General features: G+C 39.2%; 2 protein-coding genes and 1 long non-coding RNA gene across 6 annotated transcripts; 2 read left to right on the top strand and 1 right to left on the bottom strand.

Moving 5' to 3' along the window:
* Positions 1-12953: 12953 nt before the first annotated feature.
* On the bottom strand, positions 12954-18276 carry LOC122657670. Its single transcript, XR_006332335.1, has 3 exons — positions 18231-18276; positions 15986-15989; positions 12954-13071 (listed from the first exon to the last, which is right to left on the bottom strand). It is a non-coding gene; the product is annotated as an uncharacterized LOC122657670 (long non-coding RNA).
* Positions 18277-26818: 8542 nt separating this feature from the next.
* Positions 26819-28965, top strand: LOC122657952 (MDIS1-interacting receptor like kinase 2-like). The gene is made up of 2 exons (XM_043852759.1): positions 26819-28308; positions 28653-28965. Exons 1-2 carry the CDS (start codon positions 26910-26912, stop codon positions 28958-28960), a joined length of 1707 nt encoding a protein of 568 aa, XP_043708694.1. The 5' UTR covers positions 26819-26909; the 3' UTR covers positions 28961-28965.
* Positions 28966-35624: 6659 nt separating this feature from the next.
* Positions 35625-55113, top strand: LOC122657353 (30S ribosomal protein S21, chloroplastic-like). 4 transcript variants are annotated; one of them, XR_006332297.1, is made up of 3 exons: positions 35625-36134; positions 36770-36947; positions 54930-55113. XR_006332297.1 is itself a non-coding variant. In XM_043852029.1 (3 exons), the coding sequence occupies exons 1-3, from the start codon at positions 35665-35667 to the stop codon at positions 36885-36887; spliced, it is 552 nt and encodes a 183-aa protein (XP_043707964.1). In that variant the 5' UTR covers positions 35625-35664; the 3' UTR covers positions 36888-37015. The 4 variants fall into 4 exon arrangements, 2 of the variants coding, with proteins under 2 accessions (XP_043707964.1, XP_043707963.1); XR_006332298.1 differs by lacking the exon at positions 54930-55113 and adding an exon at positions 39615-39746; XM_043852029.1 differs by lacking the exon at positions 54930-55113 and having other exon boundaries at positions 35625-35752; positions 35789-36134; positions 36770-37015.
* The last annotated feature ends 16976 nt before the right edge of the window (positions 55114-72089 follow it).

Below are 72089 nucleotides of genomic sequence, written 5' to 3' on the forward strand. Positions count from 1 at the left end.
CTTTTGTTAATGGATCAGCCAAGTTTTGACTCGATCTCACAAAATCAATGGTGATTATTCCATCACTTATTAACTGTCTCACATAGCTATGTCTTAGACCAACATGTCTAGACTTTCCATTATAAATATGACTATATGCTCTAGACAACGTAGCTTCACTATCACAGTGTAGTGAAACTGGTGACATAGGCTTGGGCCATACAGGAATCTCTAATAACAAATTCCTTAGCCATTCTGCTTCCTTACTTCAGGAAGCTAACGCCACAAACTCTGCTGCCATTGTAGAATCAGCAATACAAGTTTGTTTCTTAGAGCCCCAAGATACAGCACCTCCACCAAGAGTGAATATCTAACCACTCGTGGATGAGTGATCTTCACTCTCTGTTATCCAACTAGCATCAATGTATCCTTCTAGGACCACTGGATATCCAGTATAACATATGTCATAATCAATAGTTCTTTTAAGATATCTCAATACCCTAAAAACAGCTTTCCAATGTAGATTACTAGGATTACTAGTACACCTACTAAGCTTTCCAATTGCAAAAGCAATATCAGGTCGTGTGCCTGTCATGGCATACATCAAACAACCAATTACACTGGCATAATCTAACTGTGACACAGCCCTGCCATCATTCGGCATTAATTTAATGCTGGAATCAAACGGTGTACTCACAGTGGCACAATCAAAATGATTAAATTTCTTGAGTACTTTCTCTATATAATGTGATTGGGTCAGCATAATACCATCACAAGTTTTAATTATTCTCATACCCAAAATGATATCAGCAGCACCCATATCTTTCATGTCAAAATTTGACGAAAGATATTTTTTAGTATTTTCTATTTGTTCCATATCAGTGCCAAAGATAAGCATATCATCAACATATAAACAGATGATAACTCCTTTTCCATTAGAAAATTTGCTATAAACGCATTTATCATACTCATGTATCCTAAATCCATTTGATAAAATAACTTTATCAAATTTCTCATGCCATTGTTTTGGCGCTTGTTTAAGTCCATATAGTGACTTAATCAATTTGCAAACTTTATGCTCTTGTTCCTTCATGACAAAACCTTCAGGTTGTTTCATATAGATTTCTTCATCTAATTCACCATTTCAAAAGGCTGTCTTAACATCCATTTGGTGAATTTCAAACTTGTATATGGATGCCAATGCAATTAGTACCCTGATTGTAGCGATTCTAGCCACCGGAGCATAAGTGTCGAAGTAATCAATCCCTTCTTTTTGTGTAAAGCCCTTGGCTACTAACCTTGCTTTAAATTTCTCAACAGTTCCATCAACTTTCATTTTCTTTTTGAAAATCCATTTACACCCTACTGTTTTAGAGCCAGGGGTAAGTTAACCAATTTCTAGGTTTTATTACCCATGATGGAATCCATTTAATCATTTATTGCCTCTTTCCAAAAGGCAACATCTTGAGACTTCATTGCATCCTCATAAGTTTTAGGATCTGTCTCAATATTTAAAGCAACTAGTATTTGACCACTTTGACATTCTCTTGTACCTTCAACTAGGTACATAAAGAAATCTGGACCAAAATCCTTTACTGTTCTCTTCCTCTTGCTCCTTTTAGACTCTTCATTTGGTACTCGAGTCAAATCACTGACCCCTCTTGAAGATCTAGATTCTTCAAAATTAAGAATTGAGGTGTACCTCCGTTCATCAAAAATGGCATCCCTTGATTCAATAATAGTGTTTAATTCTATTGAATCATTAGGTTCAACCACCATGAACCTATATGCCTTACTATGTAAAGCATATCCTAGGAAAATGCATTCAACACCTCTTTCTCCTAATTTCTTTCTTTTTGGTTCTGGGACTTTGACAATAGCCCTGCAGCCCCAAACCTTAAGATATGCCAAATTTGGTTTTCTCTTTTTCCAAAGTTCATACGGAGTTGTAGGGTTCTTTTTAGAAGGAACCCTATTTAAGATATGACAGGCTGTTAATAATGCTTCACCCCAAAAACCACTACTTAGTCCAGAATTGGACATCATAGCATTAACCATTTCCATTAAAGTCCTATTCTTCCTCTCAGCAATTCCATTTTGCTGAGGGGTATACGGTGCAGAGACTTCATGTATAATCCCTACAATCTCAAAATATTCTGGATCATAAAACTCACCTCCTCTGTCAGATCTAAGACATTTTATTGTAGTCTTACACAAATTCTGTACTTCACTTTTATAAGTTTTGATGTATTTCAAAACTTCATCTTTTGTATTCAAAAGATAAACATAACAGAATCTTGTATAATCCTCAATAAAGGTAACAAAATATTTCTTTCCTCCTCTTGTAGGAGTTCCATGGAGATCGCACACATCACTATGTACTAGATCCAGAATACTTGATGTTCTATTAATTTTAGGAAAAGGCACTTTGGTTATTTTAGTATGCATACAAGTTCTGCACTTGTCTATATCCTTTTTAACCCTTGGAATTAAATCCAGATTAACCATGTCATGCATTCTTAAAAAATTAACATGTCCTAATCTACTATGCCATAAAGAAAAGGAGTCAATCATATAAGCAGAAACTTCAGTCTTATTGATAATATTAGTAACAACATTCAACTTAAACATATCCTCATACAGATATCCCTTTCCCACAAAAATACCACCCTTAGTCAGAATAAACTTGTCTGACTCAAACACAAGTTTGAAACCAAACTTATTGAGAAGACCACCAGAAACAAGGTTCTTCCTAACTTCTGGAACATGATACACATCCGTCAAGGTAAGTGTTTTCCCAGAGGAGAACTCAAGATGAACTTTTCCTTTTCCTTTCACAGCAGCAGTTGAAGCATTTCCCATATAGAGAATACTTCCATTATCCTCTGGTGCATAATCAGAGAACAGACCTTTGTCTTTGCAGACATGTCTAGTTGCACCAGAGTCTATCCACCATGCAGTATCATCTCCGAGGAGGTTTGCCTCAGAAATCATGGTAACAAACTTCTGCTTATCAGAACTTTCATTTGATTTCTTTTCATCAGACTTCTTTTTATCAGACTTCTCAGACTTCTTTTCAAATGTCTGCATTCCTTCTTGAAATGTCCCATCTTGCCACAGAAATGACAAGGACCCTTCTTCTTCTTATACTGGTGGTACTTGGTGGAGTCAGATTTCGAGTTCCACTTTCTCTTTCCTTTACCCTTTGCAGGATTATCATTTTGCTTAGAGTTTTGGCCTTCCTCTAATACCAGAACCTTAGAACCATCCATGCCTTCACGGCTTCTGTCATCATCTTCAATTTTCAGATGGCTTTCTAAGTCTGCAAGAGTAATTTCCTCTTTTTTGTGTTTAAGGCTCTTTCTGTAGTCTTTCCAGGAAGGAGGCAGTTTATCTATAATGACCAAAACTATGATAGTTTCATCCATTTTCATGTCATGTTGCTTGAATTGATTGAGAATCTGCTTAATCTCATGAAACTGCTCAATGACCTTCCTACTATCAACCATTGCATAACGAAAAAACTTACTTGCCAGGAATTTCTTACTGGTTGCATCCTCTACCATATATGTGGTCTCCAGTGCATCCCAAACTTCTTTTGCAGACTGCTTGTCATGATACATGTCGAATAGAGTGTCAGACATAGAATTGCAAATATGACCCTTGCAGCAATAGTCATCTTGTTCCCATTTCTGCCTGGTACGACTTTCAGCAAGCGTTTCATTTTCACGTTCTTCAGGCTTAGGAGTAGTGAGAACATAGACAACACTTAGTTGAGTCAACAGAAAGTGCAACTTCTTTTGCCAACGTTTGAAATTGTTTCCATCAAACCGTTCGAGTTTGGTAATGTCTGCAGCAAGCGCCTTGAGTGACTGTGCCATTTGAACAGCAATTTCGTCTTAAGATTGTTAGAACAGGAATTGGCTTGAACCTTCAAGGCGCGTTACAGAGTCGCTTTCCTTAAGACGAAATTCATCCCTACTTCCAGATGCAAATAGGTTGCAGACGAATTGTCTCCCAGGATACAATGAAGCCTCAAACTGTGTTGATTATCCTGGCTGCGTATTGCACAAACGAAGCCTGGAAACGGTTTCAGAAAGCCTTTTGAAAACAAGAAAGCCAGTAGCAGAGAAATCTGTTTCCTACAGCAAAACAGACTCTCTGCAAGATCACTCTGAGAATGAGGAGAAGAAGAGAACGTTTTTGGGATCTTTTTAAATTTGAAAATCCTCTGAATATTAATAAGCCACTTGGCACCTGTTCCCAACTGATGGATTCTTCCATCTTTGAATCTGGGCCGTTAGATCGTAACTGTACGATCTAAACCATCCAAACACATAACAGTCATAACTGTTGATCAATTTTGAACCTGGTCCGTTAGATCGTAACTGTACGATCTAAACCGTCCAGAAGTTTTAACCACCATAACTGTTGATCAACTGAATACGTTGATCTCATCCAGATTCAAATCGAACCACTTGATCAAAAGGAACGGTCCTGATCAGATCTTGCTCGAAGCGATGCAAGCGTGCAAAGTGCCAAGTGCGTGTGCCACTAACGCCTCTACAGCCCGCTGCCCACGCCGCGCGTACGCGTGTGTATGTGTGTGCGCGCTCAAACGAAAGACCTCGCCCATACATGGTAGCTCGCACATACACTGTAGCAACCTTTTGTTTAATAACTTAAACTATAGATAGAGCTATATTAAATATACCAAAGTATATACTCCTACGTTTCCAATGTGGGACTATTCCCAACACCATTATGTTGAAAATCTCCAACAAGAAAACTTTCCCAATATTTTAAGTAACCCCGGACATGAAAACAAGTGTATTTTCAATGGCTATCACTGTGCAAGAATCATGGCCCCTTGAAGCGACTATTGTATGTATACAAAAGGATTTCAGTGTGTATAAGCACATCCATGATAAAGTCTTTGGCAACTATGTTAAGAAAACAACGCCCAAAATGGCGATTTGCAGAAGAAGAACGAAAATAGAGAGAGCACACACAACGCACAATATAGAGATTTACGTGGTTCACCTCCAAGATGGAAGTTACATTCATGGCCGAGCAGTAGAACATGTTTCACTATTTTCTCTGGAAAATGTTACAAACCCTCATAACCCTATCTCAAAGAGATAAGAGCATTATATAGGGAAGCCCTAACCCTAGAAAGTACAAAAGTGCCCCTAGCCCAAAAAAATGCCAAAAAAACAGAGCCAGACCAAAACATAACACATGGCTCAAAAGTACTCATTTCGAAGATCTCGACATGCCCCGCCATTTTTTAGCATTATGAGGCCGAAACGACCCTCCGAAGGTCTCAACCGCACTTTCTGGACCAAATCAGGCTTCACCAACAACAAACTACAAAGACATTAGACAAGTTTTAGGTAACATTAGACCCTAATATGTTACTATCGTATTACATCAATATATAAATAAATTAAAATTATCTTTCCATGCATGAGTATTAATTAGTCCTACTTATCTTTATACCTTTTGACTTTAAAGCATTCCTCTGTTATTCCAATTTATCTTTTACTATTTATTTTGTTTCCACAACCAAAACTGTATCATTAGCAAACTACATAAACCATGGAGCTTTATCTAGAAAATCTGTAGTCAATTCATCCATTATTAAAGCAATGGGATTCTAGCCCTAATTAGGGTGTAAGTTTGGCCTGTTAGCCCAAACCCGCCCGAGCCCGAGCAGTGCAGGTTGAGATATTTGGCCCCGAGGGCGGGTTAGGGCTGGAAATTTCTGACCCTAAGTCGGGGTCGGGTTGGGTTAGGGTTGAGGCTTGAGCTAAGCTTAGCCTGGCCCGGCCCGACCACGATTTAAGTTATACTATAAAATATATATTAATATAATACATACATTATAAACTTTAAATGTCACTTACATTTTTTATATAATATATTATATATGATGATATAATATTTTTTTATTATAGTGTTATTTTATGTAAATTTGATAATGTTCTCCCCGGCCCATTCCAGTCCATGCATTTCTTTCCCCTTCCCCATGATCAGGGCAATCGGGTCAGCCCGGCCCGACCACGAGGGTGGGTTAGGGTTGGATTTTTCCGGCCCCGAGTCAGGGTCGGGTAGGGCTTGGGCCCGACTAAGGGGACTTAGGGTTAGGCTAGGGCCCTATAAAGCCCGGCCCAACCCGACCCCTGTTGCAGCCCTAGCCCTAATAGTTTAGCTGAAAACTCATTTGTTTGCCTCCACAGTTCAAATAGTTCAGACTACTCCATCAAAATATCCTTTATTATATCAGTATGCTTTACTTTCAACATTTTTCTCATTAGAATCCACTAAACAATTTATCTAGGTACTCTATCATATGTTTTGGCTAAATCAATGAAGACTATATGAAGAAGATCCTTCCTATTTAGTTGTTTGTCTTCTTGGCATAAGTCTAATTTGATTTTCTAATATGCTTCTACAGCGTGGCACGATGGGAATTGACCATTTGTAGTCAGAACACTTAGAATCGTCACTAAACAACCTCATATTCTTAGGGGAATTAATTAACCCCGGCATAACTTATAAGAGAACTACTAAATAAAGGGAACATAGTAAACCAAAAATGTGATGATGTGAAGTTTCACATAACAAGGTCTGAGGGTAGCTTGTATAGTTGAGTACATGGAATTTAAGTAATAGTTTTCTTAATCCCTGCCCCTCCTTTGCATTCTTGTGATCTAAAGAAAATGTACATCTATAATAAGTTGGCCATAACTCTGTTTGGCCTCTAAATGTTATAGTAGATGACCACATGAACACAAGCAATATATACTAAAATACTAAGATGCAGACCATGATGATGATGTGTTCTATGGTGAAGTTATCATAGATCAGACGTGTGCCCATTTGTATACACATATTAGCAACCATAGTAATTACGATCACACTCATTGCGCCAAGTTTCCATGGCATTCGGATGTGCCCATAGTCCCAGTGAAGGCCTATAAAACCCAAGTAAGATGCACAATAGGGCAATGCCAGTGAGCTTGAAGAGTTGATCTTCAACTCTAGGCATGGTGTGGGGAGGTTAAAAATTGGGTGTTTAGTGTCAAATCGGTGTACCTCTTGCTTTGCAATAGGCATAATCAGGAGGCTCAAAGGACCGCTTCATCATCCCCTTTCGTGATTCCTCTGGTGCCTAAGATGTTATGGAAGTTAATTTGGGATGGCAAGACACTTCCAAAAATTAAAAATTTCTTATGGATGGAAAGCTTGTTCTTTCGGTCTCGCAACTGGAGAAGGTCTCTATTGTAATAGGTGTTTGTATTCATTAATTCAAGTAGAACCGATTATAGTAAGTATACTTATAATATAAAGAGTTTAACTTAGAGTAGGTCTCACATGCGATAATAGAAGAGTCCATTATCACATGGGAATGTACAACATGAAGAAGACGTGATAGAGTTTGAGTAGAAGACCAATATAGTGATTCTAGAACAGGAACGACTATATTGGTCAATACACCCCCTCAAGATGAAGAGCCAAAGCAGCGGATCTTTAGCTTGTCCCGTATAAACTGGAAGCGACCTGTAAGAAGGGCCTTGGTCAATGTATCAGCAATCTGGTCAAGTGTGGAAATGAACTGAACTTGGAGACTTTTTTGTGCAACACACTCATGAACGAAGTGAAAGTCAATCTCAACATGCTTGGTACGAGCATGGAAAACAGGGTTGGCGGAGAGATACGTTGCCAAAATGTTGTCACACCAAAGAATGGGAGGTACGGGTTGGGTAATTCCAAGTTCTTGAAATAAAGCCTGTAACCAAATCAATTCAGCCGCCACGTCAGCAAGAGCCTTATACTCAGATTCCGTCAAGGAACGGGAGACTGTCTTTTGCTTCCTTGAATGCCAAGAAATAAGATTAGGGTCCAAAAAAATAGCATAACCACCTATAGAATGGCGATCCTCAGAACTACCAACCCAGTCGGCATTAGAGTATGCCTACAGGGTATATGAAGAGAAATGGTCAAAGAAAAGGCCATGAGTGCGGGTGCCCTTGAGATACCGAAGAATGCGTTTGACAAGGCTCCAATGATCGTCTGTGGGAGCGTGCATAAATTGACATGCCCTATTAACCGCAAAAGCAACATCAGGGCGGGTAAGAGTGACATATTGAAGAGCACCAACTATGGACCGATACTGAGTCGAGTCAGAAAATGGAGCACCCCCTGTAGCAGATGGCTTGATAGATGTAGCCATATGGGTCGATATTGGTTTACAGTCTGACATACCAGCATGATGTAATAAATTTGAAATATACCGAGATTGAGAGAGAAGTAAGCCAGTGCCGTTGGAAGTGACCTCAATGCCCAAGAAGAAGTGTAGGGGGCCCAAATCCTTGATAGAAAATTCGGTGGACAGCCGGTGAAGTAAAGCCGAGATATGAGAGGGAGAGTTGCCAGTAACCAGGATGTCGTCAACATAAATTAAGACATAAATCACCGTAGGACCCTGTTTGAAAATGAAGAGAGAAGTGTCGGTCTTGGAAGCAAAGAACCCACAGTGCAATAAGAAGCTGCTCAGTCTGTGGAACCAAGCACGAGGAGCCTGCTTGCGGCCATAGAGAGAACGATGAAGGCGACAAACATGACCGGGTTTGGACTTGTCCTCAAAACCAGGCGGATGTACCATAAATACCTCTTCAGAAAGTTCACCATGTAAAAATGCATTTTGGACATCAAGTTGAAGAATGGGCCACCTGTGAGAGACAGCGAAAGAGATCACTGTGCGAATGGTAGGTTGTTTCACCACAGGGCTAAATGTCTCACCATAATCAACCCTATGCTGCTGATGAAAACCTTTGGTGACAAGACGCGCCTTATAGCACTCAAGAGAACCGTCAGCCTTACGCTTAATACGATAAACCCACTTATACCCAACCAAGTTCATACGAGGATGGTGCGGAGCAAGAGTCCGTGTACCATTTCTGATCAATGCATTAAATTCTTCAGCCATGGCGGTGCGCCATTCAGGGAGCTTGATAGCTTGTGAAAAACAAGTGGGTTCAAGAGATAAAGAGAGCGAGTTAATCAAGGCATGGGGGGCTGGTTTACGAGGACGTAGGGTCATTGGATGGGTGGTAGATGGTAAGGCCGAGGGTGGTGGAGGTACAGGGACGGTGGATGGCAAAGAAGATGGTATGGGTGGTTGGGTGGCAGTTCTAAACCCCTTATTTCTGTTTATCAATTTGCCAAGGATAATGATGTCTTTTTTGAATTTCACCCTTCCTGTTTTTTTGTGAAGGATCGGAGAACCAGATTTACCCTCCTGTTCGGACTGAATGACGGTGGCCTCTACACAGTCTCTCCTTCTCTGTACCCGCCTCCTGCCGCCTACATCACCTCCCGCACTACCACTAATGGATGGCATAATCGGCTTGGTCATCCCCATTCTCAACTTCTTCGCCACATTGTTCGTGATCATCAGTTGCGTTGCACTTCCACTCGGCTTCCTTCTTTGTGTACTGCCTGTCAACTTGGCAAGGCGTGTCGTCAATCTTTAGGAGATCGAGACATTCTCTCGTAGTTTATTTTCGTTGGATTTAATTCACTGTGATGTTTGGGGTCCATCCCCCACTCCCTCCCCCGATGGTCACCGTTACTTTGAAATTTTCATTGATGATTTTTCTAAATTTATATGGTTTTCCCAATGACTCGAAAATCTGAAGTCTTCTCTTTATTTCTTTGTTTTCAAAAATTGGTTGAACAGCTATTTACCCGTAAAATTAAATCTGTTCAAACCGACTGGGGGGTGAATTTCGCACTCTCCCCAAATTTTTCTTAGACATTGGCATTTCCCATCGACTCTCTGCTCCTCACACCCATGAGCAACAGGGCGCCGTTGAACATCGCCATCGTCACATTGTAGAAACCGGTCTTTCACGTCTTGCGCATAGCTCTGTTCCCCTCCCTTCTCGAGTCTCCTCTAGCGTCTCTCCTTATCAGCTCCTTTTCCATCGCTCGCCGGATTATAATTTTTTGTGTACGTTTGGTTGCTTGTGTTTTCCTCTTCTTCGACCCTTCAATTCTCATAAGGTCGATTTCCGCTCCTCCCCACATGTTTTCCTGGGTTACAGTCCTTTTCACTTGGCCTACCGTTGTCTTGATCGATTCACCAATAAAATCCATCTTTTTCGTCATGTACACTTCCCGACGAAGTTTTTCCATTTTCCACACCTCCCTCCCCTAATGCCCCACTCTCCACGCCCTCTACCCACCCTTGGACAGCAGCTTCCATTAAGGCTTTACCATTGCCAACCCCACAGCCCACTCACCATTCACTTCCACTCTCGGCTTCACATACTCCCCCATCTCCTATGTCATCCCCACTACACCACACCATCTCACCGTCACCCCCCCCCCCCCACCTTCCTCTTGCACCAGTTCCCTCGAGGTCCCCCACATCCATGCTTCTTACCTGTACCCGCACACTCACGGACATTTATCACCAAGACCGATTACAGTAAGTATACTTATAATACAAAGAGTTTGAGTTAGAGTAGGTCTCACATGCGATAATAGAAGAGTCCATTATCCCATGGGAATGTACAACATGAAGAAGATGTGATAGAGTGTGAGTAGAAGACCAATATAGTGATCCTAGAATAGGAACGACTATATTGGTCAATAGTCTCAAACATCGTCAAGTGCCTACTGATCCGCAATGTCATCAATGTGGGAAATCTATTGAATCGATAGATCATATCTTGATGGAGTGCGCTTTTGCTAAAGCTGTCTGGTTTTGTTCGCCTCTCATTGTTAAATTTCCAGAGGGTAATATAACGATCATCTACTGGATTTCCTCCTGGGCCAACCTCTGTCCTCGTGCTGATAAAGCTAATGGATCTTGGGTCTGGGCTATATCTAATCCTCTGGAATTCACCACGCCCCTTCAAGCCGAAGCTCTGGCAATGTAGTCTGGAATGCTACAGGGGTTGAGAGATTGTGTGGATGACATCATGATCAAATCAAATTGCAAAGAGTTGATCTCTAATGTCTCCAATCCCACCCCCCTCTTAGCATCCTCCCCATTGTTAAGGATATACTTCACCTTGCTTCATACTTTAAAAGGTGTAGTTACAAGCCATGTTTTCCTTGTTTGCCTACACTAGACCTTGTGCATGGAGGCTGTAAAGTTTGGAAATGCTTAATGCACATATAAAAACATTGAAGAGAACATGGGCCCTGTAACATTGTTGTTCAAACAAAGAATTGAACTTAAGATAGCACTCTTCTGATCAAACCTTCATTAGAAATTGCTAGTTTCATCAACTATTAGAGCCTCATATTACATCTACCCTGAATAATTCCAATTTTCTTACAGCCCAATATCTCTGTTCTTGATGTGATTTTAATTTGGAAGATTTCTCTTAATGCATCATTCCTGATATTGAGCTAATCCTCCCAATCATCAGTTGAGAATGTCACTGGGATTAAGCAACATCCACCAGTGAAAAATGAATAATAGTGCCACATTATGAATCCAATTGAGTTCTTAGATCATCATGGTCTGTAAGCAGTTCAGATTGGAGTATCCGGACTCTTTTAAGTTACCAAAATGATGCAGGTTCTTCTATCATGGTTCCAGTGTGGATTCACATTTTTTCAAGCCAATGATTCTAATCCCATGGCATCTCGAATTGTTTTTTGGTAGATCACAGACAAGGACTTATTTTCATCTTTAGACTTAATTATCTATCACACTTCTGATGTCCTCTTTTCCACACCCTGTTCTGGGTATCATTCAAGCTAAATTGTACAAAAACTCCATCTGTGCGGAATTTGAATAAACAAGTGATTGGACTTATTTATCGATCTCTATTTTTTTTTTTTTTTTTTTTTGGGTAAGATTTACAAATCTCTAATTAGGAGGGTGTGACCAATCAGATGCAATTTTCCAAATTTTAATTTGCAGGATGCCTAATTACATGGTTGACTTACAATTGTTTGATGTGGTGAAAGTTAAACAACAATGGCAGCACATGAAAGCACTTGGTTGATGTAGTTAATGAATGATCTACATCAACCAATGATTAATACAACGTAAGTGTATTGCGATAACTTATTTGCCATACGATTCGCAATGGATTTTAATTTTCATGCAAGGAGAAAACAAGTAGAAATACACCATCACTTCATTCAAGAAAAAGGTTTTACAAGGAAAAATTGCGTTGCAATCAAATAAAACAGAAGAACAAGTTGTTGACATGGGCACCAAATGACTCTTCTTTACCAAGCTTGACAAATATAAAAGGTGAACTAGGCATGACGTACAAGCAGGCTTGAAATTAGAAAAATCGATGTTGAAGTGGCGAATTGAAGGCAACATCATGGTGTTGGCTACTGACTGTGGCCACCGACTGTAGCCACCTACTACGACGATTATGCCAAGATAGTAAAATTCACACAACTATAAAAGAGGATCATTTGTTAGTGTAAGAATAAAAAGAACTACTTGTTTTAATTAGTTGTTAAGCTTTTGCAGCAATAGAAAGTTTTTTGCTTTCTCTAACTCCACAGGGATGAATTACCATAAATTTATTAATAAACTCAAAGCTCACCATTACAAATAAGAACAATTATAAAGAAATAAAACCTTTGTAGTGAAAACTGGGATAGAACTTTCTCTTGCTGATGAGACAAAATCTGGAGGATAAAACCCTATCTGAAACTAACTCATCAACCAAATACTGATGCAGAAAGTAAGCATATTTCTTCCTCTTCTTTCTTTTCTTTTTTAATTAATTGGAGATAAAAATTAATAAAATACAGAAATTTTCTATTTTAATGATATATAAGTTCAGGATTAATGACCAGAAGGGACGCACGAGAGAGAATTAAGGGTAACCCATCATGCCAATTGGAGAAATAGTCACTGGAGGACTCCCGTCATCTCTTTTTTCGGCATAATGCTCCACTGAAACGAAACATAGATCCGGTTTGGTGTTGGGAATGGTGAGATGATTTTGAAATCCACTAAAAGGTCTAGCAGATGTTGCCGGAGAAGATGCAAGACAGATTGATAAAACAATCAAAGTGATAACATAAAAGCGACTCAGAGTTGCCATTAATTATTGGCAGCAAAGGATGGATGATAAGCCAACCAACAAATTAAGCTCTTACACAGTGACACAAAAGATAGAGGCAGCTAGCCGGCCCTTATATATACAAAACCAACCCAATATGCTAAGAAATCCTGAAAAGTGATAAATGCAACTACTTGGAAGCTTCCCTTTTTTTGTTTTTTAAAGAGAGAGAGAGAGAGAGAGAGAGAGAATTTTTTTTTTAAACTATATTACAATTGATTCTTATCATTCCATTGATATGGTATAAATGCGATATTGGCATCGGGTGACTAGCAACATCAATACAGACCGCCTAGTACGGGCGATCGGATACTATACCTCAAGCCGAATTGGCTATCGAAATTAATAGCCTAAAATTAGTATGATTCATTCTTTCATGAGTCTAGTTGTCAAAGTATTTCTATCAACAAAAATTTTGTACTTAAAATAAAGCATAATAGTGTTGGTGAAAGAGAGAGAGTAATATTTGATGTTTAGAGGTTGGGTATCGGTGACGGTAAGATTGCCCTATTACGATCTATTAATTGTGTCTTTGAATTGAGAAATAGCTTTTCTGCAAAGTTGCTGCGAAACTGAAATAAGACTACATGCATTATGACCGTCCCCAGATCTCTCCGGAAAACTGAAACAATAATATATGCATACATTATGGACCTCCCTAGATCTCGCAGTCTTTTTTATTAGTACCAATAAATTTTTCCTCATGTCTTGAGAAGGATGACCTTAACAAAGAGTGATTACAATGTTTATCATACATATGGGCAAATCAATGGTGCCCATTAGAATACGTTTGAAGTACCTTTCGCTCTCCATCTCTCATCAGCAGAGGGAGACATTTGGCCAACCGGGAAACAACCAATGTCTCACCAAGTGGGCCCACAACAAAGAGTGATTTGATATTTCTATAGATGGAGTGCCTTCTCTTTTCACTCGATAGAAAAACATTGACTTGAACTACTTTGACCACTGCACTTGCCTAGAAACAAAAGTGAATCCAAACTATTTATTTAAAAAAAAAAAAAAAAAACTGGGTTTTTAATTTGCTCTAATTCCCCGTCTTCAGCTTCTATTGGAGGGGCAGTTGATCCAATCCATTCAAGGTGGGGGGAGTGGAGCAGTTGGCAGACATGGCAGGGAAAGAGATATAGATTGAACCGGAAGCATTACTACTTTGACCATTACACTTGCCTAGAAACAAAAGCGAATCCAGAGTATTTATTTTTATTTTTTTAAAATGGGGTTTTTGCTCTAAATCCACATCTTCAGCTTCTATTGGAGGGGCAATGGATCCAATCCATTCAAAGGGGGGAATGGAGTAGTTGGCAGACATAGCAGGGGAAGAGATATGGATTGAATCGGAAGTAATATTATTTTGACCACTACACTTGCCTAGAAACAAAAGCGAATCCAAACTATTTATTTTATAAAAAAAAAGCGTGCTCTAAGTCTGCGTCTTCAGTTTCTATTGGAGGGGCAGTGGATCCAATCCATTCAAAGGGGGGAGTGGAGCAGCTGACAGACATAGGAGGGGAAGAGATATAGATTGAATCGGACGCAATACTACTTTGACCACTACACTTGCCTAGAAACAAAGTCGAATCCAAACTATTCACTTAAAAAAAAAAAACAAAAAGAAACGGGGTTTTTGCTCTAAGTCCGCGCGTCTTCAGCTTCTCTTGAAGGGGCAGCGGATCCAATCCATTCAAAGGGGGGAGTATACCAGCGGGCAGACATAACAGGGGAAGAGATATGAATTGAATCGGAAGCAATGCCCTTTAGGACGACTATTGGAAGTTGCTGATCTCTTTTTTCTTGTATTCTCGTTCTTGGGAAACACGCTTCCCACATAATCTATTGTCTTTCATAATTTGGATGATTATCACAGAGCAAGAATAATCCATGCAAGAACAATTTGTATATATATATATTTTAGAACCAAGTTATCCTTCAGCCATGGTCCAGGGTTCCGGAGACTTTTGATCAATGTTGAGAGGGATTGTGCAGAAGTCAATGGTAATTTGAACCACCATTGATGGGCATATGGGGTGAAGGAAAATTTTCCCAATATTTTAAATGGCTATCACTGAGCAAGAATCATCGACCCTTCATGGATGGAAATAAGAGTGGTCTAAGCGGAAATCACTAGGAAACAACAATTAATGGAAAATATGACTCAATGTCCGTTGGATCCCTACGCTGGCACAGTGACCATGCGACCAGTCATAGCAATCCCCAGCCCTTAAAATAAATTAATATAAGGATAAAAAAGAAAAAAAATATTTTATTGAAATATAATATAAAAAAAATTGAAAGCACCATCTATTTCAAAATTCAGGATATTACAATAATGATGGTATCTTGATCGATCATTCATACCCCCAAAATTTTTGAAAGCAACAACTATTGTGTTTTGTCTTATTTTGAGATTCGAAATTTCCATCCCATCAAATGGTCTTCTTTCCTTCATTCAACCATATATAGATGTGCTTTTTAAATATATCCAATGTGAAACCTTAAAAAATATTAAACATAAGGTGCATGTTCTCTGTCCGGGAGCGCATCTAGACGCAGGCTACGTCCAGACACATGGGTGAGAAAGGGGCGGGGTTTGGGTCATTGGGGGGGGGGGGTGTGCTGGTTATTTCACCCACCCCCAATGTCATTGTGACCGGTCAGATGCAATTCTCCAAATTTTAATTTGAAGGATCCCTAGAATGTTAAACACATGGCTAACTTACAAATGTTTGACATGGCGAAAGTTAATGTTAAACACATTTGACTGGTTCTAAGCTGCCTGTATGATTCCACTATTTCCTCTGTCCCTTGAGTGAACATTGTTAGAGAAAATTGGCTTGAGTCTTCAAGGCACGTTACAAAGTCACTTTCCTTATGAAGTAATCCTTCTCTACTATCAAGATGCAAATACGTTACAGACGAATCTTCTCCCAAATACAATAAAGCCCAAACACTTGTTGATAATCTTGACTACGGATTGCACATACGGAATCAAGAAACACTAGAAAGCTTTTGAGAAAAGCAAAAAAATCAATAACAGAAACCCTGTTTCCTACAGTAAAACAGATTTTCTGCAAGATCAACTTTAGATAATATAGAGAAGAGAGAGAGAGAGAGAGAAACGTTTTTGTTTTTTTTGGGTATTTTCTAGTTTGAGATAACCTGGATATTTATAAAATAGATGGCCCTTGTTCACAATAGTTAGATCAGTTCACGTTTGAATCTGGACCATTAGATCGTAACCGTATGATCTAATTTGTCTAAAATACACAACGGAAATAAACTGCCAACCAACTATTGTAACCGTTTACATTACTTCCAGATTAAAATTTGACCAACAAATCAAAATTAAAGGTCTTGATCTGATCTTACTCGAAGCAATGCAAGCTTGTAAAGTGCTAAGTGTGTGCGTCACTACAACGCGTCTACAGCCTACTGGCCACACGTACAATTAACACTAAACTAAGTATTGATGAAGGAGATGATTTAGAAGACTCAACCATGTATAGCCAACTTGTAGGTAACTTGATTTATTAAACGATGATTCAACTTGACATCACTTATGCGGTTAGACTAGTGAATCATTTCATGCAGAATCCAAAGAAGCCTCATTTGGAAGTAACTCGTATTTTATGATATGTGAGAGAAACTTGGTATTCGATACAAAAAATGAGAAGTGCATGAGCTATTTGGCTTTTATGCTGCTGATTTTCCAGGCGAGTCCAAGCATGAGAAGATCAACGATTGGATATAGATTCAATCATAGATCTGGAGCCGTCTTTTGGTGTAATAAGTGACAGTCTACAATATCTCTACCAACCACTAAGACCGAATATATATATACATAAAACAATGGTAGAACATTAAAGCCCTTGGTTGATGCAGTTAATGAATGATCTACATCAATCAATGATTTATACAATGTTACTGTATTGCGATAACTTATTTGCCATACGATTGGCAGTAAATTTTAATTTCCATGCAAGGAGAAAAAAAGTAGAAGTACACCATCACTTCATTCAAGAAACAAGTTTTGCAAGGAAAAATTTCACTTTAATCAATTAAAATAGAAGAACAAGTTGTTGACATGTTCACCAAATGACTCTTCTTTACTAAGTTTGACAAGGATCCAGATCCTCTACGGCGCGGGCTACCCATCCTACCATGCTGCGCAGACACAGAGCGGCGCACATTGACCGCCTTACCCCTGCCCGAGCACCTTGCCCAAATGGGGGTAAGACGGTCATTGTGCCTGCCCTGTGTCTGCGCAGCACAAGTAAGACAGAGCAGCACGCCGTAGAAGATCTGTGTTGGCTTGACAAAATCAAAGGTGAACTAGGCATGACAAGCAAGCTTGCAACTAGAAAAGTCGACGTTGAGGGGGATAATTGAAGGCAACATCATGGTGTTGGCTATTGACTGTGGCCACCGACTGCAGCCACCTACTACTGCGATTATGCAAAGATAGAAAAATTCATACAACTATAAAAGGGGATCATTTCCTAGTGTAAGAATAGAACTAAATGTTTTAATTAGTTGTTAAGCTTTTGCAGCAATAGAAAGTTTTTTTGCTTTCCCTAACTCCACAGAGATGAATTACCATAAATTTATTAATAAACTCAAAGCTCACCATTACAAATAAGAACAATTATAAAGAAATAAAACCTTTGTAGTGAAAACTGGGATAGAACTTTCTCTTGCTGATGAGACAAAATCTGGAGGATAAACCCTATCTGAAGCTAACTCATCAACCAAATACTAACTGGGATAGAACTTTCTTCCTCTTCTTTTTTTTCTGTTTTAATTTACTGGAGATAAAAAAAAATTCTAATAAAATACAGAAATTTTCTATTTTGATGATATATAAGTTCAGGATTAATGGCGAAGGGACGCACGAGAGAGGATTAAGGGTAACCCATCATCCAATCGGAGAAGGATTGTCTGGAGAACACCCGTCAGCAAGACGACACCCCATTAAAAGGAAATATAGATCCGGTATGGTGTTGGGAGTGGTGAGATGATTTTGAAATCCACTGAAAGGTCTAGCGGATGTTGCCGGAGAAGATGCAAGACAGATTGATAAAACAATCAAAGTGATAACATAAAAACGACTCAGAGTTGCCATTATTAGCAGCAAAGGATGACAAGCCAACCTACAAATTAAGCTCTTACACGGTGACACAAAAGATAGAGGCAGCTAGCCCTGATATATATATACAAAGGCAACATGCTAAAAAATCCTGAAAAGTGAAAAATGCAACTTCTTGGAAGCCTCACTTGTTTTTGTTTTTTGGCTTCTTTTTTAGGAGAGGGAGAGAGAGATTTAATGAATATGGACAGCGGTAGCCACTAGCCACCATGGTTTGAGGTCATGGTTTAGTTCACGATATCAAATGAGTATCGTGAACTTACAAGGTTTTAAAACTTGGGTTTCGATTAGGTTTCGATCAGCTAAAAATCGAGTGTGTTTCGATTTCGACCATATCTCGGTTGAAACTTGAGACTTTCTCTAAGCTAACTCGAACCTTGGTTTCAAGGTTCAGAAGTTGTTTTTTTTTGCCCTGATTCTTGTTGTGCTGCATATTTTTGATATTTTAAACTCAATCCATGCATTAGTTTCATATAGAGAATACTAAAAATATTACTTGTGGTTTTGATCCAAGTTTGATACTGTATATTGTTCTTGGACATGGTATCGAATAAGGTTTAATCGGAACATAACTCCTTCAATATAAATCAGATTTAAGCAATCTTGGATTTCTCAGAAAGGTTTCTTTTGATAGCTTTGCAACAACTCCAAGGTTGCTTAAATCTAATTTATATTGAAGGAGTTATGTACCGGTCAAACTTAATTTGGTGTGCGCGAATGCTGTCAAAATCGCTCTAGATGAAAATATTTTTTTAGACATCAACACAAATGATTATTTTACCACCCTTTTGATTTTTAGTAATGTTTTACTATATTAAGATTTATGAAACTTTTAGATTTGAGAAAAAGCCCAGCATTAGAAAGTTAAAAATTGCACCTACCGTCGAAAATTCAGTTTTTGTTCTTGAACTAGGGGGTTGATTTTTTTTCCTTTTAGAATTTAAGGGGGTCACTCAGCTTTGGGTGGAATGTGACTCCAAGGCTGTGGTGGAAGTGCTTAGCGTCAGGTCTATCCCCTGGTTCGTCACTCAACAGTGGATGGGTCTGCTGCCATTTCTCTGCTCCATTTCTTGGAAGGTCACCCATTGTTTCAGAGAAGTGAACCCTGTGGCGGATTTTTTGGCGAAGTTGGCTGCGAAAAGGGCTACTTCCTTGCCCTGGTTTTTGGAGTTTCCCCCTTCGATCCAGTCGTTACTGTCAGACGATGCGTTGACTAGGCCTAGGTTCAGATTTGCGTAGTGTCCTAGGCTGGTTCGCCGGCTGTCTCTAGCCTTGGTGTTAGTGAGGTGTTTTTGTACTCGTCTGGGTATGCCTAGACTTTTTCTCCTTGTATTCTTTCTTATTCTTTAATATAATCCTGCTGATCTTTAGCAAAAAAAAACTATTTTTATTGGATTCAAATAGGAGGTATTTGCTTATTTATGAATAATATCTTAAGTAAATGAAATACAAAAATATTTACTTAAATGATATTAGATGTACATAATTGAGTGTCTGTCCTAGTTTTTGGTATAAATACTTGTCTGTCCTAGTTTCGAGCCAAGTTTCAATGGGCATAAGTGTCGAAACTATCGAAATATGGTCAAAACCAGTCGAAACTGGTTGAAACCATCGAAACCCGATCGAATCCAGGGATTTTATAAAATCCACTTTCAACTCGTCTCAGAAACTTGCAACCGAGTTAACTCGATGGTTTCAATAGGTTTCGGTTAAGTTTTTCTTCCATGGATACTGATACGAATTGGTATGGATCGTACAGGTTTGCCTATAATTTTCCTTAAAAAATGGATTTTTTTTTACTATTTTACAATTGATTCATTCCATTCCATTGATATGGTATAAATATGATATTGGGATCGGGTGACTAGCAACATCAATACCGATCACCTAGTACGGGCGATCGGATATTGATACCTCAAACCGAATTGGGTATCGAAATATCCTAAAATTAGTATGATTCATTCTTTCATGTGTCTAGTTGTCAAACTATTTCTATTAACACAAATTTTGTATATAAAATAAAGCATAATAGTGTTGGTGAAAGAGAGAGAGAGAGAGAGAGTAATATTTGATGTTTAGAGGGTGGGTATCGGTGATGGTAAGATTGCTCCATTACGATCTAGTAATTGAGTATTCGAATTGAGAAATAGTGTTTCTGCGAAGTTGCTGTGAAGCTGAAATAAGACAACATGCATTATGACCGTCCCCAGATCTCTCCGCAAAACTGAAATAATAATGCTTACATTATGAGTTTATGACCCTCTCTAGATCTCGCAGTCTTTTCTATTAACACTCATAAATTTTTCCTCGGCTTGATAAGGACGACCCCAACGAAGCATGGTGGATGTTTCCATTGGCCCCACATCAAAATAACTATAATGTTTATATGGGCAAATCAATGGTGCAAATTGTGTTTTGAATACGTAGGAAGTATCTTTCGCTCTCTATCTCTCATCAGCAAAGGGAGACATTTGGCCAACCAGGAAACAACCAATGTCTCACCGAGTGGGCCCACAACAAAGAGTTATTTGATATTTCTATAGACAGAGTGGAATGCCTTTTCTTTTCACTCGAGAGAAAAACATTGACTTGAACTACTTTGACCACTACACTTGCCTAGAAACAAAAGCGAATCCAAACTATTTATTTGAAACAAAAAAAAGCCAGGCTTTTGCTCTAATTCCCTGTCTTCAGCTTCTATTGGAGGGGCAACTGATCCAATCCATTCAAAGGGGGGGGGAGTGGAGCAGTTGGCAGACATAATAGGGGAAGAAGAGATATGGATTGAATCAGAAGCAATACTACTTTGCCCATTACACCTGCCTGGAAACAAAAGTGAATCCAAACTATTTATTTAAAAAAAAAAAAATGGGGTTTTTGCTCTAAGTCCACATCTTCAGCTTCTATTGGAGGGGCAGCAGATCCAATCCATTCAAAGGGGGGAGTGGAGCAGTTGGCAGACATAGCATGGGAAGAGATATGGATTGAGTCGGAAGCAATACTACTTTGACCACTACACTTGCCCAGAAACAAAAGCAAATCCAAACTATTTATTTAAAAGAAAAAAACAAGGTTTTTGCTCTAAGTCCGTGTCTTCAGTTTCTATTGGAGGGGCAACGGATACAATCCATTCAAAGGGGGGAGTGGAGTAGCTGGTAGACATAGCAGGGGAAGAGATATAGATTGAAATGGAAGCAATACTACTTTGACCACTGCGCTTGCCTAGAAACAAAGGAGAATCCAAACTTACTCAAAAAAAAAAAATGGGGTTTTTGCTCTAAGTCCGCATCTTCAACTTCTCTTGAAGGGGCAGCGGATCCAATCCATTCAAAGGGGAGAGTATAGTAGCGGGCAAACATAGCAGGGGAAGAGATATGAATTGAATCGGAAGCAATGCCCTTCAAAGAGACTATTGGAAGTTGCTGATCTTTTTTTTCTTGAGTTCTCTTTCTTGGGAAACACACTTCCCACATAGTCTATTGTCTCGTGCAATTTGGATGATTATCATAGAGCAAGAATAATCCCAGCATGAAAAATTCAAGGGAGAAAAGTTATATAACAAAAAAGGAAAGCAGTTTTCTGTACGGGAGTGTGGCCTACGTTAGCACTCCCATGTGTCTATCGCTCTCCTCCTTAAAACAAGGGGACAGAGGTGTCTTTTCACATGGGGAAGGGAGAGGGATAGACTCATGGGAGTACTGGCATAGGCCACACTCCCGGACAGAGAACTTTTTCCCAACAAAAAAATATATATTTTAGAACCAAGTTTTCAGCCATGGTCCAAGGATTCCGGAGGCGATCAATGTTGAGAGGGATTGCACAGCAGTCAATGGTAATTTGGACCATCATTGATGGGCATATGGGGTGAAGGAAAACTTTCCCAATATTTTAAGTAACCCCGGACATGGAAACAAGTGTATTTTCAATGGCTATCACTGAGCAAGAATCATGGCACCTTCATGGATGGAAATAAGAGTGGTCTAAGTGGAAATCACTAGGAAACAACAATTAATAGAAAATACGATTCAATTAATGTCCCTGCGCTGGCACAGTGACCACACGACCAGTCGTAACAATCCCCAGCCCTTAATATAAATTAATATAAGGATTAAAAATAAGAAAAATATTGTTGAAATATAATATAAAAAAAAATTGAAAGCAACATCTATTTCAAAATTCTAGATATTACAATAATGGTGGTATCTTGATCGATCATTTGTACTCTCAACAAATTTGAAAGCAACAAGTATTGTGTTTTGTCTTATTTTGAGATTCGAAATTTCCATCACATCAAATGGTCTTCTTTCCTTCATTCAATCATATTTAAATGTGTTTTTTTAATATATCCAATGTTAAATTTTAAAAAATATGAAACCTAATTTATAAGCAAAAGGTTCCATAAACGATCGTGTATAGTGCGCAACTGTGTATACAACTCTTGGATCTTGGATGAGGATGAGAGGACATATATTGTACACAATCATGTTTATCCAAAGGTTGAAAGCATGATCGTGCATTATGCACGGCTGTGTATGAAAACTCTCCCCTAATTTATATTATAAAAATTAATTTTCGATAAAATATTCTACATTGAAACAAATGGGACCTAAACATGAATGATTCATGGTTATTCACACTGATTTTCACTAAGCAATATCAACTCTCTCTCTCTCTCTCTCTCTCGTCAACATATCCATCTAATGTTCTTGATTATTCCAATGCAACTTCAAATGGATCAAATTAAAATAGTCATCCAAATGGCATGAAAATTTTGTGAATAAAATTTAGATACATAATCAAACATATGGGCAAAATATTTTTCGTTTTCAGTCTTGCAAAGGATTAATGGATGCATGTATATTGTTATATTTTCTAAAAGAAAACAATTCCATTAAATTTCTACTCGGGGGAAAGGAAGAAAAAAGAAATTAGAGGACAATGTTAAATTATTTTCAATTAAAACATTCTCATTAATTTATCTTTAAATGCCTCGTCCAAAATCTCTTACCTTGCTATTGGTTGTCAAGAAACCGTGAGTATGTGAAAGTTTTACTTTTTGAACACCACCTTAAAGTTTTTAGTTGTTCTGTCGTTTGAGAAAGCAGAGATCAAGGGAATAGAACTTTTTCTCATACACTTTCTTTATTCCCAAATAGCATAAGAAGAATCCATCAAAGTGATGGATCTCACTTGGTGGCATATTGGATTTGTCCAATACTCCATAATATGTAAATGTGTTTTGGAGATTATAAAATATAAATAATTATGGTTTTTTTTTGTTTTTTTGATTAAATATGAACAACTAGGTTACACTCTAGAAAATTGGACAACTTGGTGATGATTTTGTTGTCGGGATGGTTTTCATCATACTAATGATTTATTGAGTATAAAAGAATGCATATTCTCACAAGCTCAATAAGAACAACAATTGAAGAAGCAAGCATCAAACAAAAGTTAAAGTGGATGTATGAAGCTACCATTGTTTGAAGAGCAATTTTGAAGCAAGTGATCACAAAATACAAGTTTCACCCAAGCCCCGATTATTCAAGAATTGATGAATGACAATGACTTGGAAGGAGCTACGCATATTAGTAGAATGAAATGATAAATACCAAGTTTTAAGTGTTCGAAGAATTAGGCTTTTACTTGAAAACTTTATTGTAATCCTATTTAATAACTCCAACAGTCTAGAAACTCTTAATAGTGTACAATAAGCCATCCAAGAAGATAAGGCAGTCAAAATCTCTTTGGGTTAAAAATGACAGTTGAAATGTGATTTTACCAAAAAGGCGGTTGATTGACTAAACGAGACAGTCGACTGACAATGCTTAGCCAACGTTAGCCTAATTTGTTCATTCAGATAGAAGATCAACCAGATGTCACATTAGATGGATGTAAGATTTGCCAATTCAGATCTTCTACGGCGCATTGTCTGAGCGGCATACAAACAAGGCGCAGCATAATGACTACCTTTTTTGCATGAAGCCACAGCTCACTTCGACATAATTCAAAAGATTTTAAAAATTAATGAAAAGAGATATTATCAATATTATATTTACACTGATTAACCAATTTTATTTTTGATTATGATTTAAATATATAAATTGGGGTGGGGGGGAATCGATACGAAGTTACATGCCAAGCCAATGGGCATACAGGAGGGAGTGCATTATGGTTCCAATTATGCAGGGAGCCAGTAAGGGATGAGAGAGTATTAAAAAGAAATAGCATTAAACAAGAATACAAAAATTAGATTGGTTGCAGAGTGTATGATGTTGAATTTTGGAAGTTTTTTTTTTTTTTTTCTTTTTGTCATATATTGAAGAAGCTATGAGCCTATGACAAGAAAATCAAAAAAGAAACTTCGTCCATTGGACATCGATCGGATTGAACGAAGAGGGTTTTTTAATAATATACCGCATGGGCCATGCATTATGCATGAATATGAACAAGGGAATCAATCATAGGTAGTTGAGGTAGCATGAGAATAACTGCCAAACACAATTGGTAGAACGGTGGAATGTAAAAGCCCAACCTACTTGGTGGTCTTGGATTCAGGTGGGGCTGTAACAGGGTCAGGTTGGATCGGGTTTTGTAAAACCCCGACCCAACCCCTGAGTCCCCTTAGCTAGATCAAGGCCCGGCCCGACTCTGAGTCAGGGACTAAGAAATCCAACCTTGACCCGCCCTCAAGGCAGAGTTGGGTCAGGCTCAGCCTGAGGCCTCAACCCTGGCCCAGCCCAACCTTGATTCAAAGCCAAAATTAAATTTCTCGTCCTGATACGCTCTCAGGGTCAAGGTATCTAAACCTAGGCTCAAGGCAAGCCAGAGCCGACAAGGCCAAACTTGCACCCCCTAGGTTCAAGCCTCCTGATGGTTGTCATCTTTCCTCCCTCACCCCATAGGATAGGATAGAGTAGGTATCTACAAAACAAAAGAGTTGACGTAGTATCAACCAGAAACCCAAACAAACTAAAAACTAAAAATAAGAATAAAAACTAACTGTAGAGACAAGGTAGGTGAGATTGGAGACCCTACCAAAGGGAGGAATGAGAGGCAAGGGTTCCAAAACTTTGACTCTTAGAGATGTCATTTAGACAGACCCTTGGTACTCTATAAAAGCTCCCATTACTCTTCCTTCGCTGAAGGTAACCATAAACATGGCATTCTGCAACCCAAATTTACTGGAACCCTTCTCCTTCCATCTCCTATTCTTCCTGTTATTCACTTTGCTCCTTGCTTCTTCGTATTCCTATGCCTTGAGTTCCATCACCACTAGCCCCACCATTGTTGCTGTAGACCAAGCTAAGGCTCTCCTCAAATGGAAAGCTAGTCTCAAAAACCAAAGTCAATATATTCTCCATTCATGGAGACTACTTGATCCTAATGCCACCAATTCCTCTCTGCTCCGATCTGTCGACCCGTGCAGTAGTTGGGTTGGAATTTCTTGCAACCAAAGGGGAAGCATCACTGAAATTAATTTACCAAGTAAGGGCTTGCAAGGTATGGTTATGAACTTCCCCTTTCCCTCTTTTCCTGAACTCAAACGTCTGGATCTCACTGATAATACACTTATTGGTACTGTTCCATCCAACATTGCTAACCTTTCAGTAATCGAATACCTTGATCTGTCTATAAATCAGCTCTCTGGAGAAATTCCATTGGAAATTTGCTTACTTACTAGTCTTAAAATCTTGTATCTTGATCAGAACCAATTCAATGGATCGATACCTTATGGAATGGGAAATTTGAGAAATCTTACTGTTCTGACCTTGTTCTACAACAATCTCTCTGGTTCCATACCTGCATCTCTAGGTAATTTGAGCAATCTACAGCAGCTTTCTTTGTATAGAAACAATCTCATTGGTACAATCCCTAAATCTATTGGTGAGTTGAGAGATTTGCACTTTCTATACCTATACAATAATCAACTTTCAGGTCCCATTCCTCAGGAAATAGGAAATTTGACAAAGCTCAATTCTTTAAGTCTGGAAAAAAATAATCTAGTAGGTTCCATCCCTCAAGAAATAGGAAATTTGAAATCACTTTCAGCACTATACTTACCTCTGAACAATCTCACTGGTTCAATCCCTGTTTCTTTAGGTAATTTGAGAAACCTAACCATTTTACACCTCTTTCAGAATCAACTCTCTGGTAGGATTCCTCTAGAAATAGGAAATTTGACAAGTCTGACTGACCTAGAAATGTCCCTCAATCTTCTAACTGGATTCATCCCTTTCAATTTGGGAAACTTGAAGAAGCTCACCAATTTGAACCTGCTGGAAAATCAACTTTCTGGGTCAGTCCCTGAAGAAATAGGAAATCTTACAAATTTGGTCAACTTACAACTGGGCGATAACCATTTCTCAGGTAGTTTGCCACAAGGCCTATGTATGAGTGGATCATCACTTGAGAACTTCACTGCATATAACAACCATTTCACAGGTCTTATACCAAAAGGCTTCAAAAACTGCACAAGCTTTTTTAGAGTTAGACTTCAAAATAACCAACTCTCTGCCAATTTATCAGAAGACTACTTTGGGGTTTATGAGAAGCTGAATTACTTTGATTTGAGCAATAATCAATTGCATGGAGAACTTTCCTCAACCTGGGGCCAATGCCGAAACCTGCAATCCCTAAGGATGGCTGGGAACAATATTACTGGTAAGATACCTCCAGAGCTTGGTATGTTAACTCAATTGCATGAACTTGACCTTTCTTCAAATTACCTGGTGGGAGAAATTCCTGAGGAATTTGGTGAGTTAACAGTTTTGCTAAAGCTCAATCTGAGTAGCAACCAACTTTCTGGAAGTTTACCTTTAGAAGTTGGAAGGCTATACAGCCTCACATATCTTGATTTGTCAACAAACAGTTTGAGTGGACAAATACCAAATGAAATAGGGAATTGCTCCAATTTAATATATCTGGATTTAAGCAACAACAAATTGAATGGAAGCATTCCATTTCAAATTGGTAGTCTGGTTCACCTTCAACTTCTATTGGATCTTAGTCAAAACAAGTTCAGTGGAGAGATACTGTCGCAGTTTATAAATTTAGGGAACTTGGAAAAGTTAAATCTCTCCCACAATCAACTCTCAGGTACCATTTTTTCTGCATTTGCTGGAATGTCTAGCTTGACATCCATTGATATATCTTACAATGAGTTCGAGGGTCCACTTCCAAACAACAAAGCTTATCAAAATGCTACAATAGAAGATTTAAGAAACAACAAAGCACTGTGTGGCAATGTAAGTGGTCTGCAACCTTGCAAATCATCCTCGTCGAAAGGAGAAAATGCAAAACCAGACCATAAAATCCTGATTATTGTCTTGGTTCCATTGGTGGGTCTGCTATTACTTCTGTTTGCTTTTGTTAGTATCGCTTGTGTTTGCCACCGAAGGGAAAGAATTATTGAGACAGAGCAAAGAACACCACCACGTGATACAGATTTATTTTCAATATGGAATTACGATGGAAGAATAGTTTATCAAGAAATTATTGAAGCAACAGAGGATTTTGATACCAAATATTGCATTGGGATGGGAGGATATGGAAGCGTATACATAGCAAAGCTATCAACGGGTCAAGTAGTTGCTGTCAAAAAGCTTCACCAATCATTACAAGATGAGTGTGAGGATACCAACATACAAACATTTAGAAATGAGATTTGTGCATTGAAGAAACTGCGACACAGAAACATCGTGAAACTATATGGTTTTTGTTCATCTATGTTGCACTCCTTTTTAGTGTATGAGTATTTTGAGAAAGGAAGCTTGGCTAAGATCCTCAACAACAATGAGCTTGCATTGGAAATGGATTGGATCAAAAGGGTTAATGTTATTAAAGGTGTGGCAAATGCTTTGTCTTACATGCACCATGATTGTTCACCACCAATCATTCACCGTGACATATCGAGCAACAATGTTTTGATGGATGAAGAATATGAGGCATCTGTATCTGACTTTGGCACTGCTAGACTTCTAAAACCCGATTCATCCAATTGGACTTCTCAGGCGGGGACTTGTGGATATGTTGCTCCAGGTAATAAATTCATCATTTCCCTAATAATAAAGAAAGATATTTATAGAGTGCGTGCATGAAATATTTTTGAATATCATATAATTAATTCTTCATTTTTTTATATATTTTTTATATTTTCCTTGGTTAAAATTTATAATTGAACAGATTTTCATCAATCAAGCCATTTTTATTATAAGTTTGGAACATTTTTTCATCATCCCCAAGCTTCAAATTGAGTTACTACGCCTAGTAAATAAATTTTGAATTTTTTTACTACATTCCTTACCATTGATGAGTTAATGAACTATTAGCTTTTAAGTTTTAGGGGTCTAATTCATTGTTTGTTGGACTTCCATGCCATCCAGAGCTTGCCTACACGATGAAGGTGACTCGAAAATGTGATGTTTATAGCTTTGGAGTACTAACATTAGAAGTGCTGATGGGAAGGCATCCAAGTGAATTCATCTCTACACTACTATCATCGTACTCAATAATGCCATCAACAGAGCAAATGATATTGTTGAGAACTGTGTTGGACAAACGGCTTTCTCCTCCCACGATTGACATGGTTGAAGAACTCTTAGCTGTTATGAAGCTAGCAATCTCATGTTTAGCAACTAGTCCACAATCTCGGCCTGACATGCACTATGTGTGTGAGAAACTATCATCTTAAAGCCAACTTTTGGTTGTCAAAAAATAAACTAGGTTATTTTGAAAATGAAGAATGTCTTGTTTGGTGATTTTCTAGGTTTCCTCTGGTTTGTTTTTGTTTTTTTTTTGTGGGTAGAAAATAAGTTCTGTTTTGCTGCCTTGTACTCTAGCATCCTCTTCCTGTGTAGGGATTTTGTGGGATCAGAGTTCAAACCACCGCCTAGGACCAATTTCGTTGTATCTTTCCTTTTCATTTTAATAAATGCTCGAGGACAAATCAGGGTCTTAAATGGTTAATTAGGGATTAAAAAATTGTCTTCTTCTAATCCATTTAATCTATAAAATTACATGATTATTAAATAATGATGATGCCAGCTAGGAGCATTAGTCAAGGGGTGCATTTAGACTTTAGAGGCAATATCCATTTTACTATAAAGTTGCTGACTTTGACATTATGAAGTGATGCAATCCTACTGCATGTGTCTTTGGATAAATTGTCAAAATTTTTTAACTAGATAATAGTTTTAGGGGAAGGTATTCATATACGGGATATGTTGGATTGTGTTTATCAAATCCGGTTAATTTAGAATAAATAAATTTAATAATATTTTATTGCATGAATTTATTTACAGGCTTATCAGTTTGTTCCATGGGTTTTCACCCAAAACAATTCTCGACTAGGGATAAGACCAGACATCTTGTTCATATGATCGTTACGTTGTATGTCACTAGAAAAATAGGTTTTGAAAATTTTTGAAAACAATATATGTAATGGCTCACAGCACCGTTGATGAGCCATTACATATGTTCTAGGTATTTTTTTTTTTTTTTTTTTTTTTTTTTGGGGTGGGGGTGGGGGGGGCAGAAAAATAAGTTCTGTTTTGCTGCCTTGTACTCGGCCATCCTCTTCTTGTGTAGGGATTTTGTGGGATCAGAGTTCAAACCACCGCCTAGGACCAATTTCGTTGTATCTTTCCTTTTCATTTTAATAAAACAAAATATTCTCACTAGTATTGAAATCAATGTATAATCAATTCAATTAGTCATAATCTCATACTCCTTGATTTGTTTATCGGTTTCATTCAGTTCGGTTTCGGTCTAAATATCGATCGGTTGGTTCGGTGTGGTCCGGTTTCAATCGGTCCTAACATACCCTAGCCCAAAATCAATCCACTAACGATCGGATCGGTTCATTCCGGATTTTTCCAGTTGGTTTTACCGATTCAAGCTAGGTTTTGACACCCCTATGATGGTGTGTTAGGTAGTAGTGTGTAGGTTGGTACAATGTCAGACATAATGTAGCAATACCAGAATGACAAGTAGTATTGGAAATAGTGCACAAGTGATATGGAGTGTTCACAAGTGTCAAACAAGTTTTGGAAGATGTTTATGATGATGCATGGTGTTTACAAGTAGTTGGCAATGCAGACAAATTAGATTCGGTGTGGACATTGTTTGGGCATGTTACAGAGGCTTTCGGGCATGGAAGATGAAATTTAGTAGTGTATAATGGCTTTACACAGTGTTTTGTAGAAGGTGAAAGTAGCAGGTGAAGGCACCATACAGTAAAAGTGTTGATTTCATAGGTTCGCATACTAGATTCGTGTTCAGAGCTAATTTCAAAAGGCTTAATAGCAGAATTGGGGAAAATGGTTTACATGAAAGATGTTTTTCAACGAGTCATGGTTCCAATGCAATTAATTTCTCGCCATTTCGATACTAGACGAGAAAGTTACAGTAATTTTGTATCTTTATGAAAAAAGTTTATAAAAAAAAAAAAGGCAAATTAAGAGAGTTGACGGATCTTTAAGGTGCATGCTATGAATTTTTCCTACAAAATTATAAATTTATAATATGTTGAATTAAGCTCCTCCTGGTCACAAGCATGGTGGCAAAGACGGAACTCAAAAAGTCCTTCCAAAAAGAAGTTATGGGCCAGATTTCTTTTCGGGCTCACTGGTTGGCCAGGAGTACCAAGTTCTGGTACATAAGCATTACATTATATCAGAATTTGAACGGCCCAGATTCGGCTACGTAGTCAGATTCTGTTCGGATGTATGGGATAAAGGCATGCAAGTAAAGTGACGTGAAAGATTCCAGCACACAATCTGTCATTCGTTGGGCGCACTAATACATTGGATCAGGCTCATGCTTTAGTGTGTGCATGCATACTTGAGCCAACGCAGAAGATTCCTTTTAATTTCTTTTTTTTTTTTTATGAAGAAGATTCCGTTTAATTGAATTTCGTTCATTTCGTATTTTGGGACATCACAGTGTATCACGAATGCACGATACACTGCTACAAGGTTCCATTTAACAGGTTTGTATTAAACCCGTGAACATTTGACGGGCTTAACTGGATCAGACGATCCACGTTTCATACGCCTATTTGGATAAAGATCTAACGGCCATAAAGCGAGACATTGTAGAGCAAGTGCATCGTAGATACCAATAACTGCATAGCTCAGTTGGTGAGCCGTGGTGCGCATCATGCCCATGCTCACCAAGAAGTCTCGAGTTCAAGTCTCTTGGCTGGTATCTTATCCCCTCCCCGGTTCTACCCCCCGTCTATCAACTATATATGTAAAGCTCCCAATTACCAAGTGCATCGTAGATACTATGTAGCGCAGGTGGCGAGGTGTAATGAAGAACCACAGAAGATTCTACATGGCTCGTCGACATTGCATCGGCGATTAATTAACGGAAATCGAAGATCCGACGGCCGAGATCTTAGGCACATTTTGAACGCCATTGGACGGCCGATATCCACGCCGATGGCTCCTTAAGATTCGGAATGTCACAACTTTTGAATTTTATAGAAAAGCCCCTTCCGTATCGAAAAACGTTCAAAAACACCCATAGTTGATTAAATAGGGTTTCTGGGCTAGTTTGAAGGCCGATTTGGTCCCTGGTTTTTTGTAAAACTCTAAGGATACGAAGAAGAACCTCCCAAGACAAAGATAATTAACTTACAAAGACCAACAAACACTCTTTTTTGCAGTATAAAATGATTCAATTGCACAAGTCCCTAGTTTGATGTAGTGAGCAGTTTCGTTCTTCAATTTGCACGTCAATGGGGATTTTGATTATGGAATATCCAGAGAGAGGTATTCTAGGTCTGAAAAAGCCCTTTTTCATGGTGGTGATGGATTCTCATGATTGAGAAGATTGTATTCAGTCTTTGATTGTGTTCGACGCCACATGTACACGTCAAACAAGCAGTTGACAACAAGATTATACAGGTTGAGGCCATCCACATTTGCAAGTCCCAATTTTTGTTTTTCTAATGTATGATTAATGTTGATAAACCAATACCAGTGATATATTGGGGGGGGGGGGGGAATTTCTTATTTTGTATTGTAACCTATCAAATTTTGTATTGTAACCTATCAAGTTGGGACTTGTCTAGGTTTGAGATTATAGTCCTTGTCTTTGCATCGCCAAGGGTTGAAGCAGGATGGTGTTCTGAGTCATTCTTGTGACTGAAACACATCACTTGGGATTGTAACCCTGCACTTGCGTAGGTAAGTGTTGAAGCAGGATAGGGTGTTCATGAATCGTTGTAGTCAAAATCACTAGTGACTGAGTAAACATTAAGATTAGTTTGACCATTATTTTGTGGATATACGCACATTGATGAACCAAGTTATATTTGGTGTTCTTGTGGTTGCATTAATTGAATATTTAAGTGCTATGATGATGACAAGAAAAATGTGCACTATTTGCTAGATGTGACCACTTTGTAGTGATGAGGTGGAAGTGTATGGAGATCTTGGAAATGTTTATCCAATTTGAAACTAAGATTCATTTTAACATATTCCTATTCCCATAGTTTGTAATGATTTTTCTACAAGCTTGTTGAATGGGAATTAGCCGGTCCAGTTTTGGGTAAACCGGAACCTAGTACCCTTTCACCAAAACACAAAAAAAAACTAGTATCTTGGTGCTCTTTTGCCCTGTATTTTGTCACACAGTTGCTGAAAAAGAAAAAGGATAAAACAATTCAACCCTTTTATACCTAGTTCGCTAAATCCCACTTAACAAGACCAGGTAAGCCATGGAGAAATGTTGCTATCAGATCCTCATTCATACAACTCTTTCTTGTTTATTCAATGGTTTTAGTTAATGTAAGGAGCATCCACAACGAATGGAGAAGTCCAATGAAAAAAAAATGAGAGATGAGAGTTAGGGCGTGAGGTGTGGGTCCTACTAGAGGATTCCGGTTCAGCTCTCATTCCTCTCATTGGAGCTCTCTAGTGGGGTTACTACACGGGCAGTTTTGGAAGGATTGCATGAACCCCTCCTAATACTGCCATGTGACAAGTCAAATGAGGATTAAATTTTGTGCTCAAATAACCTTAAGGTCCCCTACTCACATCTCAAGTTTTAGTTTAAATAGAGTTAGCCTTGTGATAGAACCATGTACGGGTGTCTCGGTTGGTTTAGTTTGGTTTTGGTCTGGTTTCACCTGTTTCGATGTGAGAATGGTTGAATTCGAAACCAAGAAATTAAGCAAATGTTAGGTTCGGTCTAGTTTACCATGTGTGCCTGTATATATATAGAGAGAAAAAACATCCTTATGATTTTTGGGTAGGTATCATATATAGGTTTGGGCTCAATTTCAGTCCGATGTTCCATGTTTGGTTCAGTTTCGGTATAATCATATGTTCAACCGATTTTCACAGAACCTCAATCCGAAGCCGATCCAATAATTTGTTTTGGTTTGATTCAAGCTATTTTGGGTTGGATGGTCCATTTTTTTTGGTTCGGTTCACATTTTGACACCCCTAAGACCATGCATTAAGTAAATTTTCCACTAGCATGAGAGTTTTAAGAATTAATAGCGGGTGTGTGGACATACATGGATGTTATTATGTTATGGGTCGATTTTTATTTAGGTGTAGTTCTTTGTGATTATAATTAGTTATTATTAATTATATATACCTATGGGATGGTGGTTATTTATTATATGTAGTTATTAAAAGTGGGATAAGTTTAGGGAGATATTTTAGGAGTTGAGAGAAATTGTAGGAGTGAGGAAGTGGGTAGTTAATATTAGCCGTGTATTTATTGATGTCTGAAGAAATAGAAAATGAGGAGAAAAATAATAATTAATTCTTGAGTTTTTATCTTGAGAGAGGATTGGCGACCTCCCAATTGCGCCAGGACGCCATTGTTTCGTCTGTAAAGCAAACTCTATCCCAAATTTATCTCTCTCTTCCTCTCTTTGTATTTTTACTATTTTTCTTTTATTTTATTTTATCTTACACGTAACATATTATTCCTTTAGATGGAAGGATATATGCTCAAGTTCAACTCGGTTGGTTTGCGTCTTGCTTGTTGCAACAGGGCCTTGGGCCTTGGGCCTTGGTCCGTGTTTGAGACCTGCCGACCGCAATATGCTCTGCATGCAACTCACTTCCAACTTCTGGGTTCCCGCCCCCTTCATCCCTACCTCCTCCGGGCGGCCCACGAACCCAATAGCCTATGGGCCCTTGACCTTAGACATGATACCTTCCTTAATGGTCTCAGATTTCCAAGGTTGTCACTTTTGGCAATGAGCAACGTGATAGGGTGATATGGAATAAACTCGAAGCAAATGGTGTATACTCTTTGAAATCTGCTTGGGATGCAATTAGGTCTGACCATGACCAGGTGAATTGGTCTCTCCTTGTGTGGTTCCCTCTTCATTTTACTAGCAGGTATAGTTTATTTATTGCATGGTTGACATTGCTCAAAACATTATCCACTAATTGTGATAGTTCCTATGATGTTAACCGTGGGGATATGGTTGTACTGGTCGAAATAGTGGGTTTAAAGCTTTTTTTGGGTTTTTTTTTTTTTGCTGTGGCAGCTGCTGGTCCTCCGACATCTGTTTTTATCCATCAGCTTCAAGCTATCTGTTAAAAGGTTGTAGATATCCAATGTTTTATTGTTCACAAGGGGTTTCTTCTCCCTTCATCTTTTGTTGTGTATAGTATATCCCTCTTTTTTTTTAAGTTCTTATTTTAATATAAGAAACAAGAATGATGTCTGGTTGAGTGGCTTGTGTCTAGTCACAGAAGTGCATGAAATTATTGTTCCACCCTTGTGAAATAAAAAAAAAATCTATGTTGATACCCCTGCATGTGCTCTCATTGGCTCCCGCATTGGTGCAAGGGTCATGCACAATCTCTTGCCCTTTAATGTATGTGAAGAACTTCATGCATTAATTTTCGGGCAAGAGATCGCTATCGGGGCCTCTTGAACCTGCATGCATATGATGGACAATGGGAGTGCGTGTGCAAACATCCATCTGGGTGGGATTTCCATCTTGCCATGGGGGCAGGACAATACTTTCCATGGGGTCTGGGCAGTACTATGTCTAGACGCACGAGCCACGCTGGCAACGTGACCAGGTAGCATATTTTTCCCTTAAATTTCTTAGAGAGAGGTTTTGTGCACGATCGTCCATGGTGCATAGCAGTTAGAGAGAGATGAAGCCATTAAGGTGGTGCACCGTAGATCCTCATCTCCATCTAACGATTGTGTGCATGGCACAGGAACACAATCATTGAGGGTGTGGCTCCCACACGATCAAGTAAAGGAGATGAGCTTCACCACTGGATTTTTTTTTCCAACGGTCCAGAATCGAGCTCTTACAACCTGAGGCTCATGTGGTTGGGGACTGCTACGGGGAAGCACATTAGCACAAGGTTTACCTCTTACTCCTCACTTTCTCCATCCATGGCTGCTTCGGCTCTTTGCAACTTCCTTTCCTGCACATTACCATCACATCGACTTCCCATCAAGAAACCCAGAACCCATCTCATCTTTGCATCTTCTTCATCTGTCCCTTCTACTTCTCTTATTTCTTCTTCTTCTTCTTCTTCCCGATCGTTTCAGAGTGGTATTTACGGAGATGGGTTAGTTCCAGTAGTCGAGAACGAGCCTTATTCTTCTTATTCATCGGATTTAGTGTCAGTAGTATGCCCTTCTCTTCTTTACACGAATACCCTCTTCTTCAAATCTGCATACAACGTTCAGGTCATCGTGGGTGAAGATGAATCTGAAGAGGTCTTGCTTAGGAGGTTTCGGAGGGAAGTAATGAAGGCTGGAGTAATTCTGGAATCCAAGAGGAGAAGGTTCTTTGAGAACAAGCAGGACGAGAAGAAGAGGAAGACCAGAGAAGCTGCTAAGCGGAATTCCCGAAGAAGGTTATTTTTTGGATCCCAATCTTTTCTTCTCGCTATTGAACTGTAATCTGCTTTTATTTTTGAGTTGGATTGTGTTTCTTTTTCGATTTTGGGATTGAAATCTTCATTTTGTCTGGGGATTCTTTTCTCCATTTGGTATGATTAAATGTCTTTTGGCCTGTTTAGGTTTACTTCTCGTACTGCTACGAGCATGCCCTTGGGAGCCAAATCCATTGCCTCTGTACTTCGTTTCTCTGTTCTGTAATTGGGCAGAGTCAATGAGAATTTTATTTTCTGTCTAGTTTTTCTTCGAATTTGTTCTAGGAATATTCTCTGTCCCTCTTTTGGCTAGGGTTTTATAATGTCTTCTGCCCTTCTGTTGGTGATGAAGTGGGTATTAGGGTTCTGCTTGTTTCTCATTGTCTTGGCTTCTAAGCTTAATTTGGTTTTGCCTCTTCTCACAATGCATCTCCAGTTTCATTCTATATGCTTTAGTGCTATCTACCTTTTAGTATCTGTGAATAGTTCTGTGACTGAACAGTATAATTGCTTTTGCAGATCGTATATTAGAAGAAAATATTTTTCCAGTATGTTGTCTTTCTCTTTGGGCAAATGATTATTTGATTATTCTCTTCACCATTCCTCTCTGTTTCCAGACGACCCTTCACCCCAAGAACTCCTCCTCCAGAGAAGCAGGATTCATTAAAGAACAAGAAGGATGAGGATGAAGAAGAAGATAATTGGGAACTTGTTGAAGGAGACCTTCCCTATTGACTACCATTTTTCACTATTCTCTCTCTGTGGAACTTGCATTCTCTGGGGCATCTTTATGTTGTAAGTTTTGCTGTAGAGTCCTCTTCCTTTGGCTGTAAAGAGCTAGCAGCAACTTAGTACCTTCCTTTTTTTTTTTTTTTTTTTTGTTTTGGGCACGTCTTGGCCAAAATAAAATTATGATTGATTGAATTGGTTCTGAGATCGTTTAGTAGTTCATTCAACTGCATTACTTCTATGATGATTCTTTAGGAGATTTGGGGCCTTAAAACCTAAACTGAATGCAGGGTCACTTTATTTTATTTCCTAAGTCCTTCAATAAGTCCATTGATTTGAAGGCTACTTCTGCTTGTGCTACTTCTAACAGAAAGTCCAACCTAACCAAAGAAAATAGGTTTTGCAGTTACTAATTTGCAACCCACTTTCTATTCTCACATGCACAACACACAGGTAAAAAAAATGCTGACAATACCTATTCAGACCCACTCAAAGCATTTTTGCAGTTGCATGAGAGTTCAAAGATTTTGTAATTCCATGAGGGTTGAGTTGTCATCACAGTAAGGCAATCATATTGAGACTGTCAACGGTGCAAGCGTCATGCCAATTCATGATCATGTTGGTTATTAAGTGAAATGTGACATACCTAATTCTTATCAGCTAATATATTTTTAGTTAGCATAGGAGTTAAAAGATATTGGTTAGGATAGGATTAGGAAGCTCCAATGTTAGTACCTGTAGTTGTTCTATAGGCTATAGATCTTGTATGACTTTTGGGTGGAAAAGAAAAAGAACTGAAGTTTAGGTGGAAGGTCTCCCATTCAATAGATCACATGGAAGAGCATTCGCCTTGAAGAAGCCACTCTTCCATATTTTCTTCTAATTTTCTTTTAGTTCATGATCAAAGAGGGCCGTACCATAACATGTAGTTCATACACATGATTCATGCCAATGGAGGCTGTATAAATCATTGTAAGGAGAAATTGAGAAACTTCAGCAAAGTAGAATGAACTGTTTGTTTGCTCTGGAGGAAGAAAAGCATGAATATAACCAAAATCAATTCTTAGTTGGATCCTTCAATAAAAGATAAAATCACCTTCAAGTGCTGTGCAGTCTTGTAACTGGTGAATATGCACGTGCAAGAATGATATCATATGGGTGTGCCTGTAGTATCTAGGATCTGAAGGATGAATTCAGCCTCTCAGTATTGATGGCCAAGTGAATTTGGTTGGGTGTTCGAAGCCACACAATATAATGCATACACCAATATTTCGATAAAAAGATGATTGAGCTGTCTACCTTTCATTTGGGGGGTAAGCAGAGCATTGGTTAGGTTACACGGCCTCAGGTTTAGTAGTTTGCTCCAGGTTCAGAAGCGGGAACATGTGAGTCTGGCTGTGAAGAAGACCGAGGATGGCCTATGGTGCGTGTTATCTGAAGGAACATGCTTTTTTGACTGTGGTGGTATGATTGCTGGTTGTGCTCCAACAATCATCTACCCTCCTAGAGTCCCGAAGGAAATTGGAACAATTATCTTATTTCTGGTCTTATTAGATCCTTTAAAGTACAAGATAGTCTGCAGTTTCTCATACCCACCAGCTTAGTGCAGGCTTTGAGTATTGCAGAACAGTAGTAGGAAGATGCCCCACTCACTTGACAAAATGATAGGGATTTGCTTAACAAATACTTCTGGTTCTTCCTTGCTTGACAGAAAAGGAAAGGACTTGCAGAGAAGAGTTTACTAGAAAGCACTGGAAGGGAATTGCTATTGTATCTCTAAAAGGAAGGACGGGATTCCATCGGACGGAAAGCCTTGCTACACCTTATTAGCGAGAGTTTGACTGGCAGTAGTACCTCCACTAGGGTTAGCCCATGGCGGTCGACTAGAGGTAGAGAAGATTGCTGAGCTGCGAAAGCCACCTAAATGTTGCCTTGTGAAAAAAATTTAGTTCAGATCCTTTTGAATACACTTTGCCTGCTAAAATGAAAGCTGCAAGTTAAAATTTTCTATTAGAAGAACAATGTGGAGTGTGGACCATAAATATTTCTGTTAGAATAGGAAGAGGGGGGAGGGCGAGGGGGAGGGCGAGGGGATCGGCTGGACAAAGCAGAAGGTTGTGAGACTTGGAATTTAGGAATGAGGATAATTGATCCCTCCTCGGGGGAGATGTTAACTCTCTCTCTCTCCCTTTCGCTTTCTCTTTCTCTCTCAAACTTTAACTGTTAGTGATAGTAGAGTGCTCCCCCCCAAAGCCCCCCCCCCCCCTTCCCCTGATTGTAATTTGATAGAAGAGTTCGAAGGTTGAATTACGATAGACAACCGTAGATTGAGTTCCACCTTCTGATTTCTCAACACACATCAATTCTGTACTCCCTCATAAATTTCCAACTGCGTTACAACATAATTATTAGAAAAGCTTCCAATTTTGTTTTTATTTTAAATTACTTCCTTCCATTTCACTTCACCTGTATTCAATGGAGCCTTTATGAAATAATCAAAGCGGGTCCTGTCATGGATTCTAATCTGATATCCAAGGGTGCTTTGCGTGTGGGCTCCTTTCTGTGAACCACTTTCCAGAAATCCAAGGTTTGTTTTGGTCCCATCATGAACATACATTTTTGTGCAAGTTTACGCATTCCAGGAACATAAAATCAAGATCTTTGTATCAGATGCAGTTTCTTGCACTTCTCTTCCTATTTTCTTATGTTATGAGTTTGAAATGCTTTCTTCAGTGGAGTAATTTCGTCTACAAACTCAATCATCAGATCATGCTGATTTTCAGTCCATCCACCGTGTTGTGTTCATGATGAAGACTATGGTTTAATGACATAAGATGTTCTAGATTCTTTTAGAAAGTGTAAATATGATCTGTTTTGAAATGTTTTGGTTTGTTCTATGTTTTCTGGCGGATTAGAAACCATTGTTGTAGGGTTTTGGTGGCAGTTTTATAACAGTCAGCGGCGGAAAAAACCGCAGCCTTATGTAACTTTCTCGTAGTGTTAGTAAGTTGATTCAAAAGGAGTCATGATGCGGATCCGGGTTCCAAAACCTGTTTCGGATTGCTTGTTAACCCACTCCGGACAACAAAATTCGAAATAATAGAAGGGTAATGGCAATCTTGTAATAACCAGAATTTCCTAAGGGTTAAATTAACAAATGGATGTGATTTAGGACACAAAAGTCTTTTAATTTTTGTATGGGGGCAATGTTGGAAGCAACTATAATGTGAGGAGGGATATATAGAGGGTAATAAGGGGCACAAAGGAGGGGTATTTTGGTAACACAAGGAATGAAGTTAAAGATTAAAGGGTATAGATCTGGGTGAGCGATAGCCACACTTGGAAGATGACTAAGGGGAAAATTTTAGTCCCACATCGGGTGTGTGCGTGTGCTGTGTGTTTTGTATATCTGTCATTTCATGGTCCTAAAAGTTAGTTAATATTTTGGTATTAGTATGTGGTTTGTGTAATTGCATTTTCATTTTCATAGAAAAAAGATGACTCATGGGGGATCTTTATCCCCTCAATTTCCTCAATTCCATCTAATAGGAGGTGGAAATGATCACCCTACCCCTTACCCGAACACACTGCCGGGAGTGGGGTCCACCTCCCTCTATTAGAGGGAATTGAAGAAATTGACAGGCAGGCAAATTGAGGTGATATTTTTCCACTAATGGGAAAAGATTCCTATGGTAACCCGACTCAATGAACAGCTTGTGAGAGAGTTCAATCGAGTTTCTTACAGTTCAATAGGTTAGACAGCAACAGGATGAACAGAACCAGGTGTAGCAGCGATGTATAAGGTATAACAAAGAGAGAAGAATATCAGGGGACGAAAGAAGGTAATAGAAGGCCAAAGGACCAAACCTAGACTAATAAAAGGGAAGTAGTTTTTTGTCTGTGTGTTTATCTCTCTCCTCCTCAAAACAAGGGGGTAGAGTTGTCTTTTCGTATGGGGAGGAGAGAGAGCAAGACTCATGGGAGTGTCGGCATAGGCTACACTCCCGGAAAGAGTTTTTTTTTTTTTTTTGATGGAATAGAAAATATATTTCTTAAAGAGAGCAGAAAGTTTGTACATCATACAAAGAAGGGGGGGATGGGGGTTCTATTAGTGATTGTAAAGAGGGCCAAAGAGTGTAGGGTTCTAAACCAGAGATTGTTTTTATGTCTGATAATTACATTAGAAAAGTTTGGAATTAGTTCGGCAAGTTCAAGATAGGAGGGTAGGAGGTTCCAGGGAATGCACACATCTCCTTGGTGATTCAACAAAACCGGAAAGAGTTCTTTTTCCCCGAAATAAAAATAGAAACTAAATAGAACCCAAATTGGAAACTTCCCTACATGTCTAATAGCTATCCTAAAATAAAAGATTAAATAAATTTTTACCACTAAAATAAGGCCAAAGATTCCACATGGAGTTGGAAAAGTCATAAACCCTCCACCCTTATTTAAAACCTTGAAACTCCCACCCTTTCACATGCAGTGTGGAAAACTGTCCCCATTCCTAAATATTCTACTGAACCTAAAAAACACACTTGGACCCGGTTTGTCTTTCATATGGATTCCCCAACATTGCTCCTGCATCAAGTCATGCATGTGTATAGATCTCTTTTCCATTGAAACAAACTTAATAAACACTTAAAAAGGAGTGCCTCTTCATTCCCAAATCCTAAAGGCCTAAATGAAATTCATAAATTTGGAACCCAATCCATAACGTTTGTATTAGATAGGATAAAGTAAAAACAGCCATTTCAAATAACATATACTCATAAAAAGTACTCAATAGGAACAGAAAATCATATTATCCTCCATAACGTTAATCATAAGACAAGGTTAAAGACATAAATCATGCCTACACCTTCATCTTAACAACCATCCCCAAATCCCCCCTCCCTTTCTACTTAGAAATTGGTGTGAACCAGATGGGCATAGCCAAAAGTGAATGTGAATAATCTGAGACAAAACTTGCAATGCTGTCATCTTCTAAGTGAAACTCACACAAATCGTAGCAACCTTCGTTTCCAGAGTCATAGAAATATATGGAGTTTCTTCTAAATCCAGAGTAGTCAAGTGCTGAGAGAGAGAAGGCAGTACTTGTGTGGCCAATAAATACCATTTGATCACCCAAGTCCTCCACTTTAATCCAACACCGACTCTTTGGATCTAACTTGAATATCCTGAACATACCAGTCTCGACAAGAAATGAAGAACTTCTTTTAACCACCAACAATTCTCCTAGACATTCCACCAAACAAAAGGACATCGTCCCCTGATCCAAAAAGTTACGTTCCATTCTTGCTGGAGGAGCAATGTTACAACTTGTTACTTTTAGATGAGGGCCAAACTCCACAAACATAAGATCAAATCGACAAGTAATAGCATACACTTTTCCATCGTAGAAAATAATGTCTTCAAACCGGTAATCATAATTTTCAATGGCAGTCCATGTTTCATCCCCTGTTCTACAGAAGGCTAAACAGCCTGGTTCACAGTAGCCTGGAAAATCTAGTCTACCGAAGCATAAACAGCGCGGTCTACTGTAGTTGCTATAACAACAGCATGGTGGTCTACTGTAGTGGCTATAATAAATTGCCATGACCACACAATCAGCAGTTGCCACAGATGAGGAAACAATGTTATTATCATCCGAATTGGAATCGTTAGTGGCAGCAGCAGCAGCAGCAGCAGTAGCAGGAAGAGGCGGAGGGGACAACAATATAGCCTTGGGAACGTATTTGGTATATTTACAGCTAGCAGGAAGAGTGGTGTTGGGTGGAAGGCCAATTACTACCTTGGTCAATGGATTCAAAAGGAATTGTTTTCCTATCTCAGGCTTCATTATCAACCATCCCCAATTAGAACCACAACACCAAGCGCCATAGGCTTTAAAGGGCAATTCTAACTTAAAAAGTTTGCCATGGGAGAGACTGAAAAACCATGGAGTTATTTTCTTGGCAGCAAAGGCAATCCATTGCCAGTACTTGCATACTGCACAAAAGCTACGGAAGCTCACCGAGTCACCGAGTCTAACTTGCTTACAGTCAACATCATTATGTCCTTTGGAGGTGAAACCATAATATTCGCGATCGCGTCACGACGGCAATCAGTTGGGCAGTGAGCATTAGTATAGCAGCAGTCGAGAAGGAAAGCCATGCTAACTAATTGGAAGTTTAAACCTGCTCTTAATTAAGACATTTTTTCCCTAGAAGGTCATAAATACACTGGAATAGAGAGAACCCACCTTCGCCATCAGCAGGAACTCCTTAAGCCCAAAAAATAAAAACAGAAACAAAACCTCAATCTACAGAGACATCAACAAATTAACAACTCTTTCTTTCCCTCCAACCGTGTGCGCTCTCTTTCCTATATTGTAGCAGCTTACAGCAGTAGAACTCTATTCTCCATGTAATCCTCATCTTCTATTTTTGATGTAAATCCTCAATCTATTAAGATATGGTGATCACGCAAGGCTTTCCTTAATCTTATCTTTTATTGAATGTTAATTGGTTGCTTTTATTGAATGTTAATAGGTTGTTTTAAGTTTTGCATATTTCTTTATTGAAATTTAGTTGGAACTCAACCTTATCTTACGTACTTACGAGTTAAGAGGAAGTCTTACGTACCTTATACCTCCAACAAATCCCTCTCGCCTATTTCTAATCTCCTAAAATCTCTCTCGACCTCCTCTCTTATGGTTGGGGAAAGTGGAAGATACAAATTAAATTTTAAGTCTTACAATCAATATACATGAGTGGGTTATGCAGCTTCTTCTTGCATTTTAATGTGACAGCATAGGAGTGAAAATTATTGGGAAAATATCGAGAAGATGTTCCATTTGTGAATAGTATCATGGAGTGCATCGAACATAAAATCAGTGGGTTCTTTAGATTATGCTTTTTATCATACTTATCTTAACACCTTTATTTTTATGCGTATTGTATCTATATGTGCCAAAGCTCTAGAACGCATTAAATCAAGCCCTTTAACATATCCTATGCTAGGCTGGCCTAATCTTGCGTTCATACATTAGATCGAATCCTATTGGATACATAACAAACCACCACCACAGCCGTCGTCCTTAGTGATTCTCACTCTAGTGGTAGGTAGACCTTTCCAAGGGGATCCACTCTGCCTCCAGATTTCTGCTTGGCAGCCAAAATTGTGGACTACTCCTCTCTCTCCTCTTTTATAAAATGAGTTGCCCACTTTGAGTCGGCAGTATAATTGGAATGCTTTGGGATTCTAAATCCCAATGACAAGTGTCATTGTCATCCCTTAGTGTCCTTGAATACTATAAAATGGGAAGATGTAGGACTCTATTGGGTAACTTACCTCTTCCAAACACCTTATAATATAATTAATCTCACTAATAACATATATAAACCTTAATAGACAAGTTAGTACCATTATCTCCCCCAAAGAATAGAAATTCACAATTTAGTCAAATTAACCGCATATCAGTCCCTCCACGAAAACAATATCACATAATAAACCATAAGGCATGTAATTCAATTATTGCCGAAGTCCCAATCCATTGAATATGCCAATGCAAAGATTTTGTGTTAGTAGTGATTGGTGGAAAACATTTTTTAAATATTTAATAAATAATATTATATAAAATGAATTTTATAAAACAACTTATAAGTCATTACAAAAAATGTTATCGGATCCGGATTTGAGTCCCATCATACACAAATATTTTCTCTCCTCGAAATTCCCAGTAGGGCAACGGTTCCATGTTGAACGATTATTCCTAACACCATGAATCCAGTACACTGATACATAGTCAAGAAGACATCAACCATTGGTGCGCCAAAACCCATGATGCGTAACCACAACGATAAGGACCTCTCATGTCAAGGGATCAATCGAATCTTTAAATGAAAATCTTGTTTATAATTGATTGACAATGACACGCAAGATTCTCGTGTGACCTAGTACTATGCATACACCGTATGTACACTCATACATGTGTCTTGGAATCATTATTCCCAAGAACACATGATGTGACAACCATGAACATGATGTATAATCCTATTCCTAGTTGAGTGCAAATTTAGGTGAAACCTCCAGACAGCCATAGCCCATTAATAATCATGCAAATCAAATGAAATTAATATTAATTAAATCCAGATTTCATGGACACATATCCAACATAAAAGGGATTACATTTTGGAATAGATATTAACAAGAATGATTCGGAATTGATTTCAAGGGTCTCTATGTATCTAAAGCGAAGCATAAATTTAGGAACCATAATAAATTTTCTGTACTAGTCGTGTAGTAATGTGTAGCAGCCAAGCTCGGGGGAGGGAGGGGGGGGAGGAATTGTTTTTGTGAATATAACATCCTGGACTGGATGTGAGTTTCTATAGATAGGTGAACCCCCACATTCTCTTGTATCCTCAGTTGCCACACCCTGGATTTCTGCAGTGTTGACCACCTCACAGTCCTGGTTTCTGAACAGATCCCAAGCATCTTCTCATGATAAAACATCAGATGGACCTCAAAGTCACACTCCATTGCATTGAATATGTCCTGGTGTCTTGTGGTCAGTTAATGATCTTCCATCCTGCATAGTCCCTGTCTGCCTCTTTATACTTCTTATTTTTTTGAAATGTAACCTAACCTATTAGCAATTTCACCCTGAATCTTCCTCACTTCTGGATTTTGGAACACCACGGCCATCACAACTTGATCAAAAAGGCAATCATCTGGAGCCTGGAGCGGGCAGTTTGAATTTACAACCGCTAAATAAGGTATACTATATTACCTTCGTATTTGGTTGGTTTCTGCCGCTAAATAGTAGCTACACTGTTCGATCACTAAACGGTCGCAGTCCAATTCATTGACAGAATTCTGGTGGATTAGAAACCATGGTTTTAAGGTTTTAGTGGCAGTTTTATAACATTCAGCTGCGGAAAAAACCGCAGCCTTATGTAACTTTTCTTGTAGTATTAGTAACTTGATTCAAAAGGAGTCATGCATGCGTATAGAATCTCTTTGGCACATCACCATCCAAGTGAGACAATAAAGATGGGTCACTTTGATACACTTATCCCGTGAGAATGAGTTCTAATATTTTCCATTGAAACAAACTTGACAAACACTTAAAGAGAGAGAGAGAATGAACAATTCATAAATTTGGAACCCAATCCATAACATTTGCTTTAGATAGGATAAATTAAGCAAAAGTAACAAATAATTATAGAAAGTACTCAATAGGAACAGAAAATTATCTTAACCCCTATAATGCTAATTATAAGACAAGATTAAAGACATAAATCAGATAACCCATCTTAACAACCACCCCCAAACCCCCTCCCTTTCTACCCAGAAATTGGTGTGAACCAGATGGGCCAAGATGAAAGGGAATGTGAATAATCTGAGACAAAACTTGCAATGCTATCATCTTCTAAGTGAAACTCATACAAAACGTAGCAATTTGCTCTTCCATATTCAAAGAAATATATGGAGTTTCTTCTAAATCCAGAGTAATCAAGTGCTGAGAGAGAGAAGGCTGTACTTCTATTGCTAATAAACAGCATTTGATCACCCAAATCCTCCACTCTAATCCAACAGCAACCCTTTAGATCTAACTTGAATATTTTGAACATACCAGTTTGGACACAATATAAAGGACATTTTATAACTACCAACAATTCTCCAAGACATTCCATCAAATGAAAGGACGTCGTCCGCCAATCGTAAGCGTTAAGTAGTTCCTCTTGTGGAGGAGCAATGTTACAACTTGTTACTTTTGGATGAGGGCTAAACTCCACAAGCATAAGATCACATAGGCAAGTAATGATATTCACTTTTCCATCATAGAAAATAATATCATGAAACCCAAAATCAATCTCAGTGCATTTCTCATCCCCTGATCTACAGAAGGCTAAACTGCCTGATCTACAAAAGGCTAGAAAGTTGTGGATATGAAAAATCCCCAGTTGGTAGGTGAAGATACAATATCGTTGGCAGCAGCGGCAGGAGGATGAGGAGGAGGAAGAAGAGAAGGAGACAACAATATAGCCTTGGGAATGTATTGGCCAGGAGGAAGAGTAATTGTTGGTGGAAGACGAATTAGTACCCTGGTCAATGGATTCAAAAGGAAATGGTGTCCAATCTTACGCTTCATTATCAACCATCCCCTATTAGACCCACAACACCAAACACCATAGGCTTCAGGGGGCAATTCTAACCTGAAAATTTTGCCATGAGAGAAACTGTAAAACCATGGGATTTTGTTCTTGGCATTATAAACAATCCATAGCCAGTACTGCAGACTCCAATAAAGCAATGGAAGCTCACCAAGTCTAACTTGCTTAGAATCAATTTAATAATGTCCTTAGGAAGTTTAATCAAAATTTTCGCGATACCATGGCCATCAGTGGTGTTCTTCAACCCCTTTCTATTCGAATTGTATGTAGTTGAACAGTGAGCTTTAGTATAGCAACAGTCAAGAAGGAAAACCATGCTAACTTGCATATATATATATATATAACCATAGAAAGCACTGTTGGGAGTTTAAACCTGCACCTGCAAAATGAGAAGAAGAAGAAGATGAGAAGACAGAGGCCAACGATGCACTTGAATAGTTAACCACAAAAGTAGTAAAAGCAAAATTCCAAAAGAACCCACCTTCGGCAATGCCATCAGCAGGAACTCCTTAAGCTCAAAAAATTAAAAACAGAAATCAAACATCAATCTACCAGAGACATCAACAAACAGCTCTTCCTATATGTGAGAAGGGAAATCAATATGAGAAGATCTGGATAAATTCCTTAATACCTATTAGAAATTCCTCTCGTCTAGCTCTTATCTCCTAAAATCTCTCCTTCCACTCCCTTAAAACTCAATATCCTCTCTTATGGTGTAGTTACGTCTCTCTCAATTCTCAATCCTCTTTCATTGTTTTTAATAAATTTTTTATAAGTAAAATTCCTCACTGAACGGTCCTGGTAGGCTGGTACTCCCCTCAACCCTGCGACCATTGGAGGAGCTCTCCCTTGCGTGTAGCCGGTCAAATGCATTGGGTAACCGCTTCCAGATTTTAGCGGATACCTTTTCCAGATGTCCCTCTTATCAATCCCTTCCTCATCGAGACTCATCTTTATCTGTCTCTCTCTGCCCACATCACTTCTTTGATAATACATCAAATGGACCTCAAAAGTTACATTTTGTATTCAGTGTGATCTTCCATCCTGCATCTAATTCCCTGCTGAAGATGGAATTCCAATTTCTGTTTACTCAATTCTTTTCCAGAGATCATTCAAGATTATAAGAAGAGAATCTTCTTCTTCTTCTCTTTCTCAAATCTTTCATGCAGCTTCTCTGAATGTCCCTGTGTACTTTCTTTTTTGAAATGATGTATAGACCTAACCTAACAGCTAGGGGTGTAAGTTTGGCCTGGTTGGCCCAAGCCCGTCCTAACCCACCCTGAGCTCGAACGGGGCCTGGGTTGGATTTTTCTACTTTGAGGGCGGGTTAGGCTTGAAATTTTTAGGCCTTGGGCTAAGCTCGGCCTGACCTTGTGTTAGGTTATATTTTACAATTTATTGTTTACATTTTGTCAATCAGGGCCAACATGGCCCAGCCCAACTCGATCAAGGTTTATTAGGGCCGGGCTGGGCTGGGTTGAGCTCGACAGGGTTGGGCTTGGGCAGAGATATCAGCTCGACTTAGGGTCAGGTTGGGCTTGGGTTGAGCTAAGAGGACTCAGGGTTGGGATAGGGTGTTAAAAATCCCAGTCCAACCCAACCCTGTTTCACCCCTACTATCAGGAATTTCACCCTGAATCTTGCTTACATCTAGATTTTGGGACAACACGGCCATGACAACATGATAAAAAAAAGGCACTCATTTTGAGCCTGGGCCCAACTTCCTTTTATTAGTGGGCGAGCCTTGGCCCGACGGTTCAATTGCACTATTGCAACCATCAGGTTGTAGGTTTGAAACATGGAAATTGCCTCAACGCAAAGCGGGGTTAAGGCTCCCTACATTTGCCCCTTAATTTACCTTGCACACTTGACTCCTACTCTCCTCCTATTCATTAAAAGCAGTCCATTAGTAGGAGAATGTTAAGTGATGACGTCATGGCTCGATTACTTTTGAAATGACAATTTTACCCTTTACTCCATTACCAAGACTTATAATCAATTATAAATGAGTGGGTTATGCACCTTTTTCTTGCATTTTAATTTGACAGCATAGGAGTGAAAATTATTGGGAAAATATCTGGAAGATGTTCCATTTGTGAATATTATCATGGAATGTGTCAAGCGGTTTGCTAGATGCATGTTATCATACTTATCTTACCACTGGTAAGCTTAATTTATTTTACCCACAGTGTATCTATATGTTGCTCGCATGTAATGTTATATCCCGTTCCAAGTCAATAGGAGCATGGGAGGGGCTAGGTATTTGACCGATACGCTAAAAACTCCAGATTTGATGGAATGCATTAAATCAAGCCCTTTAACCTATCCCATACTAGGCTGGCCCACCTAGTGCCCATACACTAGATCGAACCCCGTTAGGTACATAACAAACTACCATGCTTCCGCATTCGTCGTTGCTCTCACTCTGGCGGTAGATAGCTCTTTCCAAGCGATTACACTCTGCCTCAGGGTTTCTACTTGGGAGCCAAAATCGTGGACTGCTCCTCCCTCTCCACTTATATATATATATATATAGAGAGAGAGAGAGAGAGAGAGAGAGAGAGAGAAGAAGTTCTGTGTGAGGAACACAGGGGCCATGCCCAAACACATGGGGGGCAAAAAATGACCGGTGTGCCCCCATGAATGGCGAAAATTATGCCCCCAATGTGGTAGCGCGCGGGCTCTCATTGGTTGCCGTGGGCGGCGTGGCCCCTACATCCCACGCAAAGAACACTTCCTATATATATAATTACAATTACAATTTAGGGTCAATCAAGGTCAGTTTCGGTTACGGTAAACCCTGGCAGGCCAGGTTGGGCTTGGCCAAACTTTAAGAGGGTTGGTCTAGGGTTTTAACATGTCCGGCCCAGCCCGGTCCGTTGACACCCCTATCTCCACATGCTTCATAAAGTTTTCCCTATTTTCCATTGTAGACACCACATTTTGACACCTTGAAAGTATGTCTTGGCAATGATGGTTAAGGACGTAACTCGTGTGGTGACTGAATGGCAAGAATTATCAAATTACCCCTACCCCACTTTTTGTAACCAAACTGTCCCAAATAGAGCCTAAACCCTTAACATAGCCGTATTTAACCATTTAAAGTTCACATTTGAAGTTTCACCCAAATCCAACACCTTTCATGAAAATGACCGTTTTGCCCCTGGCACGGTTCTCGGTATCTGGACCACCCGATTTAGTCCGAAATACTTTGGATGACCTCATTTGGTCATATTAAGTTTTCACGTAAAGTTTCGGCCAAATCGGGTAACTTTTGTGAAAATAACCGTTTTACCCCTGGCATGGTTCTTGGTACCCGAGCCACTCGATGTGACCTGATATCATTTGGATAACTTTATTTGGTCATATTGTGCTTACACGTAAAATTTCATGTAATTTTGGTATCATTTGGACCTTGATCGGTGTGAAACACCATTTATGTGCTTTTTTTGATATCCGTGCCATTTTTAGGCAAAATCCGACCATATCTGTCACACGGATGAAAAGTACGGGTTGAGACCTTCGCGAAAATATGTGGTGCGTCAAAATCGGTCACACGGATTGGAAGATATCAATATTTGAATGTGGGCCTTTAAAATAGAATCTTTGAGAAAGAGAGAAAAATAAAATTAAAAAAAACATTTTGACCGACCAGAGTCAGACGGGACTGACCCGAACCGGGTCAACCCAGTCTGACCCGGTCCAGCTGGACTATCGGCAGGGGACAAACCCCCACCATTTAGGCTGAGCCACACAAGGCCCATCACCCATGCCCACCTGCCCAGCAGGCCTAGGCACACGCATGCCCAGGCTACACAGCAAGCCTAGGCACACGCAAGCCCAGACTGCGCAGCAAGCCTGGCCACACGCAAGCCAGCCCATCACTCCTTATCCTAGCCATTAATGCACCAGGGGTCTTTGAGACCTTTCTTCGAACACTTTTTTTCCTATAAATAGGAGGTGTTTTAGAGAGGTTAGGGACAGAGGAAAATTAGTGAAAAATTACCTTCACGTAGTCCTTGATCCCCTCTTTCCATCCATGGTTTTCTTATCCATAGGTTATGCTCCATTACTGATATAAAATTCCGTAAATACCCCTTCTTCACCACTCTTGCCATTCGGAGCAACCACACTTGGAGCGGCTTTTGGAGGTTTCCGCCGATACTTACGGTCAAAAAAAGGTTACTCAAGCTGATTCCAGGCACTTCCACGCTTCAAGGGTATTTTTCCATATTTTTTACTTATTTCTAAGTATTTGTTTTGATTTTCTTTACAACAAAGGTTGTTTTTCAGTTATAAAAATGTTAAAAATAATTCTAGAGTGATAAAAATATGAAATTTTTAGGGATGATGCTTGTCACCATGTTTGACATTCATTAATTTTCTCAAGCTCCAAATCAATTTTTTTGTGACATTTTTGCCCCTGTAAAGGATTTCGGATTATGTAAAATCTGAACATGTGGGTGGGTATTTGGACAAAAGTGTTATGACCATGTTAAAGATCATGTTTTGGTTAGTGGGAATGGGCTCTGGTTTGATCCAATTCGGATCTGTGATGGGGATTTTGTATTTTTCTTTGTTTTTCCTTCTTTTTTAGCATTTCAAAAAATATTAAAAATAATATAAATGCATAAAAATTCACAAAAAAATTATGGAATGCATATTTCATCATGCTTGATTTTATGGAATCATTATCCACTGACATGCATGTTTGATAGCTTTTATACATTTCCCACCTCATTTAGGGGTATAAATGTCATTTTTCTAATTATAATGAAAAATTCTGAAAAAATAGAAAAAATTGTTTTTATGCATGACATGCTGTTTTAGAATGGTTTAGGATGTTTTCATATGCATACGTGACCATCATGCTTGATAGATATGCATACAAAGTCATTTGCGCCCTCTAGGGGCATTTTGGTAATTTATCAAACGTGGGCCTAGGCTATCATTCTGGAAATATCATTTGGTGTGTTCAGTCATTTTAGGATGTTTAAGATCACTTTTGATGCCTACAATGATTCTAAGTGTCTTTTGACACTTTTGCCATTTTGCCCTTAGGGGCATTTTGGTCATTTTGTGACCAAACCTTGCTTAGGACCCTGGAAAGGCTCCTGTTACTTTTGCCGCATGTTTTAACATTTAATAAACATGTTTTAAGCATAAGTCAACATTTTCATGAATTATCATGCATTTTCTACATGTTTGCCATAACAGGGGCATTTTGGTAATTTTTATCACCCCACATTTTCTTGCCATTTCATGTGCTCTTGATGATCCAAATGCATGATGTTAATATTATTTAATCATGTTTTGCTTATTTACAGTATTTAAATATGATTTCATGCCTTTGTACATATTTTGGCCCTTTAGTGGCATTTTCGTAATTTTGGCTATTTTGGCCTATGAGCTGTTTTGCTTATCAATGATTGTCCTTTTCCATAATATAATTAAACTTGGTTTTCTTTTTTACAGTCAACCATGTTTTTGACCATAGAGTTAGGCTTTCTAATTTAGGTAAAATCCATTAATTAGCTTAATTAGGATGCATAATGTACATAATCACCAAACTTAGGAGTATTAGGATTAAAACATTAATCTTAATTAGCCTAATTAGGTTCATAAATTTCAATCAAGTTAATAAAAAAATCTTCAAAAAAAAATTAGTTTAATTAGGTGCATAATATGTGTAACACAACAGTACACAACAGAGTTTGGCCTAGGAAGACCAGCCGTCGACCGGGCGGTTGCTGGGTGCCTAACACCTTCCCAGCCCGTAACTTGACACTTACCTAGAGATCTGGGGCAGACCATCCATTGAGTCATTGGAGTTAATTTAGCGCCCCTTCTGCGAAGGAAGGGCACCATTCATGGGTCCTAGACCCTAAATCTAGGTGGCGACTCCCATTTTCCATTTTCTTTCTTTCCCCCAGGGTGCACGCTCAGCGACCCTCCATCCGCTGCACCTACATCCATTGATTAATTTATGGTTCTATTTAAAAAACTATAGGGAAGGTATTCGTACACGGTAGATTTTCCCATCTATTTTGTCAAATAGAGGGACATGGGCACTTATGCTAATCTAACTACATTTTAATGTCGGTTGTCTACATTCACGGCCATGCATGAAAACTTTTGCCAAAATCTATAAATGAGAGTTATCCATATTCGTATATGTTTCTGGATATTTGAACAGCCTAGCACGGGGGAGGGGGGAAGGGGAATTGTTTTTGTGAGTATAACATCCTGGACTGGCTGTGCGGGGTGTAGTTTCTTTTGCTTTATAATGTAAATGTGATTTAAAGAAAGAAAAAAAAAAAAAAAGACTAAATTGGGAACCTGCAAATTTAATATAATCCCTTAAAGCAGTTAAGATGTTTGCTTATGGATAAGAAGAAAAATAATTTAAAAAAAAAAACCCCTCCAATTTGAGGCACTTTGGTATTGTCCAAACTAAGGAAGAATTCAAGAAGGAAATAGATTATAGATTAGTAGTCATAATGTTAATTATCCTACCAAATTAAAACAAGTTGGAAAATGGTTGTGATGAGCTTAATAATTTTCTTCTCCATTAAGTAACTTAATATATTATGTTACATAATATTGTCTGTTGTGCAAGTGTTCCTTCACCTTTAGTGCCAAGGTTTGTACTTCGGCTATCAAAGTGGTTTAATTTGGAGAACCAACAGATACCTACTTCATTGCTTGATCAGATTCTTTTGAGTGTAAGCCACCAGTAGTGGGCTTATCTTACATATTCATGCCTATCTATACTTTAATTAGTATATATGTATGCTTCCACTGAGAAATATAATAAATCCAACTTGCTATATTGGATACTATATGCTATAGCCATTAATGTAGAAACCATATATGCGTGTGCGCGCCCCAGTTTAGCACAAAGCGCTCACTATATATGCACAAGAGTGGAAAGCAATTAAGAAGGTACAAGTGAAATATAGGCATTGAAAATGAAGCTTTACTACTTGGAGTACTGCATCTTTATTCTGCTACTTGTCTCCTCAGGTATTGATGTATTAGTTGGTTATTGAAGAAAAGATATATCATTCTTTTAAGTTTCAAAAGAACATTATTTTTCTTCTCTATCTTCCTGTGCAGCAACTACATTAGAAGGGAGGTAATGCCTTTATGAATTCCCTAACATGCAAGTTCATTGGCTTAGGATGCCATGATCAAGCCTCAGCTTTTGTGTTAATTTACTATAGATCATTAATTGAAACTTGGGTAGGTTTTGAACAAGAATTCTCGGCCCAAACTTGTTTGACCCCTGATAGGTTCAACCTAGACAGACTTTTTGTAAAAGAAATAAAGCCATGAATCCAAAGGCCGATCACTGTATCCGGACTGACCTCGGCGTACAGTAAGGTTGCTCTATTATGACCTAGTGGTCACGGGTTCGAGCCTGGAAACAGCCTTTGTGAAGTGGGGGTAAGGTTGTGTACATTATGACCCTCCCCAGATCTTGTAGTGGCGGGAGTTTTGTGTACTGGATACGCATTTTTTTAGTAACCCAACCCAAACAGGAAGTGGGTTCTTTGTGGGGGGGGGGGGGGGGAGACAAGGGGTAATGTAAATTTAAGTGAAAAGGTTTTGGGGAAATTAACAATGAAAGGGAAAACCCAAAAACCCTAACCCTAGATTTTATCTGTTATTTGCAAGGTTGAGCCGGGTTGGGCCATAGCAATTCAAGTCCAACACTAAGAAGAACCCAATTCAACTTAGGCTGTAATCAGGTCCAACAACTGAAAACAATGGCTTTTATGATTAGATTTGATTCGCACATCATTGATTGTGATTACCATATCTTAGAAATCACTTTTTTATGGCTTTCTATGATTCCATTATTTTATTTGTTTGTGGTAAGCAGTGGAGATTATGGGGAGAGAGGTAGGCGACATTGGTAGGTGCCTTGAAGTCATGGACTCTGGTGGCTGTAATCTCCCATCTTGCAAGCAACTCTGCTTTCAGCAAAAGAATGGAAATGGAATGTGTCTGGTCAATGTTAAAGAGCACTATCAGTGTGTTTGCTATTACAATTGTTGAGTTGTTATGTTTGTGTGTGTTGTTATTTTTTTTTTCTTCTTAGAGGAAAGGGTTGAGAACTGAGTCTTAAGCAATTGAGTTTCTAGGATGGACTGTCGCATGCAAAATCAGAACCGAGTTTTAAAACTTTATGAGTCAACTCGAGTTAACTCTGGATGAAAAAAAATTTATGGTTGACTCAAATGATTAGGTTATAGTAAGACTCCGTCTGCTTGCAAGGGAAATAAAGGAAAGTTGAAGTGAAATCAAATCAATACTAAAGTGGAAACTTTCGTGGTCATTACCTCACATGAGTGTATTTTACTACAAAACTTATTTAACATTCCTTCGCTTCCCTTCCCTTCTCTTCTCTTCCCTTTACCCAATGGACAATACAAAACTATAGAGCATTCTACAAGCATCTATTAACCAGGGAGGGAAAACCCCAACTAAAAGAGCAGGATAAGTTAATCAGTGTTCACTAAACAACACCTTATAATTCAAGCAAAAAAGGCATATATCTCCTAATATTCTCACCTCCTATGGAGACAATCTTCAACTAGGATGGCTTGCCATTTTGAGCATTTGGAAGGCTGGTCTTGGCAAACTTGATAGAGCTGGTTCAAGAACATAGCAGAAAATAAACTTTAATGCGACTAATCCCCTAAGATTAGTCCTAATGTTGATGGTAGGGTATAAGAAAATATTTCCAACTATTAAAAAAGGAGAACAATTACCTTAAGTATCACATGCGTAGTATCGGCTAGGGAACTTTGCTCTTTTGCTACCTTGTCACGTAGGGATGACTCAATAGCATACACCTTCGCAATGATTGCCCAACGAATGTAGGAAGGGAATCTACCTTCAAGTGACTGGACCTTAATAGAAGCTGATGTTATAAACAATCTCTATAATCATTTCCTTAATTTATATTCTATAGAACCTATAGATAGTGTAGCACTGGCAAAAGTCTTAGATGCGGTTCGATCACTGATGATCTTGATAGCTCTCTATGTATGATCGCAACAATGGAAGAGATTCGTGCAACTTTTTTTGCAATGGCAACCCTCAAATCCCCAAGACTAGATGGATTCCCTCCAATATTTTTCCAATGGTATTGGGATTTGATGAAGGGCGACCTCCATTCTTACGTTGCTGATTTTTTTCCAGAACATGTCACATTCCATCAGAGCAGAACAAAACTCTTATTTGCCTAATCCCAATGGTGAACAACCAAGAGACTATTGACCAACTTCGCCCAATTAGTCTTTGTAGTGTGATTTTCAAGCTCATAACAAAGATCATAGCTGATCGCCTATGGAGCACTAAATCAAATTATTTCTTCGAACCAACTGGCGTTTATCCCTACTTTCTTGATCGCAGATAACATTATGGTGGCACATGACATGTTCTATTACATCAAGAAGCGGAAGGACAAATTCCTTGCATTGAAGTTGGATATTTGCAACGTGTATGGTCGATGGAATGGAGCTTCATTGAAGCAATGCTATTGAAGCTGGGATTCAGCCATGTTGGGTGGATTGAGTAATGACATGTATTCAGACGATATCCTATAACCTTCTAATTAATGGTTGCATCAAAAGGGGAATCATTCCAACTCGTGGTATTAGGCAAGGTGACCCAATCTTACTGGCAATCTTCATACTTTTCTCTCAAGCTCTTACATTGGTCATCAAACAAGCAGAAGACTCAGGTGCATTCCATGGAATCAAGGTCCGCCATAGGGGAGCTCCCATTACACACCTCCTATTCTCCCAATAAAACTACAAGAAATCACATCTATTTAAGCTTGTCTTGAATTATACTACAAGACTACAGACCAATCCATTAATTTGTAGAATTTCAAGCCTCACATTCAAGTCAAATACCCATGACAGGTTCAAGAGATGGTTTTCTCCGTGTGCTTAATATTCCGTATGGTGATGGACCCACAAAATATTTTGGGTTTGTCAATGGAATTTGAAATTTCAAAGAAGGATCTATTTCAAGATGTGAGGGAGAAAACTCTAAATAAGTTATAAGATGGAAGAAAAAACTTCTATCACATGCAGGCAAAGAAGTTCTCCTCAAAGAAGGGATTTCTCCTATGTCAAACTATGCTGAATCTCACTTAAAGCTCCCCACCTCACACCATGATTCTTTTAGGAAAACAACCTCTAATTTCCATTGGGGAGAATTGGAGACAGAATAAAAAATCCATTGGATATCAGGGTCAAGGTTATGCCTCCCGAAGAACCGTGGTGGTCTTGGTTTTAAGGACTCAATACTACAAAATTAGGCTCCCTTGACAAAGGTAGCATGACGCCTATGATCTTCACACGAATCGGGGGCTCAGTTTATTAAATCCATCTATTTTCCTACCACCGATTTTCTCAATGCAAGATTGGGAAATAAACATCATGGGGTTGGCAAAGGCTATTGGAGGGGAGAAATACCTTGATGGAGGAGCTGAATTGGAGTATTGGTGATGGAACTATGGTTGAAATTTGGAATGATAGGTGGATTCCAACAATACCCCATCACAAAAATCATCATTCGTAGCTAGTAGGGTGCACAATGTCAAGAGTCTCTGAAGTAATAGATCCAATCTCCATCTAGAGATTGGATTTAGTACAATAATATTTCCAACCCATTGATATTGCAGCGATCAAAAAAATTCAGCTTAGTCTCTTTCTAAGAGTAGATAAACAAGTCTGGTGGGTGTTAAAGAATTGTATATTTTCTGTTAAATCAAAATATAATCTCTTGGTGAATCTAAATGATGAAAGGTCAGTCGTTTACATCATTGAGATCAAAATCTTGAAACCATATGGAAGAGGATCTAGTCTCTTCAGATTCTACCGAAGATAAAAGCATTCATTTGGGGAGTATGTAGCAAAGGTGTGGCATCGGGCGAGGGACTCTCCAAATGCCACATCCTGATTGATCCAGCTTATCATAGATGTGGTGCGATAAAGAATCGGTAGATTTGATTATTCTTTCACCAAAACAATTTGGTATGTGAGCTCTTTATTCTACGTACCACCATCGGATAGGACTCCAAAATTATCAGAATGGCTGACTAGTTGGGACCTCTTGATGTGCCAAGATAGGAAGCTTGCTCGAGAAACTCTCTCCTGCATCTCTTTTTTATGTTAGTATTTGTGCCATGCTAGAAACGATGGTGTTTTTAAGATTAAGGAATGTCACCACTTGAAGTAATTTCAGTGGCTGAAAGAGTATTTCATGAATTCCAATCGGTTAATGTCTCTCCACACCATTCTTGTGTCAACTCTGATGTCAATAATACTCATGAGTGAAAGGTTAGAGGCCCTTCTTTTGGGTTCTATTAAGGTGACTATAATGTTGCTCTACCTCAAGGAGATGCAACAGGCGGCCTGGGCAATGTGTTTAGAAATCATAATGACCATCCTCTAAAGGTGCTCTCCATTCCTCATGTTTTATCTTCTGTAATCCAACGAGAAGCCTTAGCCATTAGATCAATACTTACGCAAGCTCACAAATCATGAATCACCAATCTCTTTGTTGACTTAGATAACAAGGAGATTATCAACTATATTAAAGATCCTAGCCGTATTCGTCCTCCAAATGTAGTTGCGTCATTGATGATGTTTGTGAGTTGGTTATTCTTTTATACTATCTTTTCATTTTATTCCATGGGCTATGAACTCTATTGTTGATGCCCTAACAAGGAAGGCACTGTCTATCATTTGTATGAAAAATTGGCCGATTACCACTCTGTGGCTTGACAACCTTTGTTCGTCCAAAGCTATTGGCTGTACATATGTTTTTTCATTAGTAAATCTTTTTCTTACCAAAAAAACGAAAGGTGCTTGAACGAACAATGGTAGATAGGATAGCTAAGTCTTGTGATACTAATGTAGATTTGTTTTTATAGAAAAGGGTTGGGTATGCCGCCAGCTTTCAGTAAACTAGCGGCATGCACAAATCACAAAGTTGGACACCAGAGGGCCAGGGGTCTTTTCCAAAGGAGAGGAGAGAGGATGGTGCATGCTGAACAGCCTGGTAGGGTATCTAGCCTTTTCCCTGTTTTTGTTTAATTAATGGTACTTTTCTTTCTCATAAAAAAAAAACAAGTGGTATAATATCAGATGAACATAAGAAAATAGAAAGTGAAATATTTTATTCAACTTGAACTTAACATAGAGGCACCTGGCTGGAAAATTCTCTGAACCTCTAGACAGATTTATTGGATCATGGGTTCAAGGGCCCTAAAGCAAAATCTAAAGGTGGGCCATCCCTCAGGCCCATTCTGTTGACCACCCTATTCAATATTAAGTCATTAAAGGTCGAAGTTGATTAGGTCCTTCTTGGTCCCCTGGCTCGATTTTACTAAAATATCCCTCAAAATCTCACATAATGACAATGAAGCCCCATCGGTTCACAAAATGACATTCCCGCGCATGCTTCGGCTAGGTAACCGCATCATCGGTAGTTGTCGCAATGGTTCTGTTAGGGAGAAACCAGAGAGACGGAGAGGGACTCTCTGGCCCTCAACCAACTCCTTCTCAATCTCTTACAGCTCCCGTCGTTGTCGATTTCTTCCTCAGGGCTTTGTCTCTCTTTTTAACAAAGAGCATCTCAAGTTCCAGTCCTTTCTCCTCTCCTTCTAACCCGACCAGCTCAGCTTCAAGTGCTTCGATTGGTCGTTCCTCTTCTTTGGGTGAGTTACTTAGCTCAATTTTCTCACGTTATTACGATTTCTACATAAATTCTGTTTTTTTTTGTTATATTTTCTGGTGTTATTGGCTTCATTGGTTTGAATTCCCATGGTTGATATTATGACGACGAGGTTATAAGTGATAATTCCGTTATTCCTGTCGTTTGATGTCTCTGGTTGTTTTAGTCGATGATGTGGTAAATGGGTATGACAATTTGATTGTTTTGAAGAAACCTTCTTTCCTCTTCTTCTGCTTTATTTTTTTTGGGGGCGGGGGGGGAGGGTTTAATTGTTAGTTTATGGATTGTGATGAATTTGAGTGCTATCCCTGATATTGGAATTATTACGTAGATGTGTCTTTCTGATAATCTCACAAAAGTTACTCTATTGTATTTGTTGCGTTGAATCCATTTTTGGTCTCTTTATGAGGAGTCCAGCTAAAATTGGTTTTGCCTAGTTTTCTGATAATCCCACATAACTTACTGTAACTTTACTGATTCAACATTTTATACAAAGATACCAATAAAAGGGTGCATCGTTCTTGAAGTCTATCCCTTGTTTAAGCCTAATTTAGCAATGAGTTCAGATTTGTCTTCGTTGATTGGTCAAGTAGGATTAGGCTTTTATACCATAAACTCCAAAGAATTCAATTTCAACTTTTAGTGATTTCAGTCTTGACCAAAGTCAAAATAATTTCACCAAAATCCACTAAAAGATGGTAAAAGCCATGGAAATTGTGTAATTTTTTGAAATTATTTTTAGCTTTAAAAGGTCTTAGTTTATGCACTAACCCATGTATGAATGATCAAAACACAAGAAAGCCATTCAAAATGATTTTCTAATTCTGAAGGCAGCTGCAGCTCACCAGAGCTACATTACAGAGCAGTTGGGCTGTCTTCTCAAACTTCAGTTCAATTTCTTGAGCATTACCCGAGGGATTCACTTGGGCCGCACTATGCTTCTGCTCCACCTTTGAGCAACTCATCTTGCCATGGGTGAATGAATATGCTGAGAAAGTGAACCATGACCTCCCTCTATATTTATAGTTCCTGGTTTCCCTATATTAAAGAGGAATAGCTAGGCTCTAGCATTCTCTCCTTATAATCTGTACAGAGAAGCTTTTTCTGATTTTCCATATTTAACGCTAGAGATTCAGATAAAATGTGTTTCCTTTCTCCTCCTCAGCGTATAACTGCAAGTGCAAAATCTTAGAGAATCTCTTGACATTTCAGTCTCACCCGTGAAAGAGAATCATTTAAATTAACATTAATGTCCTAAAGTTATTTAGATTGGCTTAATGTTTCAGAGTAAGTAAAGACAATGAACCACTTCCTCTGTAGTCTGTTCATGGGTTCTGCTTCCACCACAAATGGGAGATGTTCACCTCAAAACGGCTGTCTTAGAAACAATCTCTCCCTCCCTCAAAATTAGAAGAAAAGTGAGACAATGCGCATTTTTGGAGCAACCCAATCGAAAATTTGAAATGGCAGCTATGGGAGGTCTGCCAGAACGAAAAGATGAAAAGGTACCAACCTTGTTAAAAATTACATGGAAGACACTAGAGAAGAGAACCTTGATTAGTTGGATTCTAGGTTAAGAAAGTAAGTAGGAGAGGAGGAAGAAGATGAGAAAGGAGAAAGAATGAGACAAGAGAGAAGAGAGGAGAATAATTTTGGTTGAATGACTTGTGTTGGAGAGAGACCTCCGCACATCTATATTACTTCAATAATATTAAGGAAAGTATTACATCCACCTCCCTATGGAGGTAAAAGATAAAAAAGGATAAAAAAGGAAAAATACATAATAAGGCAACTAGACATAAGACTAGTTCCTAAACTACCCTTATTACATAACTTCTAACACTCCCCCTCAAGCTGGAGAATAAATGTCATGCATTCCCAGCTTGCATAAGAGGGTACTAAACTGAAGGGAGATAAGCCCCTTGGTGAAGATGTCTGCCAATTGATCACTAGTCTTCACAAAAGGGGTACAAATGTAGCCGAAGTCAATCTTCTCTTTGATAAAGTGTCAATCCACTTCAATATGTTTTGGTCTATCATGTTGCACTGGATTGTGAGCAATACTGATGGCTGCCTTGTTATCACTGTAGAGTCTTATAGGCCCTGCAGTGTCAAACCCCAATTCTTGAACTAGTCTCTTCAGCCAAATGAGTTCACACACTCCATGGGCCATAGCTCTAAATTCTGCTTCTGCACTGGATCTGGATACAACATGCTGTCTTTCGCTTCTCCTTGTAACCAAATTGCCTCCCACAAAGGTACAATATCCAGAGGTAGATCTCCTGTTTGTGATGGATCCAGCCCAATCAGCATCAATGAAACCTTCCACTCTCAAGTGATCATGCTAGGCATACAACAACCCTTTCCCTGGGGAAGACTTCAGATATCTGAGAATACGATACACATCATCTAAGTAGCCACTCTTAGGGGCATGCATAAATTGGCTCACTACTCCCACTGCATAGGAAATATTTGGGCATGTCATGAAAAGATAGATAAACTTTCCTACTAGCCTCTGGTACTTTCCTGCATCAACAAGAGACGGACCACAAGCTTCTCCTAATTTGTGGTTATGCTCAATAGGAGAGCTTGCTGGTTTGCAGCCTAACATCCCTGTCTACAAATCAAGAACAAACTTCCGTTGACATATGTCGATTCCTTTCTTGGACCTTGATACTTTAATCCCTAAGAAGTACTTCAAGGGACCCAGTTGATTTCAAACTGTTGAGCCAAGTAGATCTTCGGTTTATCTATCTCAGCTGTATCATTTCCAGTGACCACAATATCATCAACATAGACAATAAGAGCTGTAATGGTACCATTTCCCCGCTTGATAAAGAGAGTGTGGTCAGCTTGACCCTAGGAATACCCATTCTTCAGAATGGCCTACCGGAAGCGCTCAAATCATGCCTTTGGTGACTGTTTGAGACCATATAGTGCCTTCTTGAGAAGACACTTTCCCTTTAGTTGGAGGTATGTTGAAACCTGGTGGAGTTTGCATGTACACTTTCTCTTCCAAGTCACCATGAAGGAAGGCATTCTTGACATCTAATTGATAGAATGACCAATCTTTATTGGCAGCCACGGATAAAAGAACTCTTATAGAGTTGTGCTTAGCCACATGAGCAAATGCCTCTTGATAGTCAATTCCATAAACTTGACTGTACCCCTTGGCCACCAACCTTGCTTTATATCTCTCAACAGTGTCATCAGATTTATATTTGATGGTGTAGACCCATCTATATCCAACTGGGCCATGTCCCCTGGGAAGATCCACCAATTGCCAAGTACCATTCTTCTCAAGAGCCATCATCTCCTCAGACATAGCTTGTCCCCACTTTGGGTCAGACATATCATCAGTAACATTCCTGGGAATAGAAGCAGTAGAGAGAGAAGCAATAAAGGCAATACCTGTAGGAGAAAGAGCATCATAGGAAACAAATTGGGCTATAGGATTAGTACAAGCTCTTTTCCCTTTTCTAACAGCAATAGGAAGGTCTAAATCAGATGGAGGAGAAGGGGTGTCACCTGATTGAAGAGAATGAATCTCAGGATGTGGATCTGGATCCAAAGAGGACTCTTGGCAGATCTTCTTTCCTTTACTCTGCAAGCTTTTACCTTTTCTGCACTTAATGTAGTAATCCTTCTCCTTCTCATTACCAGAACCACTTTGAACAACCAATTCTGTATTCACACTTGATTGATCATCAATATCAATCACATCCACAGTCTTGTGTTTTCTAATGTTAAGTATAAAAGGAGAGATAGGGAGAGGAGAATGAAGGAAATCAGCAGCCTGTTCACTTCCACAATTCTCCCCCTAAAGAGGATGCTGAGAAGGGGTAAAGAAAAGGACAAATTCAAGAAAGGTGACATCTTTGGAGAGTAGACACCGACGAGAAGAAGGATGATAACACTTGTAGCCTTTAGAAGTAGAAGAGTACCCAAGAAAGAGACACTTGAGAGCTTTGGGATCAAGTTTAGTGCGATGGGGTTTGTTAATATGCACATAACAAGCATAGCTAAAGACTTTAGGAGGAAGAGAGAAAGTAGAAACCTGTGGAGATAAGGTTTCTAAGGGAGATTTGGAACCAAGGAGTTTACTAGGCATGCGAGTATGAGAAAAGAAGTAGTGAGAAGGGCTTCAGACTAGAAGGTTTTAAGAACATGCATGCCAAAGAGAAGACTCAAGTGACCTCCAATAAATGACGATTTTTCCTCTCAGCTACCCCATTTTATTGGGGTGTGTCAACACAAGCTAGTTGATGGCCAATACCATTATCAGTAAAGAAGATTTGGAGGCCACCAAACATGTACTCCCCCCCCTTATCAGACCGAACAATTTTGATTCGAGTATCAAATTGAATAAGAATCATCTGATAAAAAATTTTAAATGCATCACAGACATCACTTTTATGCTTCATAAGATCAGTCCAAGTAGCACGAGAAAAATCATCAACAAATGAGACAAAGTAACAATAACTAAATAAAGAGGTAGTAGGGGAAGGACCCCAAACATCTGTATGCACAATGTGAAAAGGAGAAGTGGATCTATTACCATGATATGGATATGCTGAACGACAGTTTTTGGCAAACATACATGGTTCACATTGAAAAACATGAGAAGAGGCAATAGAAGAAAATAAGTGAGGTAATTGTTTCCTCATTACAACAAAAGATGGATGGCCAAGACGACGATGCCATAACATAACAGAATCCACAGAACTACTATCATTACGTCCACACACATAAGACTGAGCTGTGGGTAAAAAAGGTTAAAAAAGATGAAGGCCTTGCTCCTCACAACCACTGCCAATAATCCTCTTCGTCACCAAATCCTGAAATAGATAATGAGAAGGAAAAAAAGTGACAACAATTCAGAGATTTAGTCAAATGACTCACAGACAGAAGATTAAGGGTAAGGTTAGGGACATGAAGAACCGAAGTAAGAGAGATAGATGATGTAACAGGGATACTGCCCTTACCAGAGATGGCGGAAAGGGAGCCATCAGCCACCCGAACCTTATCCTTACCAGAACAAATGGTATAGGAATCATAATAATGGGACGTACCAGTCATGTGGTCAGTAGCACCAGAGTCAATGACCCAAGACTGGGCTGTAATAGAAGTTGAGGTGGAGACCTGCAAAGCTAAGGATGAAGAAGAGCTAGCCACTGTGGGTATAGAAGATGTAAGCTGTGACATGACCTTGCGAAACACTGCATTTGCTAGAGTGGAGTCATCCTGGGTAGCATTTGCCTCAGTCATAACAGAGTGTGCTCCTCGAGCTCCCCCTCTACGGCCACCACGAGCACCACCCCATGTACCAGGAGGATGACCATGAAGAGTCCAACAACTATCCTTGGTATGTCCAGATCTCCCACAATGATCACATTTAAACTTGTCTCTGCCACCTCCACTAGTACCACCGGTCTCAACTGCTCTGTCTTCCCTAAGGTTCGGTCCCTGGCCTCTATTACCTCCATGGATGTCCTTGAAAGAACTAGAATTGAGAGCTGACTTCTCAAGAGAAGATACTGGAGCTGATTCCATAGCAATACCGAGTCTCCTCACTCTGTAAGTAACTACAAACCTCATCAAGAGATGAAGAGGGGACCGGCCTAAAATCTGGAGCCTAATTGGTTCATAATCAGGGTTCAAACCACCAAGTAAAGTGAAGACCCGCTCCTTTTCAAGAGTACGATACACCTTTGCTTCATCCTCTGGATTGCTCAATTGAAGATCTCTGTAGTGATCATACTCCTCTAAGAGACTAATATATGCGTTGTAGTACTCAGAAATAGTCCTGTCACCTTGCCTCACTGAATTAATTTTTTGGTGGAGCTGATAGACCTTGGCGGAGTCACCTACCTTGTCAAATGTCTGGGAGACACTGTCCCAAATTGCCTTGGCAGTTTCTTTTTTCATAAACTTTCTCCCAATCTCAGGCTTCACGGAGAAGATTAACCGTGTCATGACTGTGGAATTTTCTGTCTCCCATTTCTCATAAGTAGGAGAACCAGCCTCGGGGGCTTTAATCGCGCCAGTAATATACCCAAGTTTCCCTTTACTCCTAAGAGATAGCTTCACAGAATGTGACCAGTCCAAGAAATTGGTGTTGTCAAGCTTCACAATGGACATCTGTGGATGAGAGTTCTCATAAACAAATTGAGGGGTTGTTGGAGTGGGCTGTGCATCAGCCGAACCAAGCCCAGAAATCTCTGAATCAACCATTTTGTAGGGAAAATGGCACTTGACCATATACTAGGATACCAATCCAAGTGGGGAGTACACACTCAACCCAAAAAGGAACCAAATACAAGAAAAGAACAGAAACTGCCTTGAGAACACTTCACTCTAATACTCTCCAAGGGGTAACATCAACCTTAAACAAGCTCAAAAGCTTCACAAAAGCTGTGCACAAGCATTACTCAACAAAGGAGGCAGCATATTGCAGTCCAAATGCAATAAAAAAAGGGAATCAGACATTCTCGGCTTTACCTGGGCAGAAAATAGGATTCCACGAAGATTAGTTGTGCAGATTGAGCCTTCAAGCAGCAAGAGGAAGCACATGGCCCTTAAACAGCACCCTCGGCCGATTCTAGTGACCCATTCCAATCCTCAAACCCATGCCGAGAGAGAGAGAGAGATAAAGGGACTGCAATGTAGAGCTGGCAGTAACTCTAGCAGTAGAAGACCTTCAAACCAAACAGCATTAGCAAACACTAGAATAGGTTATTTTGAGCCTATTTCATAGTTCTTTCAACAGATTCTTTACAAAGCTTCTCCTTGAAACCCTTTGTGCCCTAGGATTTCAAAGAGAAGAAAAAAAATGGGGATAAGAAGCTGGATTCGACTCTCAAACCCTAAATCTCTGATACCAAGTTGGATTGTAGGTTAAGAAAGTAAGTAGGAGAGGAGAAAGAAGTTGGAGGAGGAAGATGATGAGAAAGGAGAAAGGATGACACAAGTGAGAAGAGAGGAGAATAATTTCGGTTGAATGACTCGTGTTGGAGAGAGACCTCCACACATCTATATCACTTCAACAATATTAAGGAAAGTATTACATCCACCTCCCTAGGGAGGTAAAAGGTAAAAAAGATAAAAAAGGAAAAATACATAATAAGGCAACTAGACATAAGACTAGTTCCTAAACTACCCTTATTACATAACTTCTAACATGATTGTCCTCCTCTCTCCCTGTTGTTGATTGACCAGAGAAGTAGAGAATATGTCAGTACCTTGTTCACTGATCTCATCACCATCACCCCGTCATTCTTTTCTTGGCCGCTCCATTTACTGCACGGAAGGTGAACGGTGATTAAGCCACCAAAAATAGGGGTAAAATAGTAAAAAAGTACACTATGTCATTACCCAACCACTAACCTGTCACTGTTTTGGCTATTTTTGTAATACCAATCTTTGATGTGGGCAATTAAGTGGTATAGAAATTTTGCTCAGTAATTTGGGAAAGTATCATACAGTTTTGGGTAATCTGATAACTTTCCCTAATTTAAATGTGGGGAATGTACTACTTTGGTTATTTTGACTGATATCCATAGCTAAGAGTTTGACATAATTAGGTTTTTATGGGAATCTGGTATACTGATGTATATCAACTTGATAGATCGGCTTTGGAGAGAGAGGCTCACAATCTTGGGGCTTGTGAGCCTTTACAATGTATTTATAAAGATGTAAAAATAAAAGAAACCAGAAGAATCTGTACTCTAAAACTACCAATCCATGGGCTGCATTGGCAGTCCTTTCAACAAAAACAACAACTCAGCCTTATCCCAAATAAATGGGGTTGGCAGATGGATCCTTGCAAAGACAAAATATCAATAATAATAGTCAGTGTTTAAAGTATCGATCTGTCTCATATCGTCTCGGCCGATACGTCTCGGTATCGGTCGTGGTCGATATGATACATAATGAGATGTTTCTATTTTTTAAAAAAATAAAATGTCTCAACTGTATCGATACGTATCGACCGATACATATCGATATGATACGATACGATACGATACGATACGGTCGATACGTATCGATACAGCCAAGACGTCCATTTTAAATTTTTTTATTTTTTAACACATTGGTACGTATCGACCGATACATATTGATACGTACTGATACATCTCGATACGTACCGATACGTCTCGACACACTTAAGCAGCACATGGGTTTTGTTCAGTTTTTCCAGCAGAACAGGATACAGAGAGGCTCCAGGCGGAAAAAAGCCCTGTCCAGCCAAGGGGAAAACCCCAAAATCAAGGTTGAAACCCATTTTTTCGACCTGATTTTTTGAGGGCTTCAAATCCTTGGTAAAAAACGATTCTAAAGGAGGTGGAATCACAGCTTTTGCTGCATCCAACAACCCAGATTCGAAATCAAAAGGTGTTCTTGAAGGTTTTGGTAGATTTTTTGAAAAAAACTTTATTTTTTTGTTCAAATCTTTGATTTTAGGTCTTTTTTTTTGCTATGATTTAAAGAGAATAGGTTAAACTAAGTTAGCTATGCATTCTTTGTATACATTTGCAAAGATTTGAACTCAAATCTTTGCATTTTTCACCCAAAACCGAAAATTGCTTTTCATCCTAGTCGCTCTTATTCTTGAAGACCCTTACAGACATGACTTTGATCCACCTCGACATTCTTCATTGGCAATAGAGTGACTCTACATGTAAGAAATTTCATCTTCTAATCTTTTATAACAATTTCAAAGTGCTGCATTTGTCTGGTTATTGATTATTCACAATTCATAGTATATATGCATGATATATGACATAAATTGATTGTTTATATTGTTTTTTGTGTCCAAAAGCGTATTCCCATGTGTATTTTGATCATTTTCATGCGTTTCTGCACCGATCGATACGTATCTCCGATACGATACGATACTATACGATACGATACTAAACGTCTCTTAAAATCGCTCGACTGATACGATCCCCGATACCGATACTTTAAACCTTGATAATAGTAAAAATAAAAAGAACGCAACAACAACAAGTACAAGTCAGCATAGGTGTCACGGCGTCTAGGGGACCCAAGGTGTTGGAGAGGGTCCAAAATCAAGGCGATACCCACAAGGCGCTTAAGGCCCCTGGACGCATGGGCGATGCCTTGACAACAATGCAACTCAGACTTATTCCAACTAACTGGGGCCGGCTACTTTGATCCTTGCCCTCCAATCAGCTCTATTTGACATCATGCTTGAAACAAGAGCATCCGAAGACCTCCATTAAACATGGCCATGCCACCTCAAACGACTTTCTCGTAGCTTATCTTGATTTGGGGCTACTCCCAAATCAGCTCTAATATGGTCATTCATTTTATGCTGTCTAGTTTTGCCACGCATCCATCTCAACATCCTCATCTCGCTACACTTAGCTTATCTATATGATGCTTCTTAACTGCCCAACATTCTGCGCCATACATTATAGCCTATCGTATGACTGTCTTGTAAAATTTTCCTTTAAGCTTTAAAGGAATCCGTCAATCACATAACACTTCGGATGATCCCCTCCACTTCATCCATCCTACTTTGATTCTCTGTGAAACATCCTTCTATATCACTTTCCTTATTGATGATTGATCCTAGATACTTAAAATAATCACTTTGTGGAATCTCCATCTCATCAACTTTCATCCCCTCATTAACCATCCTAGAGTTACTAAAGTTACACACCATATACTCTGTCTTCGTTCTACTTATCTTAAAACCTTTTTGTTTTTCCATTAAAAAAAAAAAAAAAAAAAAAAAAAAAAAACCTTTTGATTCCAAGGTTGATCTCCATAACTCCATCTTAGCATAAATTCCTGCTTTTGTCTCATCTACCAAAAAATGTTATTAGCAAAAAGCATGCTCCAAGGAGCCACATTTGGATGTCCCTGGTTAACTCATCCATGATAAGCGCAAACAAATAAGGGCTCAAAGCTGATCCTTGATGTAATCCAATTGTAATTGGGAATTCACTACCTCAACCCCCCACGGTACTTACACTAGTCACCACACCATCATACATCTTTAATTTAGCCTACATATACTTGAAACACTTCTCTTCCCTAACACAAACCAGATTAAATCTTGGGAACTCTGTCATAAGCTTTTTCTAGGTCAATAAAGACCATATGGAGATCCTTCTTGCTCTCTCTAAAATTTTCCATAAGTCTCCTAAGTAGGTGGATAGCTTTTGTTGTGGATCTTCTTGGCATAAAACCAAATTGGTTCTCCAAGATCGTGGTCTCTTTTCTCAATCGTGTTTTAATAACCCTCTCCCATATTTTTATAGTATGACTCATTAGTTTTATGCCTCTATAGTTATTGCAACTTTGGATATCGCCTTTATTTTTGTAAATCGGGACCACAATGCTTCTCCATTCAACTAGCATTTTCCTAGTGCACATAATCTTATTGGTTAGCCAAGATAAGCCACAGATTCGTAAGCTCTTCCACGTTTCTATTGGGACCCTATATGGGCCTGGAGCCTTAGTCATTTTCATCTTTCTTAGTGCTTCTTTTACTTAAGAAACCCTAATTTTACATATATACCTCCGACATGTGTCTTGATGCATAATGCCTTCTTCCGGTCCACTATAATGAGCAAAACACTTGTCAGCGGTATATACATAAAATTAGGCTTTGTAGAGTAAAAGAAGCACTAAAAGTGACTTAAAAACTTATTCTTCATTCCTTCCCAACGATCAACTGCTTCTCAGGGAGTACCCAACGATGTCTCTCTTGGCACCACTGTGAGTGCTTCCTTTGAAGTGACTCCCTCTGGTGCAGCCTTGGATCTTCCAGCTTTTTCGGGTACATTATTCTCTAACCCAAGCATACCCATTTCCTCTCTCTACCCTCTACTTCCTCCTTCACACAATAACCCTAATCTATAGGGCACCCAACGCTCTCCTAGCTAGGGAAGACGCTACAACGATACGAGAACTCTAACCATCATCGTTACCACCCCACCGAATCTCCTCACGGACACGATCATCTACTTCTCCCCTACTACTGGATAATAACTGCTCTTTACCCACCAATCAGAATCCCTTCTGCAGTCTGACTTCTATTCCAGACGGTGACGTTGCTCCTACATTGTTGTCAATCACACCACCCCTGTGCCTTCAGATGTCGGTCTGTGTTGTCCTTCTCATATTCCAACTATAGCTGGTTCTGCCATCCACCTGCAATCCATGTCTCTCACCTCCTCTGCTACAACGATAACTCTTTCTCCTTCTCTCCACCCTTCAACTATCTCTCCTCCAATGAAGAGGGCCTCCAACCTTCTGCCCCTTTTACCCCTCCCAATTGGGCCAACCTCTGTTAACATAACCAACGTCACCCCAACTCCCTCTAATGGGCCATCTTCCAGCCCAAGCCCATCTTATATATTCGAACCATCCACTAAGGCCATTAACTCCATCCATCCGATTTCTCCTCCTAGGCCTCGACCTTTTCACGGCCTAGTCCACCCCATTCACCCTAGCCCCATCCCAACTACTACTCATCACGCTCTTGGCCCCCGCCATATTGTGCCTTCTCCTCTTGCCCAGTACTTGACACCAATCGAACGATCGCCCCTTAGACCCCAGTCCGGATGGGCCTAGTTGTGTTATCGGTCTCACCCCTTCACTCCCCTTAGCCCCCTGCCTTTGGGTAATGGTGACCTTGTGACTATTGTTTTCACAATTAGTGTCATATAAGCTCTCTGCCATATCCTATGAAGTTGTATCATTTGGGCTCTTCCTTGCCCGGCTTTTGCCGCTGCCATCCCTCCTTGCTTGATGAATCAAGGGGTCATTAGAATTCTTGAAGTCTTTATTCCTCGTCTATTCAGGACAATGGACGAAGTTCGATCTCATTCAAGCTCCAGCATGCTGTCTTCTGCTGCCTTACAATAGGAAGACTTTGGCCTTCAATAGAGAATGATGATCTGTGGTCATGTCCTTTGCTGTGACAATTTTCTATGTGCCTATGTTATGGTGGACAAGCATGCATTTATTGCGGCTATCTACAATTTTCGGATTCGAGCACAATCTCACAAGAAGGTTCGCAAAGTCCATAAATTCTTGTTTTGGGACTCTTTCTAATTTGTGTTAGATCATTGCTAGCTTTGGCCCCCCTGAATTAGTCTCTTTTTCAGGCCCTTGCGTCCCTCCCTCTGTAAAGGCAGGGTGGTGCAGGGAGAAATTGGTTCACAAGGTTCTTTTCCAAAACCTGGTCCACATGTTGGTCCAAGACCAGCACCAAGCCAAGCCCAGACCATGCAGATAGACTGGC

The sequence above is a fragment of the Telopea speciosissima genome, chromosome 4 (assembly GCF_018873765.1).
Source record: "Telopea speciosissima isolate NSW1024214 ecotype Mountain lineage chromosome 4, Tspe_v1, whole genome shotgun sequence".
Classification (NCBI taxonomy): domain Eukaryota; kingdom Viridiplantae; phylum Streptophyta; class Magnoliopsida; order Proteales; family Proteaceae; genus Telopea; species Telopea speciosissima.

Excerpts from the sequence above, each read along its gene's own strand:
- LOC122657952 (XM_043852759.1), top strand. The coding sequence starts at position 26,910 with ATGGCTGGGAACAATATTACTGGTAAGATACCTCCAGAGCTTGGTATG. Across the intron at positions 28,309-28,652 it reads TTGTGGATATGTTGCTCCAG|AGCTTGCCTACACGATGAAG; the intron begins GTAATAAATTCA and ends CATGCCATCCAG.
- LOC122657353 (XM_043852028.1), top strand. The coding sequence starts at position 35,665 with ATGGCTGCTTCGGCTCTTTGCAACTTCCTTTCCTGCACATTACCATCA. Across the intron at positions 36,135-36,769 it reads AAGCGGAATTCCCGAAGAAG|ACGACCCTTCACCCCAAGAA; the intron begins GTTATTTTTTGG and ends CTCTGTTTCCAG.